This window comes from Dendrobates tinctorius, unplaced genomic scaffold (assembly GCF_039654945.1).
Source record: "Dendrobates tinctorius isolate UK_male_01 unplaced genomic scaffold, ASM3965494v1 ptg000075l, whole genome shotgun sequence".
Taxonomy (NCBI): Eukaryota; Metazoa; Chordata; class Amphibia; order Anura; family Dendrobatidae; genus Dendrobates; species Dendrobates tinctorius.
The window spans coordinates 58771922-58844010 of record NW_027361743.1 but is presented as its reverse complement, the minus strand read 5'-3'; positions in this window follow the sequence as shown (position 1 = coordinate 58844010).

Here is a 72089-nt window from a genome sequence, read left to right as displayed (position 1 = left end):
GAGTGGCTGAATACAGTCTCTAGACAGTGCTTCAGGCTTTGCAGTCCGTTGCAAAATATATAGCTGCAGCAATTGACCGCATTCTTTTTATTAGGTGAAAAAATGACTATATTGTCATCCATAGAGTATTGTGCTTTGTAGTATGTTTCGGTGTTATATAACACTCCCAAAAAGCGTTGAAAAGTTTTACCATATTCAATTTCTCATCCATATACTATTATGTGCTCTGTGGTACATATGGGTGCTATAAAACACTCCAAAAAAAGCATTGAAAATGTTTTCTGGATTCAATTACTCATTCATAGAGTATTACATGCTTTGCTGTACATTTTAGTGCTATATAACACTACAAAAAAGAGTTGAAAAATATTTCTGGATTCAATTACTCACTCATACAGTATTACATGTTTTCTGTTGCATTTTGGTGGTATGTAACACTCTAAAAAAGCATTGAAATTTTTTCCCTAAAAGCATTGAAACATTTTCTGTATTCAATTTTCACCCACAGAATATTAAGTGCTCTGGGGTACATTTCTGTGCTATATAACACTCAAAAAAAGGCGTTGAAAACTATTTCTGGATTCAATTACTCATCCATATAGTATTACATTCTTTGAGGTACATTTCTGTTATAACACTCCCTCAAAAACATAGAAAAATTGTTCTGGATTCAATTACTCACCAATAGAGTTTATTTGCTTTCTGGTACATCTTGGTCTTGTATAACACTCCAAAAAAGCATTGAACATTTTTTACAAATTCAGTTACTGATCCATAGAGTATCACATGCTTTGCTGTACATTTCATTCTTTTATAACAATTCAAAAAACTATTACAAATTTTTTCTTGACTCAATTAGTCATCCATAGATTATTAGGTGGTTTTATGTTGCATTTCGGTGGTATATAACACTGCAAAAAAGGGTTGAAAAATATTTCTGGATTCAGTTTCTCACCCATAGAGTATTACGTGCTTTCTATTACATTTTGGTAGTATAAAACACTGCAAAAAAGAGTTGATTTTTTTCTAGATTCAATTACTTTTCCATAGAGTATTACAGTATAACATCCTTTTGGTTACATTTTGGTGGTATATAACACTCCAAAAAGGCATTGAAAAAAATTTCTTGACTAATTTAGTTGTCCATAGAGTATTAGGAGCTTTTTGTTACATTTTGGTAGTATATAACACTATAAATAAGATTTGAAAAATATTTCTGGATTCAGTTACTCTCCCATAGAGTATTTCATGCTTTCTGCTACATTTCTGTGCTTTATATCACTCCAAAAAAGCATTGAAAATTATTCCTGGATTCAATTACTCATCCATAGAGTATTACATACTTTGAAGTACATTTCTGTTATAACACTCCCTAAAAGCGTTGAAAAATTGTTCTGCATTCAATTACTCACCCATAGCAGTTATGCGCTTTGCGGTACATTTTGGTCTTATATAACACTCCAAAAAGCATTTAAATTTTTTTACAAATTAAATTTCTCATCTGTAGAGTATTATATTCTTTGCTGTACATTTCGTTCCTTTGTAACACTCAAAAAAAATGTCAAAATTTTTTGGGATTCAATTAGTCATCTACAGATTATTAGATGGTTTATGTTACGTTTCCGTGGTATATAACACTCTAAAAAAGCGTTGACAAATATTTCTGGATTCAATTACTCACCCATAGAGTATTGCATGCTTTCTTTTACATTTTGATGGTATTTAATACTCAAAAAAGTGTTGAAAAATATTTCTGGATTCAATTACTCATCCATAGAGTATAATTTGCTTTTGGTTTCATTTTGGTGGTATATACAGTATTTTTCAGATGATAAGACACACCGGACCATAAGAAAAAAAATTAATGTGTCAAAAGGGGTCTGTCTTCCAATCCGAATTCAGCTTACCGTGGGGATCAGCATCACTGGTTTAGCGTAGTCACAGGGGGTGTTCTGTGGTCCTGCGATATTACTCCCATCCCAGACTCGTGCGGCAGGTTCGGTGGTGCTCTGCAGTGCGGGGACTGTGCTGGCATCTTGTGAAAGCCCAAAGGCCCCAGACATCCATTGCTGTGATGCGGTGGACTCCGTGGAAATGGCTGCTGGTGGTGGTGCATGCTCAGATTGAGACCTCGTCAGCGAGATCTCATCCCGAGATCTCGTCTCCCGAGATTTCAGGATGAGATCTCAATCTGAGCATGCTCCACCCCCGGTGGCCATTATCCAGGAGGCCACCACATTACAGCAATGGATGTACAGGGCCTCAGGGCTTTCACAAGATGCCGGTGCAGCCCCCGCACCGCAGAGCACCGACGAAACTGCCTCACCAGCCTGGGAAGGGAGTGTGATAATCGCCCTGCAGCGTCAGACTGCCACAGAATCACCCACTCCCGCTGCCACCACACTAGTTGTAAGTATATTCCGACTATAAAACGCACCCCCATTTTCCCCAAAAAAAATTTGGGGAAAAAGTGCATCTTATAGTCTGAAAAATATGGTAACACTCCAAAAGGCAGTGAAAAAATTTCTGGATTCATTTAGTTCTCCATAGAGTATTAGGTTCTTTCTGTTACATTTTGGTAGTATATAACACTCTAAAAAAGAGTTGAAAAATATTTCTGGATTCAATTACTCACCCTAAGAGTATTGACAAAGGCTATCCGGCCGAAACGTGCGTTGGGGGGGTACAACCAGGTAGGACCTTTACTATCGACCAGTCTGAGGTAATATTATGTAGTTTAAATTCTTTCTCTGGATGTTGACATGTTCAGTGCATAGTATGTGTGGTGGTAGGTTCCACCACAGGGGGTAATGATACCTATGGGCCTCAATATACATCATGACTGGCTGTTTGTATTACTAAGGGATGATGTAGGATTTTCTAATTTTGTATTGTTTATTGCTGTATTCACTATTATCCCTGTGGTCATATACCTGCATGTGCCCCATTTTTTGCCCATGTGCTTTTTATGGTCATATTGACTCTTATCTCACTGCTTCTTGTACCTTGGATTTATGCTAATAAAGCTATTTTTGTATTTTTGTATACATTTCTTGTATTGGACTTTTTTCGTCTTTTATATATTTGATTTAGGTGTCTACCTGTTGTGGTAGTCACCTGATCGGGGACTCAGATTGATGACGCATCCAAAGACTTCTGTAAATGCATTTTCAGTCATCTCATGCACCAATCATGATAAGGCGTCATGATCTTGATGCATCTGGGGTATTCTGCGCATGCGTGTGCACGATCAGATGACACAAACAAGGACCGTACACACAGCGGCTAGTAAGGTAATTCTCAAGTGGTGGAAGAGGGAACAACGCAAAATAAAGAAAAAAATAAATAAATAGATAAACCAATACGGTAATCAGGAGGAGTGGTAATTCTAAATAAGCCTTGAGAAAAGAGAGTTCTTTATTATATGTAAAGTAGATAAAGCAATGTAAAACAAGCGGTCATGTGATCGCCGTATCACACATCAGTAGGTAATGAAAAACAAATAGGATCAGAGACATTCGGTAATTATATCTATTAACCCCTTTCTGCCATTAGACGTACTATCCCGTCCATGTGCCCTGGGACTTAATTCCCAAGGACGGGATAGTACGTCTAATGCTGATCGCGGCCGGGTGTCAGCTGATTATCACAGCTGACATCCGGCACAATGTGTCAGGGGTGGTCACGGACCGCCCCCGACACGTTAACCCCTTGTACACCGCGATCAAACACGATCGCGGTGTACCGGGAGTTAAAGGGAAGCTTCGGCAGGGAGGGGGCTCTCTCCGTGCTTCCCTGAGCCCCCCACGGCAGCGCAATGTGCAGCGCTGCTGCGGGGGACTCTTTCCCTACAGGCCCCCGGATCCAAGATGGCGACGGGGGCCTTCGGGGGCCTGTAGGGAGCTGACTTCCTCACTGCCTGAAAATTAAAAAAAGGGTAAAAATAATTTTAAAAAAATCGCTAAATAAATTAGTAAAAAAAAAAAAAATATTCCCCAATAAATTCATTTTTTGAAAATAAAAAAAACAAAACAATAAAAGTACACATATTTGGTATCGCCGCGTCCGTAGCGACCCGCCCTATAAAACTGTCCCATTAGTTAACCCCTTTAGCGAACCCCTTAAAAAATAAATATAAAAAACGAAGCAAAAAATAATGATTTATTATCATACCACCGAACAAAAAGTGCAATAACGCGCGATCAAAAAGACGTATATAAATATCCATGGTACCGCTGAAAATGTCATCTTGTCCCGCAAAAAAAGAGCCACCAAACAGCATCATCCGCAAAAAAATAAAAAAGTTATAGCTCGCAGAATAAAATGATGCAAAAATAATTATTTTTTATATAAAATTGTTTTCATTGCAAAAAACCGACAAAACATAAAAAAACGACCAAAATGAGGTATCGCTGTAACCGTACCGATGCAAAGAATAAAAGCGCTTTATCAAATTTACCACACGCGGAACGGTGTAAACGCACCCCCCCAAAAGAAATTCATGAAACGCTGGTTTTTGTTCATTCTGCGTCTCAAAAATCGGAATAAAAAGCGATCAAAAAATGTCACGTGCCCAAAAATGGTACCAATAAAAACGTCAACTCGTCCCGCAAAGAATAAGACCTCACATGACTCGGTGGGTCAAAATACGGAAAAATTATAGCTCTCAATATGTGGGGATGCAAAAACTATTTTTACAATAAAAAGCGTCTTTTAGCGTGCGACAGCCGCCAAACATAAAAACCGCCATAAATAGTAAATCAAACCCCCCGTTATCACCCCCTTAGTTAGGGAAAAATAATAAAATTAAAAAAAAGTATTTATTTCCATTTTCCCATTAGGGTTAGGGCTAGAGTTAGGGCTAGGGTTAGGGCTAGGGCTAGGGTTAAGGCTAGGGTTAGGGCTCAGATTAGGGTTAGGGGTGTGTTGGGGTTAGGGTTGGAGTTATAATTGGGGGGTTTCCACTGTTTGGGCACATCAGGTGCTCTCCAAATGCAACATGGTGTCTGATCTCAATTCCAGCCAATTCTGCGTTGAAAAAGTCAAATGGTGCTCCTTCCCTTCCAAGCTCTGCCAAGCGCCCAAACAGTGTTTTACCCCCACATATAGGGTATCAGCATACTCAGGACAAATTGCAAAACAACTTTTGGGGTCCAATTTCTCCTGTTACCCTTAGGAAACTAAAAAATTGGGGGCAAAAATATCATTTTTGTGGAAAAAAATGATTTTTTTATTTTCACGCCCGGGCGTTATAAAGTTCTGTGAAGCACTTGGGGGTTGAAAGTGCTCACCACACATCTAGATAAGTTCCGTGGGGGGTCTAGTTTCCAAAATGGGGTCACTTGTGGGGAGTTCCAATAGTTTAGGTACATCAGGGGCTCTCCAAACGCACATGACACCCGCAGACCAATCCATCAAAGTCTGCATTCCAAAACGTCACTACTTCCCTTCCGAGCCCCAACGTGTGCCCATACAGTAGTTTTCTCCCACATATGAGGTATCAGTGTACTCAGGACAAATTGGACAACAACTTTTGGGGTCCAATTTCTCCTTGTACCCTTGGGAAAATGAAAAAAATTGGTGACTAAAAGATCATGTTTGTGCAAAAAATACGATTTTTGTATTTTCACGCACGGGCGTTATAAACTTCTGTGAAGCACTGAGGGGTTCAAAGTGCTCACCACACATCTAGATAAGTTCCTTGGGGGGTCTAGTTTCCAAAATGGTGTCATTTGTGGGAGGTTTCTACTGTTTTGGTACATCAGGGGCTTTCCAAACGCGACATGGTGTCCGATCTCAATTCCAGCCAAAAATGTCAAATGGCGCTGCTTCCCTTCTGAGCTCTGCCATGCGCCCAAATAGTGGTTTACCCCCACATGTGGGGTATCAGCGCACTCAGGACAAATTGCACAATATCTTTTAGGGTCCTGTTACCCTTGGAAAAATAAGAATTGAGGGTGAAAAGATCATTTTTGTGGAAAAAATATGATTTTTTAATTGTACGGCTGTATGTTATAAACTTCTGTGAAGCCCTTGTGGGTTCAAAGTTCTCACCACACATCTAGATAAGTTCCTTGGGGGGTCTAGTTTCCAAAATGGTGTCATTTGTGGGGGTTTTCTATTGTTTTGGTACATCAGGGGCTTTCCAAACGCGACATGGTGTCCGATCTCAATTCCAGCCAAAAACGTCAAAAGGCGCTGCTTCCCTTCCGAGCTCTGCCATGCGCCTAAATAGTCATTTACACCAACATATGGGGTATCAGTGTACTCAGGACAAATTGCAGAAAAACTTTTAGGGACCTATTACCCTTGGAAAAATAAAAATTGGGGGTGAAAAGATCATTTTTTTGGAAAAAATATGATTTTTTAATTGTACCGCTGTACGTTATAAACTTCTGTGAAGCCCTTGTGGGTTCAAAGTTCTCTCCACATATCTAGATAAGTTCCTTGGGGGGTCTAGTTGGGGGGGTTTCCACTGTTTAGGTACATCAAGGGCTCTCCAAACACGACATGGCGTCCGATCTGAATTCCAGCCAATTTTGCATTGAAAAAGTCAAATGGCGCTCTTTCCCTGCTGAGGTCTGCCATGCGCCGAAACAGTGGTTCCCCCCACATATCAGGTATCGGCGTACTCAGGACAAATTGCACAATAACTTTTGCAGTCCACTTTCTCCTGTTACCCTTGGTAAATTAAAAAAAATTGAACCTGAAATATTTTTTTAGTGAAAAAAAGTTAAATGTTCATTTTTTTTTAAATATTCAAAAAATTCCTGTGACGCACCTAAAGGGTTAATAAACTTCTTGAATGTGGTTTTGAGAACCTTAAGGGGTGCAGTTTTTAGAATGGTGTCACTTTTGGGTATTTTCTATCATATAGACCCCTCAAAGTGGCTTCAAATGTGATGTGGTCCGTAAAAATAAAATGGTGTTGCAAAAATGTGAAATCGCTGGTCAACTTTTAACCCTTATAACTTCGTAACAAAAAAAAATTTTGGTTTCAAAATTGTGCTGATGTAAAGTAAACATGTGGGAAATGTTACTTATTCAGTTTTTTGTGTGCTATATCTCTGTGATTTAAGGGCATAAAAATTCAAAGTTGAAAAATTGCGAAATTTTCAAAATTTTTGCCAAATTTCCATTTTTTTCACAAATAAACGCAAGTTATTTGAATAAAATTTTACCACTAACATGAAGTACAATATGTCACAAGAAAACATTATCAGAATCCCCGGTATCCATGGAAGCGTTTCAGAGTTATTACCTCATAAAGGGATAGTGGTCAGAATTGTAAAAATTGGCCTGGTCATTAACGTGCAAACCACCCTTGGGGCTTAAGGGGTTAAATGTGGGTGAGTGCATGTAAAAGTATATATAAAAGTATACTTAAGTCGCATATTGTATAAAAAAGTTATTGACTAATACAGAGTGTATCAAAATATAATTAAATATGTGCAAAGTGTAAAATGTGCATATGTAGATAAAAATATGTATGAAGTAAGGGATATTTAAGATAGGAAATATTATACCAATTTGCAGAAAGGAATGTGAAAAACAGAATTATAAACTTGTGTATATGTGAGGATGAAGAAAACAATACAAAAATATATTAAAACAAAAATTTTGAAAACAAAAAACAATGTATCTGAGCCAAGAGTGTACTCATGGGTCCCAATTCTTGGAGATGTACAAGGGCATGTCGCTACATCTAGGTAGGCGTTGAATGAAAAACCATTAGTGATCATGTGTTAAAAAAATATATTAAAAAAACATAAAAATACATAGGACAGTGTACCTGCCCTATTTACAGAGCAGTTAGCAAAAAAAACATGTAGTGCATTGCGTTTGTAACCGAGAAAATCAGCCCTAACTTAGCCAGCCAAAAAAGAAAGAAAAAAATTATAATATGTATACACAAAAATAAAAAAATATCGTATGAAAGCAAAATATAAATTGCTCTATGTTTCGGTGTGAAACTATTGCTGTGTACAGTCCAAGGTAAGAGTATGGGCTCTTCAATGAACCTCTCACTCTCAATTGTTGAGGATGTCATTAATTTATAAATATGCTGAAAGATCTAAAGGAAAAAACTAAAAACAAATAAAAACACAAAAAAGAATAGTTAAAAAGACCAACCAACACAGATGTCACAACAGACTAAGGAGGAAACGTGCCAAATACAGATTCTCTTCAATAAATATTTAAGAGGTTTAAAGAAAGGAGGCGACAATGTGTACTCGCTAAAACCACGTGACCAACTGTGTTTCCAGTTTGAATATTCACTGCACCTTTTTCTGAGCTAGTTGTTGTTTCCAGTTGCACCCTCTTGGACCTGGTATGATATGATCAATACCTCACACATGCAAAATTGTCTCTTCACATCCATGTGTCAACCATAAATGTTGAGGTACAGGTTTTAGGTCAACACTAGTATTGGCTTCTTTTGCTGCAGTAATGTCACATACATGCTCTCTAACCCATTTCTTAAGTTCCCTTGTGGTCATACCTATATACTGTATATCTTGTTACAAGGACAGGTTGCGTAGTAGATTACTCCACTTGTACCACAATTAATTGAAGGTGTAATTTTGTAGCAAGTTGTACCTGATGAATTATAGAATTCAGAGGTATTCACAACATTGGGGCATGACACAGTACACCGATGTGTCAGAGGCTGCAGACAGTCGCACTGCATCTGGCTGCAGAAGGTCTCAGCGGTCGGCCTTGCAGACTAGTGGCCACCTCCCCCCAAACTTAATGGTGTCACCTGAGTCTGGGTGTTTATAACTCTCAACTTCCTTTTGGGAGTTGCAGGTGTTATTTTCTATTTGCCTTTCCCTGTTGAGGCTTGGAGTTGCAGTAGTCTGTTAGTGTCCTCTTTGGAGTTTGAATGACAACTGTGTTTCTCTCTGAGTCTACTCAAGCTAAGTTTCCCCTGGTTTTGTGTATCCTAGCTGTCTGTAGTGTAAGTGGGGTTTGACCAGCGTTCACCCCTTTCTTCTCTAAGCAGGGCTTTCCGCTAGGGCACGGGTGGGGAACCTCATTTACTGTCCTCGATGACCTTTCATCAGGCCCCCGGGCAGATTCTCAGGGACCGCATTCTTGGGCAGGAAGCTGTATTTTGATTGCCACCAGCTTGTTAATTTCTTCTTGCTTTGTTAGCACACACATGCAGTATTCACTATTGAACACTCAAGAGCATGCAGCGAAAGATTACATTCTGACACCAGTGCCAGAGTAAGGATGTACTTTGTGGGTGGAGTTTGTATGGCCCCCAAAGGATGGTATAAATATTCAAATGACCCTTGGCAGAAAAAAAGATTCCCCACCCCTGCGCTAGGGTCTGACAGGGACTAGGTATCCTGCTCAGCGATAGTTGTGGAACCTATTTAGGGTCTTAGAGCAGAGAGGGTGATGTTAGATCCACCTAGGGGGTCTCCACTCCCCACTTCCCTAGTGTTGAGCCCCCTTCCCCTTATACCTTTGTGTGGCACTTAGTCTGTCCTACACTGTACGTGACAACTACGCAATGACCACATGGGGAACTCCCTCATTTTGGACTGGAACCAAAAATATGTTGTTTTCTGATTTTGGTGGTGACTATGGACCAAAAGGTCTCGAAGGTTTCTAGATCTCCTATACAACGTGGCTGGGTAATCTGCAAGATGGTTACGTACTGTACTGTAGAACTTGGTTTATGTGAAATTTTGTTGGTTTGAAATAAAAAAAAAATTGGTCTGCTACAGTTGTACAAATTTGGTTGCTCAAATATTTACTATTGTTATATATACTGTAGAACTTGGTTTGTGTGAAATTTCATTGGTTTGTAATAAAATCCAAAATTGGCCTTCTACAGGTGTACAAATTTGGTCCATTGGCACTCAATCCCCAGCTGCCATTTCTCCCAATGTGGCCTCCCCAATTTGTACCAGCATGTGTACAGGAATGTCACCCGTGCCCTTACCAACGTAGTTACTGTGATTGTCCACTTAACAAACGACACATGAACAAGCGCTTTTGGAAAGGGAAGCTCCATTTCCCTGACAGCACACTGGGTAAGCATTGTGGAAGCTGGACGTCCCACCCTGGCATGGCACAAGTGCTACTGATACTGAGGATTGCTGGCCTTACTTCTATCAGGGTTTCTTTTATTTACCTCCTATGTAGGTACATGTGCCGACTTGGGGGTGGTCCCTTTGCGCCGCGAACAGACTGGAGACAGAAACCGATGTACGTTCAACAGGTCTTCTTTATTAGTTATCCTCCCGATGACCACAGCAACACGACAGCCTCCATACTCACAGGCCTGGGTACCTTTCACCTTCCTTCTTTCCTTTGTAGTGATGTCCCTGGCCGCTCTGTTGCTGTGGCTGCCCTAGGCCTACCACCACAGAGCTTCACCCGTCCGAGTCCATCCGTCTGGTACCCCCAGGCTTCTTCTGTCCTTCAGCTATCCTGTCAGGGCCACCCTCTGACCATCTCTTCTTGAAGTCCCCTCTGGAGCTCTTTCACTTTCCATCTTTTCCTCCTTCAGTCTCTTCCTCTGCTCAGCTCCTCCCCCTGCACTGGCTACCTTCTGGAACGCTCTCTCCCTATTTATTCCCCTCCCTGGGAATTCCCCTCTTGAGTTCCCGTAACTCCGCCCACCATGATTATTCGGTTTTCTAGCCTTTAAGCTGCTGTTAAACCCTTTCCCTACTGCTCTCTATCCCCATCTTGTGGCCAATCTCTAGTACTGCACCGTCTTCCTTTCCTGCTGTTTTTTTCTCCCTCTATTGGCCAAAGCCCAGTACTGCTCCATCTTCCAGTCTTTCTAGCAGTCTCCCCTTATGTATACACCAGTTCACATCAAGTATGTTTATGACACATCTCGCATTCACGTTCCTACGTCTGTAGTGTTGAGCATTCCGATACCGCAAATATTGGGTATCGGCCGATATTCGCGGTATCGGAATTCCGATACTGAGTTCCGATACTTTTAGCATATCGAATGCCGGAATCGGAAGTTCCCAAAATGCTATCAGCCAGTTTGATTTGATTCAGCCAATGACAATCCTCAGAAGTGTGGGCACATCCTGTTAGGCTTGTAGGCTTGTTAACTAATTGCATGGCTGTGATTGGCTGCTGAAATGATGTCATGATGCACTATAAAAGCCGCCACCGCCATTTCGGGTTCACTCTGCTGTGAATTCAGTTAGGGACAGGCTTCTGTTCAAGACTCTGAGGGCCAGTTAGAGATAGCGATTTTCAAAATAATATTGTGCTTTGCCCAGGCTACATTCTCAATCAGTGTAGCTTTCTTTTGCCTTGCAGCGCTGTTCACAGCTGTCTGCAAGGTCTGTATGAGTGCAGCTCACGCTGTGTAGTGTGTCCTGCAGCCACGTCTGGTTGTAGGCCGCTCAGCGTGCGTCACTGCCTCATACATATTTTTCTTTTATTGCTGCTCATTTTTCATTCTCCTGTGTGCAACCATCCGTATTCATATACGTTGGTTGCAAGCACTATAGTAGTAGACAGTGGAGCCTTTCTGCATCCTTTCAGTGCTAGGGCCCAGTTATCTGCACTGTTCACGGCTGTCTGAGAGGTCTCTGTGTGTGAGTGCAGCTCACGCTGTAGTGTGTCCTGCAGCTATGTCTGGTTGTAGGCCGCTCAGCGTGCATCACTGCCTCATACATATTTTTCTTTTATTGCAGCTCATTTTTCATTAATTCTCCTATTAGTGTGCATCCATTCGTATCCATCTACATTGGTTGGTTGCAAACACTATATAGGAGAAGATAGAGGAGCCTTTTTTCTGGCTTGTGTCCTGCAGCCGCAGCCAGATTAGTATTACCCTATTTTTTGGAGCCTCATCTTTTGCATTGTAGGTTACCTTCCTGCATTGTAATAGCTCCAAAAAGTTTGTGATACTATCGCTTTCAAATCTTTGGTCACATCCATTTTGTCTTTTTGAAAAAAAACAAAACAAAATAAAGTTCACCAAACATTCCACTTGACAGTTGTGTAGGCCACATTAGCTCATATTAAAGTGTAGTCCACACACTTTATAAAATTAGTGTTTCTTATACCTGTTAGCAGCTGTTCAGGAATAAGCACACTAAGCCCCCTTTTGTACTTTTCTGCCTATCTTTATCAGTCTACCAAGATGAAGAAGGCAGGGAGTAAGGCAGGTGGTCTTGGGTGTGGGCTTGGGCGTGGGGATTCAGCAGGGAGAGGATGTGGGGATTCTTTGCCTGCTGCAGGCACCAGTGAGTCAGCATCCCCCAGTTTTACCAGGCAACAGTCCTTTATGCGCAGCTTTGTAGGACCTCGCCACACCCCACTACTGCCGGACGAACAAATTGAAGCCGTTGTCGGATGGATGGCAGCTAAAGCATCGACTTCAATGACTTCCACATCCTCTCAGGGCCAGAGCACTGAAGAGCAACTATCTGTCTCTTCACCACCTGCCAAATTGCCCAGGCAGTCAGAGAGCCCTGTACAGGAGCCATCACAGTCTCTACTTCTGTTCTCTGAATCTGTTGGCTTGGAAAGAGGGGGCCAGCAGGGGAAAAACTTCCTTGCCCAACCAAGGAGAAGAGGCAAAGAAGACACACCAGGTACAGCAGAGTAAGAGGTACACTGTCAAAAGCCTGAGCCATTTTCATGACACCGTCCCAGCATCCTGTCTCTGATGACCAGATATTTTTGACAAGGAAGAAAGAGTTTTTAAAGGTGGTCAAGCAATATCTCGTGGACAAAACCAGCATAATCCTTAATACCTTTGCGACATTCAGATAATGGGTCTCAAAGTTGGACACCTGGCATGAATTGTCCCTTTGAGGTACTGTGCTGCCCATGGGTTTTTAGTGCCACCGGGAGGGTCAAAACAGACAGATGCCTTTGCCTGTCAACAGAAAGTGCTGATAGTCTCAGATAAAAATCAACAAATCTTGGATTAGCCCCAACTTTTTCACACCACCAGATAACAACAGCACACAAAGTTTCTAATCTTCAACAGTTGTTGCCTTCAAGGGTCTATGGATGACTGTATGACCATACTTATAATTCTATTCTAGCTTTGCACTTTATGCAAAGCCTTTATGAGGGTAGGAGTACACCAACTAAACGTTCAAATTTCAAAACATTTTAATGAGGACCACAAGTTGTTGCCTTCAAGGGTCTATGGATGACTTTATTACCCTCCTTATAATTTCTCATGGCTTTGTACTCTGTGCAGAGGCTTTATGAGTGTAGAAGTGCCACAAAGTTATTAATGTTTTCATAAGGCACTCCAATTAGTGCCTTCAAGGGTGTATTGATGACCCTGCTTGTAATTTTTTCCAGTGCATAGTCTTTCTGAGTCTAGGTGCACCACTATCTGAAAATTTGAACAGAATATGCATGAGGCTCGCATTTATCTCTAATCTCCTTCTTTCATCTTATTTTTTGGCAGTTCTTGCTTCCTTCATAAATTACACTGAAATTTCCAATGTTTAAATAAAAATTTCAATTTTGATTTACTTAGATTATTATTATTTTTAAATCATTTTTCAATTTTCACTTATATACAAGTCATTACACAGGAAAAAATGTTTAAGATTTTTTTCCTGTAATCTCCAATTTCTCGTCGATTTTGAATGTTTTATTGTCTGTCCTTAAAGTGAAGTAAAGTGTGGCACCATTAATTTCAGCAGCAATCTAGGAATCACAGATGCTTCCTGGAACATTCCCCATGATATTCTCCTTCCATCCAGCACTTTTTTGATCCAGTTCAACATTTTCACTGCCATCCAGACCTCCTTGTAATGTCTGCCGTAAAAATGCTCAGATTTCCCATTGACTCCCATCATACCCATTACTCAAAATGAGCATCCGAGCATTAGGAATTGCTCCATTCAAGTAATGAGCATCCAAGCATTTTAATTCTCGCTCATCTCTACTTAACTCATTAACATTTCATGTACATGGAGCCTGCTTTCCAGCACAGAAAGGGCCTATGATTCCATATTACATGGTAGAGGTTTAAAGGGAATCTGTCATCCCTGGGCAACTTTTAAGCTATTACTATGGGAATACAGGTAATAGAATGGTTAAACCAATTTTATCTGTATGCCTCATAGCTGCGATTTTGATGTTGAGAAATGCACTTTTAATTTTTTCTGTTAATGATTAGTGATGAGCAAATTTGTTCGGAAAACAATCGCCACTAAAATATTTTCAGCACTTTAGCAATGATAATGGTGGTATATCATGAGCGTTTAGCACGTGTTTGATGAGGGGAGGGGGTATGCAGATCTCAGAGGCGCGGCGTTCTTGCAAACAGCACAGCAGTCTTTTTTTTTTTCCTAAATTTATGTGTGCACATTGGCTAGCCACAATCAGGGCGCAGGAAACACCCACAATGTCCTGACACTACGGCTTGTGTCATTGGCTGCTGAAATCACATGTCCCTCTCCATTTAAATAGTGGACATCTTGTTTTAGCGCCATTTTGACACTGTAACAGCATAGAGAGGCTACTTCTGACGCTGCCACTGTTAACAGCAACATTTTAGCTAGTTAGTTAGGCGGTTGTCAATCAGATAGTGCAGCTAGATAGTGTCTAGTGTGGCTGCAAAATTTACCTTCAGTAATGTTTTTTCTTTGGGCCATTACTGAGATCCATAGACAAAGCCAGCAGGGCACATGTCCTACAAGTAACTTGTGCACTGCTTCGATAGTGCTTCATGCATGAGTATAGCATTCTAAATAATATTTTTTCAGTAGCTAAATGTGAAAAAGCCTGCTGTATCCCACAGTTTAGCTAGTTAGATAAGTGGTTGTATATCAGTCAGATAGTGTAGCGAGCTGCTGTCCAGTGTGTCTGTTAAATTTACCTTCCAGCATTTTTTTTTTCTTTTTTGGACATTACTGAGGTCCACAGACAAAGCCAGCAGGGCATGTGTTGTGCACTGCTTCTATTGTGATCCATGCACGAGTATAGCGTTCTAATTCACATGTAGCTAGTGAAAAAATATTAAACAGCCTGCTGTATCCCACCTTGACATTTAGTTCTGTGGTGATATAAAACTGTCTGCAGAGCTAAAGCACATTTTTACAAAAATTATTATTTTTTTTTTAATTGCAAAAAGTTAGACAACCCACCGTATCACACTTTGTCATTCTTTTGGGTTGAAATTAAGCTGTAGAGGTCTGATCCAGAGGCCACAAAAAATCCTTCTGTTCTTAACGTCAAACAGTAAAGGACCTGACTTTAAAATACTTTGTAGCATCTAGTGTGTTACAGAGGCCTGATCCATAGGACACAAAAAAGTCTTGTTATTAATGTCATACAGTAAGGAACCTGACTTTAAAATTGTTTGTACCATAACTTTTTTGTCATACAGGCCTCATCCACACTCAAACAGTTCTTTTTTCTGTGACTAACCACCATACAGCACGCCATATTTCAACTTTGAATTTACTGTTGCTGAAATTCAGCAGTTTGCAGAGGTGGTGCAGAGTTGAAAATCTAATTTTTTGTTGCTAATACGGTGCTCCTACCACACTATCTGAGCAACATGACTGGGAAAAAGCAAGGCCATGGTGGAAGGGGAATTAGGCTTGGTGTTCAGGGTGTACATGGGGTAGGTGCTAATGTTTGTGAAAGCACTAGTGAAGCACTGTCAACATAGTAACATAGTTTTGAAGGCTGAAGGAAGATCTTATGTCCATCTAGTTCAGCCTATTTTTAGTGCAGCTGTTCTGCATTGTTGATCCTGGGGAAGGCAAAAAACCCACAGAGTAGAAGCCAATTTTCTCCATAGGGAAAAAAATTCCTTCCCCTAAGCTGGGTCAGCCATCTACCTATAATATTATGTTATTCGTAACCTTCTATACTGTTACTCACAATAAAAGCATCCATTCCTTTCTTAAATTCATTCAGTGAGTTGGCCATCACCACTTCCTCAGGGAGAGAATTCCAGAGCCTCACTGCTCTTACCGTGAAGAACCCTCTTCTATGCTTGTGCAGAAATTGTCTTTCCTCCAAACGAAGAGAATGCCCCCTGGTTCTTGTCATAGTCCTTGGTGCTAGTGTTTGTGAAAGCACTAGTGAAGCACTGTCACGTCCCATGTAAAGACACATGACAAGTTATGTTACAGGACAGGCTACACCACTACCTTTCTTTGGCAGATGCACAGCGGTACACCTTATCGATGATGCCCAGAAAGAGCATGTACTCGAGTGGATGGCAAGTGCAGCTTCAAGTGGCCTCACCTCTCCAGAGGTGGCACCAAAATTCCCCTTGCTTCCCACTGCATCCCAACTATCCAACCATTCAACTGACTGTGCAGAACCACAGATGGGTGAGTCTGAAGAGCTGTTCTCACATTCTATGCCATGTTCATCAGAAGTGTACTCAAAAGCTTCGCAGAGTCAACAGGAGGAAATCTGCACCAATGTCCAAAAATTTTTTAGCTTGGATCCGAGGCAGGAAGAAGTATGGTCTGAATGGCATCCTGACCCTCGTCATCAGACATTAACCCCTGGGGGTGAGTTGATCCTGATGAGGCTCATTTATAAGGCTCACGCGGACTGTACTGTGCTTTCAGGGCAAGAAGAGGAGGAGGGTGACTCCAATGGCGAGGAATGTAATAACACAGAGGATGATGATGAGATGTTAGATCCCAGTTGGCGTGAACATAGAGGCATACAGCGGAGTAGGTCATCTGAGGAGGAAGATGAGGAAGTTACGTGGCGTCGTATGTCGCAGAAATGTAGTGAGGCATCCACAATGAGCGATGCATCCTCAGCCACAACTGTGCCTCTGACCAGCAGCATCTGCGGGTCTGAAGCTTGCAGTGGTGGCAAGGGTTGTCTAGCCTGGGTCTTTTTTGACACTGCAAAGGATGAGCCAACTCACGTAATCTGTCAACTTTGCAAAAAAAAAAACTGAGTTGAAGTAAAAAGTGCAATAATTTGACTATTACATGTATGAACCTTCACATGCGCAATCAACATACTTTACTGTGGGAATCCCACTGTGCAAAAATGCTGACCAGTAGATCTCAACAACCATCAGCCGCCCCATCAATCACATCTGCTACTTCCTCCTCCTCTGTTATGGTACCAACTATTGAGATGCAGGTCTTCGACCGCAGAACCTCAGGATCTTTACTCCCTCTAGTCACGCTGACTGAGAGGCCGCCTTCAGCGGTAACAGAAGCGGAAATGCCTGCTGTTTTTGACCAATCCACAGTAACATCTCCGCCTGCAACTCTCTCATGGTCCAGCAGTTTGTCCAGTTCACTGTACTCTGCCCTCTCACAGCACTGCAGCCAGCCCACAGTTCCGCAGTTGTGGTCACGTAAAAGATGTTTCCTCCTACGCATTACAAAGCTAAGAGGTTGAACACCACCATCTCCAATTTTTTTGGCCATGGAAATGCTGCCTTCCCGCCTGGTAGATACAGATGGTTTCAGAAAGCTGATTTCAGACACAGTCCCCCAGTACCAATTACCCAGGCGCCATTACTTTTCTAAACAATCTGTGCCTGCACAACACCAGCATGTCGTAGACCACATCACCCGCTCCTTGACAAAATCTCTGTCTGCCAGAGTGCATTTCACCACAGACACTTGGACAAGTAAGCATGGCCAAGAGCATTACATCTTGCTGACTGGGCACTGGGTGACTCTGGGGGCTGTGGGGACAGGCACTGCTCCACAAGTTTTGGAATCCCCAAGGCTTGCAAGACAAGCATCTACATTTAACACTTCCTCCACTGCTTCTGCCTCCTCTATCTCCCCTAGGGCCATCTGTTATGATTGAGTGACCGTAGGAGGCAAAAATAGAAATGCTAGCTAAGTCCAGAAAACCAGAGAAGTTGGCAGCTATCGGATTGCAGACCCCTGAACCTATCAACACAACTAGCAGTAGCCGTGGGGGGCTCCTACGATGCCCTAGGCCCCTCGATCACAGCCGGAGGACTACATAGCCTAAAGACAGAAAGGGAAATCTAAACTGCCCCAGAGCAGACCCCAAAGCAAAAGGCAGCCCCCCACATATGGCGGTGAAGCAAGAAGAAAGAACAAAACACAGACAGAAAGATAGACTGAGCAAAGATGGGGCCCACCCTAGCTTAGATAGGAAAGGACAGGAAGGCTGCTGTCTGCAATCCGTAAAAAACCTATGAAAATAAGAGCCAACAAACTGACAGTAAAAAAGGCCCTGAAGACGCTAGGCTTCAAAAAAGCTATGTCAGTACTCAGGAATATTCCGAAGACAGAGCAACAGGCAAAAGGAGATTCAGCTCACCCCAGCAGGGAATGGCAGAATCCAGAAAAGCAAGGAAAACAAAACACTAATGCAAAAAGGCAAAGCAGAAATCTTAGCTTCAGATGAGCAGGAATAGACTGGTTTCCTAGAAGTCCACAGAGAAATCACCCACAGGCCAGAAGGGCGTCGGCAGCCTTATATCCAGTCATTAACTCCACTCAGCCAGTCATCATCATCAGCCCCAGGTGTTTGACAATTAGGCTCACTACCTTTCTTCACCAGAAGAGGGAGTTCCTTGGGCCTCAGTAGTGAAGGGGAAAATGAACTCACAACAGCCTCCACCTGCGCCTCCTTTCTCTGCCTTAATGAGAGACGTGTTCCAACAGAGCAGAGCAAACACCCACCACCTCCATACTGCGTAGCCAGAGCTCACCACAATCAGGCAGTCTTAAAATTGATATGCCTTAGAGATCACAGTCATACAGCTGAAGAGTTGTGGACAGCTCTCCAGGTTGAGTTTCATCAATGGCTGTCTCCGCTGAACCTGCATTCACGGAAGGCCGTGTCCAATAACGGTGTGATCCTGGTGGCGACCCTATGGCGAGGCAAGCTCACTCACGTGCCTTGCATGGCTCATGTCTTCAACCTGGTGGTACAGCGTTTTCTCAGCCACTATCCTGGCCTGGGTGAGCTGCTCCAGAAAGCACATAAGCTTTGTGCTCATTTCCGCCATTCGCACCCCTCTGCTCATCAACTTGCATCAATACAGAGGTCTCTGTCCATGCCAGTTAACAGGTTGATATGCAATGTGCCGACATGGTGGAATTCCACTCTGCACATGTTGCAGCGACTGTGGTAGCAGCAACAAGCCCTGACGCAGTATGTCATGTCATATATCCTGGGCCAATGCAGTACGGACGTGGGGCATATCATGTTTACAGGGTGGGCACAGATTAAGGACCTCTGCACCCTTCTGCACAGTTTTGAAGTTTTCTAAGATCGTTAGCTCTGACGGCGCCATCATCAGCATCACTATTCCAGTCATCTACATGCTGCAGCAGACTTTGAATAGCCTGCGGGAGGAGATGGTGGTCCCAGAAGAAGAGGAAGCAGAGGAGGATGCCGAAGGGATAACATTGTCTCTAAGTTCAAGACTGTTGTCCCACAGGTGGGTGCCAAGGGAGGGTGGATTACTGCGATCGAGGGTGGCTGGCGATGACAGACAAACTGTTATCAAAGGTGCAATATCTGAGGAACAAATGGAGAAGGAAAAGGATAATCCTCCCCTCTCTGTTGTTCGTAGTTGGCGGGAGGGGACAGAGGAAATGAGCTTCATTGTTACCCAGGCACCAACACAGCACTGGCTTGGTCCTCATGGTAGAGCCCGACATATGAGTGCCTTCTTGCTGCACTGGGTTGCCACTTTATTAGATCCACGTTTTAAAACAAAATTTTGCCAGATGATTTCCGCCCCAGAAAGGAACCAACGAATGGTGGAGTATCAAAACACGCTTTTAAACAACCTTAAGAGAGCTTTTCCCCAAGACAGCAGTGAAGCACACAGTTCGCATGGCAGCTGTAGACTTCCAACCTCCAGCCCGTCAATTCGTCAACACCAAAACATCAGCAGCAGTGGTGGAAGTGGAAGAAGCAATTTCTGTGAGTCCTTTGACACTTTTTAGACCAACTCATGCACCAGCACAACAGAGTCCAAGTCTTACACTTGGTAAATGAATGGAGAGGATGGTGGAGGAGTATCTAGAACTAAATATCAATACCATCAGGGAAGGATTGGACCCTTTCACATTTTGGTCTTCCAAAATGGATGAGTGGCCTGAGCTCACCTCACACGCCTTGGAGGTTTTATCATGTCCGGCAGCCAGCATTCTCTCAGAATGTGTCTTCAATGCTGCTGGTGTTGTCCTGATGGATAAGCGCATCTGACTGTCCCCTGAAAGTGTAGACTATCTAACTTTCATTAAGATGAACAAGTCATGGATCGCCAAGGACTTTTGCTCCCCAATCGCAGACTGTACAGACTCGGTGATATTGCATTTTTTATTGTGATGCATTAATGTAACGGAACTGCACTCTGTGATATCTTTAGTGTTGGTTCTGTGCCTGCTGTGGCTGCTGCTGGTGATGTTAACATAAATTTTTGGTAATGTGAACAGTCATGGTTGGTCTACATCTGCTGGGTTAGCTGTAGTGAAAGATGTGTTGATCCCAATTATACTACACACGTGGTCAAAATTGTTGGTACCCGTTTAATGACAGAAAAACCCACAATGGTGACAGAAATAACTTGAATCTGACAAAATTAATAATAAATCTAAAATCTACGAAAATGAACAAATGAAAGTCAGACTTTGTTTTTCAACCATGCTTCCACAGAATGTAAAAAAAAATAAAACTCATGAAATAGGCCTGGACAGAAATGATGGTACCCCTGGAAATAATGTGACAAAAGGGACATGTTAAATCAAGGTGTGTCAATTAATTAGCATCACAGGTGTCTGCAATCTTGGAACAAGTGAGTGGACCTGTTTAGAGGGCTACAGATACTCACTGTGCTGTTTGGTGACATGGTGTGTATCACACTCAACATGAACCAGAGGAAGCGAAGGAAAGAGTTGTCTCAGGAGATTAGAAAGAAAATTATAGACAAACATTTTAAAAGTTATAAGACCATCTCCAAGCAGCTTGATGTTCCCTTAGATGAGAGTCAGTGGGTGGGAATTATCATATCTTTACTCAGGGAAGGTCCACAGTCTTGGGCTTTTTCCTTACCCCCGACCGCCCCGGAGAGAGTGTCTGTGGATAGGTTTTTAGACACCCTAAGACTAATTTATGATGAACCTGACCAGGTCAGATTGGCAGAGGACACGATCATGGGTCTCTCTCAGGGGAAGCTCTCTGCCGAGTGGTACTTCTCAGCATTTAGGAGATGGTCCCCTGAAGTATCCTGGAACGTCTCAACGCTCAGGTGCCAATTTCAGAGGGGACTAACTGATCATCTAAAGGATGCTCTGGCTCTTCATCCTTCATGAGTTGGTGCCTCAAGCTGAACCCATGGAGGTGGGAGTCACCACCTTCAAGGAGAGGGAGAGGGGATGGGAAGGCAAGCTCTGCTTTTACTGTGGGCATTGGAAGAAGGTCTGTCCCTCTTGTTCTTCGACCTCCAAGGTGTCAGGAAATGCCTAAGTATGGGTAACTGTAGAGGAGGCTACCCAGACTCTCAGCTACATTTTTCCTCATTTCTTAAAGTATTGCTTAAAGTGGAACTTGGTGTTAGGAACTGTTTTGCGCCCACTTCAGCTTTTGTGGACTGTGAGTCGTCGATAAACCTGATTGACTCTAAATTGGTGGCCAATTGCAAGTTAGTGACAGTTAGGTTGGAAATACTCATGAATGTTGAGCCACTGATTCTACACCCCTCAATAAGGACGGTATCCATTTTGTCTCTGAAGAATTTATTCTCAAGGTGGGGGCTGTACACCAGGAGCGCATTTCATGTTTTATTTTGGACAATCTTACTGCGGGGTTGGTGTTGGGGTTTCCCTGGTTGCAACTACACAATCCAGTTATTGATTGGGAGTCCCGGAATATTGTGAAATGGGGACCTAATTGTTCCAATGATTGCCTTGTTTCTGTATCTGTGTCATTCGTCAGTCTGGAGGGTATTCTGGAGTATCTGAAGGACTTCGAGGATGTTTTCTCCGAAAAGGAGGTTGAGGTTTTACCACTACATCACCCCTTTGATTGTAGTATTGACCTTGTTCCTAATGTTAAGTTGCCCAAGGCCCGTTTATACAATCTCTCTGGTGCAAAGCAAAATGCTATGAGAGAATATATCTCCAAGAGTCTTCGTAAAGGACACATTCGCCCTTCTGTTTCTCCCGTGGCGGCGGGGTTCTTTTTTTGTAAAGAAAAAGGACGGTGGTTTGCACCCATGCCTCGATTTTTGAGCGTTAAATAAGATAACTGTGAGGAATACATACCCTCTCTCACTTGTTCCTGATTTATACAACCAATTGTCTGGGGCCAAATCGTTTTCCAAGTTGGATGTCCGGGGGGGCATATAACTTTATCTGGTTATGGGAGGGGGATGAGTGGAAAACTGCATTTCTCACATCTGAGAGGCTATTTGAAAATGTGGTTATGCCTTTCGGTCTGACTAAAGCGCCGGGAGTTTTCCAGAACTTTATTAACCATGTTTTTGCTGACTTTATTGGGTGTTTTATTGTGGTTTATCTGGACGATATTTTAATCTATTCACTGGATAAACAGAATCACATGGGTCACCTTTGTGTTGTTCTCCAGAGGCTCCGGGAGAACTCCCTATTTGCTAAACTAGAAAAGTGTTCATTTTTTGTTCAGGAACACTCCTTTCTGGGGTTCATTCTGTCTGCCAAGGGGTTCTGTATGGACCCTAGGAAGGTTCAGGCCATTGTTGATTGGATTCAACCCAGAGATCTGAACGGTCTGCAATGCTTCCTGGCGTTTGCCAATTATTATCGGAAGTTCATAAGGGGGTACTTTCAGGTAGTCAAGCCCCTCACGGATTTAACTAAAAATGGGGCTAATATCAAGAGTTGGTCAGCCTCAGCCATTGTGGCGTTCTCTTTGCTAAAGAAATGTTTTATGTCCGCCCCTGTGTTGATTCAGCCAGATCCGTCTGAACCGTTTATTGTTGAGGTGGATGCCTCAGAGGTGGGGGTGGGGACGGTGTTGTCCCAAGGACCCGCCACTTTAACCAATTTAAGACCTTGTGCTTTCCTTTCTAATAAGTTCTCGCCTGCAGAAAGATATTATGATGTGGGGAACTGGGAGCTTCTGGCCATTAAATTGGCATTTGAGGAATGGAGGCATTTTTTGGAGGGAGCAGTTCACCAAATCACTGTAATTATGGACCACAAAAGTTTGGCTTACATTGAGTCTGCTAAGAGGTTGACTCCTAGGAAGGCAAGATGGTCACTTTTTTCATGATTCCAATTCTCTATCACCTTTCGGCTGGGTTCTAAAAATGTCAAGGCGGATGCTTTATCTCGTAGTCTGGACCCAATATCTCCTCCTGAACCTCCTTCCTCCATTCTTCAACATGGGGTGCATTGTGGCTGGGATTTCCACTGTGTTGGAGCAGGAGATTCATGAAGCTCAGTCTCTTGCTCCTCCATCCAGGCCTGTTAATAAGCTTTTTGTGCCTGTTCAGTTTTGTCTCAGAGTGCTCCAGGAGTTCCACGACTCGGCCCTGAGTGGGCATCCTGGAATCTCAGCCACCCAAAAAGCCATCGCTAGGTTGTTTTGGTGGTCGTCTTTGTCCTTGGGTGTTGTGAGGTTTGTGTCTACCTGTGTGGTATGTGCTCGTGCCAAAAACTCCCATAACCGGCTGGCCGGGAAATTGGTGCCTTTGCCGATTCCACATAAACCATGGACTCACCTGTCCATGGATTTTATCACAGATCTTCCTTCTTCTAATGGTAATACTGTCATCTGGGTGGTTGTGGACAGATTTAGTAAGCAGGTGCATTTTGTGCCTTTGACAGCCTTGCGCAATGCTGAAATTTTATCTAGATTGTTTGTGGAACATGTGATACGGTTGCATGGTGTTCCTTTGAGTGTGGTCTCGGATAGGGGGTGCAGTTTGTGTCCAAGTTTTGGAGGGCATTTTGTAAATGGTTGGGTATTTGTTTGACTTTTTCATCCGCTTACCATCCAGAGACTAATGGTCAAACTGAGAGGACCAATCAGTCTCTGGAACAAATTTTGCAATGTCTGACCGCTGTCCGGCAGGATGATTGGTGTTCTTCTTTAACTTTGGTGGAATTTGCATTTAACAACCGCATTAATCAGTCCACAGGCACCTTCCCGCTTTTCTGCAATTATGGTTTTCAATCTCATTTTGGGGAATTTTCTCGATTACATTCAGGGTGTCCGGGGCAGATTTGGCTATGCGGCGGTTGGGGGAGGTGTGGAAGGAGGTCCAGAAGAACATTGGGGAGGCTCAAGGCCAATATAAATTTTTCTTGGCAAAAGACGGTCTGTGGGGCCTGTAGGGTAGGGGATAAGGTTTGGTTATCTACCAAGAATATTAGACTTAAGGTTCCTTCTGCGAAATTGGGGCCTAAGTTCATGGGTCCTTATAAGATTATGGAAGTGGTCAATCCTGTGGCTTCCTGTTTGCATTTCCCATTGTCTCTACAGATCCCCAACGTATTCCATAAAACCCTTTTGAAACCGTTGGGGTCTTCCTTTGAGGGGGTCTTCATCTTCCCCGCCACCGGTCTCGGTGGATAGCCAAGATAAGTATGACGTGAAACTGATTGTTGACTCTAGGATGGTCCTTCGTTCTCTTCAATATCTTGGTTACGGTCCTGAGGACTGGTCATGGGTTCCGGATCACCTGCTTTCTTGGCTAGTAGTGGTGCGAGGAAGCTCGTGTATTTCGTGAAGCCACACAAGGAGTAAATCAATAATGAAAAAGTTTCCAGCTTCCAAATATACAAAAATGTATTCAAGGCATAAGAACAAGGATAAACGGACATGCCCCATCATAGCGGAAAGACAAAGCAACGCATATTGAACAATATGTTCTTATGTTCTTTTTCACGGCTGGCAACTGATGTCAGTGAGCCAATCATTTGAGCCACCCCGCCACGCCAAGGCAATCTCATATGGGGCAGTCCTACTCTATGTTTTTTATATTCGCTGAGCCTTTATCTACGCTCACTTCTTCTGGCTCCATGGGAGTGATTTAGTAATGTTTCAGGTACAGATTGCATTCAATATGGTCTTGCTTTTAATGCATTTAGGAGACCGTAATGGCTCAGCGAATATAAAAAACGTAGAGTAGGACTGCCCCATATGAGATTGCCTTGGCGCGGTGGGGTGGCTCAAATGATTGATCAATTTTTTGCCAAATATCTAATTTTGAATACAGTTAGAAATTAATATGTGCATATGCACTTTATGTATTGCGTTCTTACCATAAGCAGCGTTGGCTTCTCCCCTTTTTTGCTTGATGTTGGTTTGTGGCTGAACACCACTGTTGCCATGCGCGCTGGGTTATGTTCGCCATTTTTTCTGTGTTCACTGTGATGGATCTAGGCTGCTGTGCACACACAGCAGCCCTGCCCCAAGCTCTATTTAATTGTGCACCTGTATCTGCACCTGTGCCACCCTTCATCTGTGTTTGCTGGTCAGGTGAGTGTGGAGGTTAAGCCTGAGATGTCTATATCCAGACCTGGTTGGCCTTTATCTATGCTCACTTCTTCTGGCTCCATGAGAGTGATTCAGTAATGTTTCAGGTACAGATTGTATTCAATATGGTCTTGCTTTTAATGCATTTAGGAGACTGTAATGGCTCAGCGAATATAAAAAACATAGAGTAGGACTGCCCCATATGAGATTGCCTTGGCACGGCGGGGTGGCTCAAATGATTGATCAATTTTTTGCCAAATATCTAATTTTGAATACAGTTAGAAATTAATATGTGCATATGCACTTTATGTATTGCGTTCTGACCATAATGTTAGGAACGGTGGAACGCACTAAATAAAAATAAATAATAAAGTGCCTTCACCTCTCGGGGTCCACCGTGCAGTAGATGTTACACCACTGCAAGGTAATGACAGACAAGCAATATGGCGGTATAATGGCACAACTTCTCAGGATGGTGGTGCACAAGTAGGATCCCAAACCATATACATGTGCAAACTGACTTGGCACACACACGTTGAGCACACTCCACTGGGCAAATGACGTGTGTGTGCCAAGTCAGTTTGCACATGTATATGGTTTGGGATCCTACTTGTGCACCACCATCCTGAGAAGTTGTGCCAACGGTGTTTATATCACAGCTACAAAGCAGGCGCAATGTGGGACGCTAGCGCAGATGTGCGGTGTGCACAGTGGCCTAAGGCTTGCCACTGACTGGTGCTGACTGCTGAACTAATTCCCTATCCACATGAGTAATATCAGAGGAAAGGGGTTTCTTAATAAGTCAGTCACCATAATCATACATCCGTCACCATTCACACATAGCAAGTATAGTCTATACTAGCGCATGGCCGAACGGTCATGAGCGCTTTTTATAGCCGTGCGGGACCTTCCAGATCTCCGAGATGGACCAATGAGATCTGGAGCAGGACCTGGGCACATGACTCCCGATCTCCAATGGGAGATCGTCTCATGTGCATGCCCAGTATGAGCACAGAGGAACTTAGTCTCTGGAGTGGTCTGCTGCAAAGTAATCTTCTCTGCAGTAGATAGACAGCAGGAGACCGCAGAATGTGAGGCTCTGGATTCCTGTAGAGCAGAAGCAGAAACCTGACGCCTAACACATAAGCAGCGCTGGCTTCTCCCCTTTTTTGTTTGTGTCCTTTGCTACCTGTCTGCCCGTATTTGTATTTGCCCCACTCCCTACCTCTGACTTAGTGCTTTCTGTGTGACTGTTCCCCGCAGTGTATGACCTGGCTTGACTTCTGACGTGCCTATCCGTCTCTCATTCCGGTTTTGGATTGTTCTGTCTGGATCTGACCTTTGGCGTGTTTCTGGCTGTGCTTTCGTCTCGTCCTCTTGTTACCGCACTCTCGACTGGCTTTTTGACCTCTGGCTTGTTTCAGATTTTGCTCCTGCCTTCCCCTCTGATGCTGCATTCCTGGCTGTTGCTGACTTGGCTTATACAACCTCTCTACTGCCCCCTAGCAGTGTTTTCTCAGCTCTACAGGTCTTCGGTTGAGGTGAACTTCTGTTACCTCCCTTCCACGCCCTCTTGTGGTTGTCCCTGTATTGCACGACATTGGGTCTTCTTCATGTGTGTTGCCTGTAGCAGTAGGCCTCCACGACCATCAGGCCTCCACTTCTTCGGGCTCAACTACTTGTGTTACTATCCTGAAATTTGTCTGACAATGGTAGTCTATAAAACTGATATTTGTTCCACGTGAGTGTGGCTCAGCATGAAAGCTGGTAGAGGTGTTACATGTGGTATCAGGCCTCCCAGCAAAGTGGCCCTACACCAATCCCTCACCTACCTCGTCTTACAGTGACATTCAATTGAAAGCTGTAAATGTTGTCCCAGACCCCGATACCTCATGCCTGGCTGATAGCTGCAGTGCCATGCTAAAATCTGTACTGTGGGTGAATTGAGGCCACTTTCCTGGGGTCTGTCCATCATTTCATGTGTTTTGGCAGCATTTGGCGCTGTTATAAGGTGATGTGCATGCGTTTGTTTGCCTCCCATTGAGGTGAATAGCATTTGGTTATGTTCGGTGAATATTCGACAAATTAATTGGCGAAAATTGCAAATTTGGCGAATGTAATCCAAACCAAACTTTGAAATATTCGCTGCTTTCTATTAATGATTTCTTCCAGGCTCCCGGACATGCTGTGCCTGGAAGAAATACCTGTCTCTTCACTTCATTATAATAGCACCACCCTCCCATGCACGTCACACAGACCTGTGAAATGCAGTTGCGGTGCTGTAATCCTGCGCGAGCGTCGTGCACTCGCGAGGTTATGGGTGTCTTAACTGTACTTCTATGGGAAGTGTGTTCATCTTCTGCGCAGACAAGTCTCTGCTACTGTGCAGCGACTCGCCAGTGCTCGCACAGAATCAGGGTGAAGACACTGCCCATAGAAGTGCAAATAAGGCACCCATAACCGCATGAGTGCCCAGCGCATGCGCCACAACTGCATGTCACAGATCATTGTGACGTGCATGGGAGTGGGATGGTATTTTAATGAAGAGAGGAGGCAAGGATTTCTTCCAGGCACCAGACATCGCAGAGCCTGGAAGCATTCATTAACATAAAACATTAAAATAGCATTTTTCAATATTCTCTTTTACAATTCTTGAGATCGATATATTATAAATCCATAATACCGTCAAGCGCATGAATTTCTGTACTGTATAACAAATTTTATGGAGCAGTGATATGATTTATAAAGACATAAACAGATGTAAAAGTATGTCATGATCTCAGTAGTGATAACAATAATGCCTTCCTGACGGCCACAGAACATCACTCCTCTACTTTCTAAGCATTTTGTTTCCTGTTTTATGGAAGAGCAACAAATTACTAATGCAAGAACTGACCTTTCATATATTGAGTCCAAACGTCTTCAGATTCTCACAGACATCTCAAATTCTCAATACTTTGCACACTACAGTTGACATTAGTAATTAAAGGGTATATGAATTTGAGGTTTGACATCTACTTAAAGAGTACTCGTCATTTTCATTTTTATGACATAAATCAATCGTACATGTAAAAATAAGTAACTTTGTAACATATTTCATCACAGAAATTTGCTTTTTTTCTGTCAGGACTGATAAGGCCTGTTTCACATTACAGTTTTTTGACGTCAGTCAAGATCTGACATCGCGGCGGTTGAGGGATCCGCTATAAATGTATCAATATGGATGCCAGCGGATGGTACGGATCCGGTTTTTGACGGATCCGCTATACTAATTTTTATACGGATCTGTCAAAAAACGGATCCGTACCATCCGCTGGCATCCGTTTTTTGCATCCGTTGGATCCGTTTTTTGACTGATCCGTTTTCCACACCTCCAAAATGGGATGCTCTCAAATATGATTTGCTTTTGGAAACTGCTCCCAAACGTGATTGGATCCTGGAAACTAGGGGAAAAATATATCTAGGGTCTTTGAACACAATATCTTTGAAAGGTTGTAGAGCTAGTGGCAGAGATGGAAGGAGTAATATTAATAGCATCTGTGTGGATTTTGATTTTGAGTGCAATCGTTTGGCAATTATTGCTCGGCAAAAGGAGGAAACAAGACTGCGAATCCTGCGTTGGAGAAAGAAGAGACAGCAGTGGATTCATCCTATAAATGCACAGAGATTGACCCTTGGAGTAGTTTCTACACATTATCTGGAATTGAAGGATAACCCGGACAAGTTCTTCAATTATGTTCGGATGAGACAGGACCTGTTTGAGATTTTGGTGGAGCAAGTTGGAGCACAAATCCAGAGAAGGGACATGTACTTGCGCTTTTCGATATCACCGGTTGAGCGTTTGATGGTGACCCTTCGGTAAGTTATCTTTTTTTAAAAAGTGTTCTGATTCTGCAGATTTTTATTGTCATGTTCTTGCTTGTAGTTTGTATTAAATTTATTTTTTCCCTTTTTTAACAGATTCCTGGCAACTGGAGAATCCTTCACCTCCCTCCATTACCAGTTCCAGCTTGGGATCTCTACAATATCTGGGATAGTCCAACAGACCTGCCGGGCATTGTCTAAAGGAGGAGTACATCCCACAGCCAACACAGGAAAGTTGGCTTGAGATAGCAGAAAACTTTAAAGAAATCTGTCAGTTCCCTAATTGTGTTGGTGCAGTGGATGGGAAGCATATAAGGATTGAAACCCATTGGATCCAGATCTGAATATTTCAACTGTAAGAATTTGCTCTCAATTGTATTGATGGCAATAGCTGACTCAAAATGCAAGTTTATTGCGGTCGACATTGGTGCGTATGGTCGATCCAATGATTCTCAGGTGTTCAAGATGTCCGCAATGAGTCGTCGTTTGTATGATGAAAATTTTGATTTCCCACCTCCAAGACCACTCCCTGGAACAACAGGCCCACCAATGCCATTTGTGTGTGTTGGTGATGACACATTTCAACTGTCAAAACATCTTCTGAAGCCATATGGAAGTCATGGATTGACACACAGGAAAAAAATCTTTAACTATCGATTGACAAGAGCGCGAAGAGTGGTGGAGTGCGCTTTTGGGATTTTAACATCAAAATGGAGAGTGCTCTTAACTGCCATAAAAATGAAAACTGAGACTATGAATGAGGTGGAAAAGGCGTGTGTCATCCTGCACAATTTTGTAATTTCAAAGGAACCGGTTTCCATTGAAGAAAATGTTTGTGAAACCACCTTGTGGGATTATCACCAGACAAGTGTTCGGACTACAGTGTCAGTAACAAAAATGAGGGACATATTTGCTGATTATTTTGCATCACCGGAAGGAAGAGTTGACTGGCAAGATGACAAGGTATAATATTTTGTATTTATTTTTTTATGTTATACTAAGGTTCCTTTTTTGTCTAACAAAAACTTTTGTAATTTTTCCTTTCTTCTTTCATAGTTTTGATACCTTTACAGCAATTTTGTGTAATAAAAGTGTGGTGTTTTTTCCATGTACACCACCGGTGTACCTTGAACCTTTCAATACCTTTAACAAAATGTTTGTGTATTTTTACCTGTACACCACCGGTGTACCTTGAACCTTTCAGCACCTTTACTAAAAAATGTTTGTGTATTTTTACTTGTACACCACCAGTGTACCTTGAACCTTTGAGTACCTTTACCCAAGAATGTTTGTGTATTTTTACCTGTACACCACCGGTGTACCTTGAACCTTTTACTACCTTTACCCAAGAATGTTTGTGTATTTTTACATGTACACCACCGGTGTACCTTGAACCTTTTAGTACCTTTACCCAAGAATGTTTGTGTATTTTTACCTGTACACCACCGGTGTACCTTGAACCTTTCAGTACCTTTACCAAAAAATGTTTGTGTATTTTTACCTGTACACCACCAGTGTACCTTGAACCTTTCAGTACCTTTACCAAAAAATGTTTGTGCATTTTTACCTGTACACCACCGGTGTACCTTGAACCTTTCAGTACCTTTACCAAAGAATGTTTGTGTATACCTGTAAAACATTTTTGTAGTCACTAGAGATTGCATGCTGCGATTGGCACGGACCGTAGTATACGGATGAGAAATATACGGCTGGTGCGAGGTACCCCATAGAGAATCATTTGTCCGTGTCTAATGCGTGCTTTTAACGCCTCTCACTCGTCCGTATTCCTCTCTAGTGTGACCCCGGCCTTACACGTATACCCACACTTAAAGTTACCTGGTTTTACAATGATACTACAGACATTTTTTTGGAGACGGTTTTTATTTATTTATTTTTTTTTGTTTCATTTTTTTTTTTTAAAGTAGAAGCTACTATGCTCTTTATTTTAAATGCCACAGTACATGGAAAAAAATAAAAAATGCTGAACACATGCTACAGTTACACCACATACAATACCACAGTTACACCACATACAATACACACATAACACACAATCACAACACATTTGGAAATATTCAAATAAAATTACAATAGTATGAAAATAAAATGCAGTACACATGCAACAACAGAAAACAAGTAAAGTATGAAAAAAATGCACAATAAAAATACACGCACACAAACATGCAACACTGGGAGACCACACACACAGGCAGGCAAGCAGGCAGACCACACACACACAGGCAGGCCACACACACACAGGCAGACCATACACACACACACACACACACACACAGGTAGGCAGACCACACACACAGGCAGGCCACACACACACAGGCAGACCATACACACACACACGTAGACAGGCAGACCACACACAGGCAGGCCACACACACACACGCAGACCACACACACACAGGCAGACCATACACACACACACACACAAGCCCCGCACAAATAGGTTTATACTCACACTTGCGGACTCTTTGCTGGCAGGCTGTTGGTGCTGGCACTGGCAGGCGTCTCTGTCCTGGCTTGGTGGTGGCAGGACTCTTGGTGCTGGGCAGGTGCTGGCAGGCCTCTTGCTCCTGACTTGTGGTGGCACTGACAGGTCTCTCGGTGCTGGGCAAGTGATGACAGGCACTTCCTCTCTTTATCTTGCTGCTGGTGCCGGATGTCTGGGCCCAATGAGTGATTAGCCCACCTTATATAGTTTTAGGACTGTCCGGAAAAGTATCTTTTTTTCTGAGCATGCTCAGTGCGAAAAAGTGGATTCCGCTAAATGGCGGATCCCGGCAGATCTGTCACTCATAGGCGGCCATTCTATCAAATGGTGGATGATGGCGGATCCGCCATGATCCGCCATTTCGGCGCAGACAAAAAACATTACAAAGTCCGTCAACTCCAGACAGCGGACGCCAAAACTCTGGCGGATCGCCAAATAGCAGACATAACAGTTGACCATCTGCCACAATCCGCCAGTAATGTAATTCAATGGGAAAAAACGGAAGATCCGCCAAAAAAGCGGATCCACCATTTTAAAAAATTGGTGGATTTTGACTGACGTTGAAAAACTGAAGTGGCCTAATTCATTTTTAAAATGATCAATTTACAGATAAAAATCATTATTCAGTGAAGAAGACACATTTCTACATTACTGAGATGGGATATGGCAGTTAGGACTGATACAATTCTATGTATAAAGGAGGGAGTAGTTCTACCTATAGCTCCTTACTTCACCCCCCAACTCCTTCTGCATAGAATCTTATCAGGATCAACTGTCATTTCCTATCTAAATAATGGGAGGCCTTTTAACGGCGGCAATTAAGGATACTTATGCCTCAGCGTCGCTTTTTAACGGTGATGAGAAATAAGTGTATAGCACCCCTCAGCGTCGTAATTGCTCCGGAGTCACCCCTGCCCGCGGTGTCTTCTTCCAGGAAGAAAATGGTGGACACATGTGCAGTGCGCCTGCTAAGATCTGCCGGCCCGCACCTGACAACAATATGAAATTTTTCCTATCAGTTCATTTTGATCACTGTGAGAGACCCAATCACAGTGACCAAAATAAAAATAATAGTAAATCAACTCCCCCTTTATCACCCCCTTAGTTAGGTAAAAATAATAAATTTAAAAAATGTATTTATTTCCATTTTTCCATTAGGGTTAGAGTTGCGCTAAAGTTAGGGTTGAGCTAAAGTTAGTGTTAGGGTTGGGTTAGGGTTGGGGCTAAGGTTAGGGTTGGGCTCAAGTAGGGTTGAGATAAAGTTAGGGTTGGGCTAGGGTTAGGTTTATGGTTGGGATTAGTGTTAGGGGTGTGTTAGGGTTAGGCTTGTGGTTGGGGCTACGGTAATTATTAGGGATAGGGGTGGAGTAGAATTGGGGGGATTCCACTATTTTTTAGGTTCATCAGGTAGTCTCCAAACGCGACATGACGCCACCATTGATTCCAGCCAATTTTGCATTCACAGCCAAACGGTGCTCCCATGCGCCCAAACAGTGGCTTTCCCGCACATACGGGGTATTGGCGTACTCAGGAAAAATTGCACAACAAATTTTGTTGTCCATTTTCTTCTGACACCCTTGTAAAAATAAAAAAATTGATTTCAAAGTAATTTTTTTGTGAAAAAAGTTAAATGTTCATTTTTTAATTCCACATTGCTTTAGTTCTCGTGAAGCACCTGAAGGGTTAATAAACTTCTTGAATGTGGTTTTGCGCACCTTAAGGCGTGGAATTTTTAGAATGATGTCAATTTTGGGTATTTTCTGTCCCAAAAAAATGATTTTGTAAATTTTGTTGGAAAAATTAGAAATTGCTGGTCAACTTTTAACCCTTATAGCGTCCTAACAAAAAGAAATTATGTTTTCAAAATTGTGCTGATGTAAAATTGACATGTGGAAAATGTTATTTATTAACTATTTTGTGTGACAGCACTCTCTGATTAAAGAGTACAGAAATTAAGTTTTAAAATTGCAAAATTTTCAAAATTTTTGAAAATTTCCATTTTTTATAAATAAACACAAGTTATATCAAAGAAATGTTACCACTAACATGAAGTACAATATGTCACGAAAAAACATTCTCAGAATCAGTGGGTTACATTGAAGCGTTCTAGAGCTATAACTTCAAAAAGTGACAGTGGTCAGAATTGTAAAAATTGGTTTGGTCACTAAGGGGTTAATATAATGAAAACTATAAACACTTCTTTATTTAAAAACATTCTTACTTTTTGGAACTTTTTCCACAGTTGCCTAAAACTTTTGCACAGTACTGCGTGTCCAGGCAAGGTATTAGCACCAGCTCATTTTATATATGTTTGTAATGTGAATATGTATATTGTTAGGCATCAGGTTCCTGTCACTGCATAACAGGAATCTCGAGCCTTGCCTTCAGCAGTCTCCCATTCCTTTCCAGCCGCAGAGGAGGCTGCTCAGCAGACTCATCAAGCCCAGCACTCTGCTCAGACTAGCACTGTGGGTTTGGTTGCTGCTGCCACCTCTGGTCCAGCTATAGCAACGCATGCTAGTCAGCAGCGAGCTACTCCAGGGACTAAGTCCTCCTTTCGGTCCACTGAGCATGCCAGTGGGATGGTCTCTCATTGGAGATCGGAGGTCACATGCTCAGGTCCTTCTCCAGCTCGGATTGGACCATCAGGAAGGTCCCGGAAGGATGCTGCTATAAAAGTTTCACATGGCCGCTCGGCCATGTGCTCGTATAGACAGTATTTTGTAGTTGTGTGTGTGAAGATGGATGAATGCGTTCTAGTGACTGACTCATTAAGACTCCCTCCCTCTGGTTGTGCATGTGCATAGGGTATTGGAGATAAGTCAGCACCTACAGGTGGCATTGCCTATGTGCCATGGTGCCTCCAGTCCTCTGCACTACACTTAGCGTCTAACTGTGCCATCCAGCACAAGGCACTACTATACTGCATCAAGCAGCAACCGCCAATGCAGCGCTGTGCGCAATACTTGCGCTTTCCTAGTCCTAAGATTGGGTGGTTAGTGGCATCTGCCAGAGCGGTGCTGTGCGCACTAGGTGCGCTATATCTTCCTTTCAGTTTTCTCCTGGCACCGCAGTTGCGGCGCCAAGTGCTAGTGGTCTAGAAAGACTCTAACCCAGCATCTTTGGGGCTGAGTCCTGAAACTGCACACTAGCGCTCACTCCACCGAGTCCTGTGGAGTTAACAGGTTCCGGCATCTGTTACTGCAACTCTGTGAAGTAACAGAGTTCGCTCCCGTACACACCGGGTCAGCGGTTTCCCGCCGGTGTTTAATTAGTACTCTGCCATTACCTAGCAGCAGTATACCATCTCTGCACGGTGGACCCCGGGTTGCGATCGCACTTTCTCATATTTTATATTTAGTGCGATCCGCAACCCTAGCATATATGCAGGTGGGTTTTATGGAGGAGCAGACACAAGTCCTGCATAGGGGCCTTTTACCATCAGTGTCTGCCCTGTTCTTAGGTCTATATAAATTCCCTAAAACCCAAATATTCACTTTTATCAAGTTAGATGTCCCAAGTGGCAGCCATAAGCAAATCATTCTGTTTTCACCATCTTACTCCCTATGGGAACTTCAGGCATCAATCACGATGATGGACAGAGAAGATAGCCTGCTCTACTTTATATTCCAAAGCTCCACATTTCATTGTAAGATCTCACTGTCGTTCTTGCCGCCGCTGTATGCTTTTGCAGTGCAATGATTTTTGTAGGAAACGTGTGTGATATGGATATTTTATCACTTATTTTCATGACATGGTAGCTTATTTGCACATTAAGCAAAATTAATATTGATTCTAAGGTTTCTATATAATTGTTAAAAAGGGAACTAGGACACCAGGTGAGTGTGAGTATCACAAGCATGATCTGGCAGCCATTTTGTTCTGTGGCTTTGAGCCCAAGCAAGAAAGCATGAAGGCCATTCCTGGCAGGAGTTAGCTATCTCTGAGGGGAATGGAGAGCACGAACATGCTCTGGCAGAGGTACTCATCCATGGACTACGGCCCAGAAAATTATAGGGAAAGTAACATTTGTTTGCCAGCATATCTCGTTAGATTCTTATCCTTGAAAGAATAAAATATGACTATATACAGTAAAGCATACCTGTGTTTTGTGAGTACATTTCAAAAGTTTATAATATTAAAGTTGAGAACCAAAAAAAGCCCATAAAGTAGATTGCATTCATACTATATCCAGTCCCAGATCTTTAGACACCTGTAAAAACGGCCATATGCACAGCATAGAAAATGCACCCATAAAGTTTTACTAGTTTTAAGTTATATCATAAGTTGCTTCTAAACATTTGCAACTTAAAAAAATTAGCAAATAAAGCCAATCATCTATGAAAGCTATCTATAATTCATAGAGGACTTGTAAACACATCATTAGCTTGTAGTGTTATAACGTACAGCTGAGTCTATACTATCTAGAAGTATTCATATACAGTTGAAACCAGAAGTTTACTTACACTATATAAAAAGACACCTATGCTTGTTTTTCTCAATATCTGACATGAAATCAGAATAAATCTTTCCCGTTATCATAATTATTAATATTTGCCAAATGCCAGAATAATGAGAGAGAGAATGTTTTAAGGAATTTTTATTACTTACTGCAAAGTCAAAAGTTTACATACACTTCATTACAATTTGGTACCATTACCATTAAACTGAATGACTTGAGTCAAATGTTTGGGCTATCCTTTACACAAGCTTCTCACAATAGTTGGTCAGAATTTAGGTCCATTCATCCAGTAAAAACTGGTGTAACTGATCCAGGTTTGTAGGTCGCCTTGTTCGCACCTGCCTTTTCAACTTTGCTTTAAACTTTCAATATGATTGAGATCAGGGCTTTGTGATGGTCACTCCAAAACATTGACTTTGCTATCCTTAAGCCACATTGTTGCCATTTTGGCAGTATGCTTCGGGTCATTGTCCATTTAGAAGACCCATTTCCACCTAAGCTTTAACTTTCTGGCTGATGTTTTGAGATGTTGCTTCAGTATTGCCACATAATCTTCTTTTCCCATGATGCCATCTATTTTGTGACGTGTACCAGTCCCTCCTTCAGCAAAACAACCCTACAACATGATGCTGCTACCCCTGTGCTTCACAGTTGGGATGGTGTTCTTAGGGTACCGTTACACTTAGCGATGCACCAGCGATCCCGACAATGATATGGATCGCTGGTGCATCGCTAAGTGGTTGCTAGTGAGCTGCCACACAGGCAGATCTCACCAGCGACATCGCAGGGGTCGCTACTTACCTGTCAGACGCGGCGATCCTGACGTCCTCCCGCCCGCGTCCACGCGTCGCTCGTCGGCGCCACAGGAAGCCCAGCAGGAAGTGCCCGACGAGAAATGGTCCAGGACGTTCTCGCGCGACCAGCGATGAGCAGCGGGGGAGTCGGTCGGAGGTAAGCATCAGACATAGCGGTATCGCTAGCAATATCGCTGCTACGTCACAAAATCGGTGACGTTACAGCGATATTGCTAGCGATATCGCTATGTGTAACGGGGGGGCTTTAGGCTTCCAAGCATCTCCCTTTTTCCACCAAATATAACGATGGCCACTATGCCCAAAAAGTTAAATTTTAGTTTCATTGGACCACAGGACATGTCTACAAAAATTAAGGTATTTGTTCCTGTGTGCATTTGCAAACATTAATCTGGCTTTTTTATGCTTCTTTAGAAGTGATGGCTTCTTTCTGGCAGCGTGGCCTTTCAGCCCATGTTGATACAGTACTCGTTTCACTGTGGATATTGACACAATCTTACCAGCTTCCAACATCATCTTCACAAGGTCTTTTGCTTTTGTCCTTGGGTTGATATGCACATGTTGGACCAAAGCATGTTTATCTCTGGGACGCAGAACCCGTCTCCTTCCTGAGCGGTATGATGGCTGGACATACCCATCTTGTTTGTACTTGCGTATCATTGATTGCACAGATGAATGAGGCACCTTCAGGTATTTTTAAATTGTACCCAAGGATGAGCCAGACTTGTGCAAGTCCACAATTCTCTTCCTGATATCTTGGCTGATTACTTGTGACTTTTCCTTTGCTACACAAAGAAGCAATGTGTTTCTGGTGTGCACTAAAATACATCCAGAGGTGTGTCTCTAATTAACTCAGATGTTGCCAAAAAAACAGAAGCTTCCAAACACATGACATCATCATATGGGCAGTCCTGAATTGTTTAAATGCATAGTTATCTTAGTGTATGTAAATTTTTGACTTTGCAGTAAGTAATAAAAATGTCATAAAACATTCTCTCTCTCAATATTCTGGCATTTGGCAAATATTAATAATTATGGTAATGCTAATTGGCCTAAAACAGAAAAGGTTTATTTTGCTTTCATGCCAGATATTGAGGAAAAACATGCATGTGTGTATTTTTATATAATATATGTAAACTTCTGGTTTCAGCTGTAGTATGCCCAGAATGGGGAACACCACATAGAGGAGATTGAATTGCAATGTTTCAAATCATTCTTTCCCTAGTTTTAATTATGGTCAAATTTTTGACAGTGACATCTTATTCACACAGCAATTTTCTCACAAACACAAAATAATTAGCTGTTTCCCACCTTTTTGGCAGATGAGTCCTTTTTTACCATCTGTTTTCTCTCATAAGCAAAAAAAAAAGGAGCTTGGAGGGTTCTTAAAAATTTCCTCGCAACAAGTAAGTGAAAAATGGACAATATCCAGATGCCATCCTTATCTGCATAATGGTTCAGAGTAGGACATGAGTGCGTTTTCTTTTTTTTTTTCAGGACCATTGGTGAAAATATAAAGTTGTCAATGTGCTGTCAGTGAAAATAACCTACAGCACATGGATGAATGGATGACAGACACTGACATGTCAATAAAGCTTGGCATGATGTATTCAAAGGAATTGCAAATGACCTAGAAGCAGTTTCAAAATTATATATACTTATAATCATAAAGGATCATGGATCAGAATGCGATGTGACAAGACTTCGGATCTCTCTCGTATAAATGTTATTCTATGGGGCTAAGCACATGTGCAATTTTTTGTTCGGGCAGAGTCATCTTTCCGAGGAAAAAATAACAGCATACATGATTTGCATCCGATATTTGGCTCGCACTCAGCCGTCCAAGTCAATGAGTCTACAGAAAAGAATTGGCCTGGACAAGGAAGACATCTGAGTGCAGTCCAATTTTCAGATAGAATAGAGAAGATGGAGAATTTTTTTCCCCACTTTCTCCCCATCTGAGGATATCGGGTCACACTATGGTCTCATTCTCAAACTGTTATCAGAGTACGATTACCATCATAATCGGTCTAATTCTCTCAGATGATAGAAAATAATGTTGTGTGACCCTAGCCTAAGGCTGGGGCTACAATGGCAGATTGACGGATTTCGTCACTACATTGTCACTAGTGATGAGCGAGCGCTAAAATGCCCGGGTGCTCATTGCTTGGGTCGAAATTAGAATGCTTGGGTGCTCGACCTGAGCAATGAGCCCAATGTAAGTCTATGGGAAACCCGAGCTTTTTTGCCGCGACTCCCCCGGAGGTCTTTTGAGGGTCTAAAACCTGTGGAAATCTATGGAAAAAGTGCTAAAAATGACATGGGAACATCATGGGGAAGACCCCTGGAAGCATTTCTGACTCCCAGGTCACTGCTGTGAACAATGTTGCTTTTGTAAATTTAGCAGAAAATGTGTGTATGTCTGCGGGTGTTTGCGTGTGTGTGCGGCTGTTTGCGTGTGTGTGCAGCTGTCTGCATGTGTGCGGCTGTCTGCGCGTGTGTGGCTATCTGCGGGTGTCTGCAGGTGTGTGCGGGTGTCTGTGTGTGCGGTAACCAGGGGTGAGCCTAGCCTCTCTGCCGCCTGAGGCGAACTGCACAACGGCGCCCCCCCCAGTAAATTTTTAAAATCGGTAGAAATTAATCTGGTTCATACAGATTTATGTCTACCCTGTAAAAATTTGTATAATAGTGGACATTTTAATTTAGAGAAATAGAGAAAAGATGTCTGAACACAAGGATGTCAGCGCCATCACTGCACATACATTAACCACACAGAGGAATCCAGAAGAGGGATCATTAATGGCAATGGCAGGCCTGGCACAACATACAGTACACCACATATCCCTACATACAGTATTATGGGCACCGCATAGTCCTCCATACAGAATTATGGGCACCGCATAGTCCTCCATACAGAATTATGGGCACCATGTAGTCCTCCATTCAGAATTATGGGCACCATGTAGTCCTCCATACAGAATTATGGGCACCATGTAGTCCTCCATACAGAATTATGGGCACCATATATCCCTCCATGCAGAATTATGGGCACCACATAGTCCTCTATACAGTATTATGAGCACCACATAATCCTCCATACAGTATTATGGGCACCACATAGTCCTCCATACTGCATTATTGGCACCACGTAGTGCTCCATACAGTATTATTGGCACCACGCAGTCCTCCATATAGTATTAGCACCACATAGTGCTCCATACAGTATTATGGAGACTACATATTCCTCCATACAGTATTATGGGCACCACACAGTGCTCCATACAGTATTATGGGCACCACATAGTCCTCCGTACAGTGTTATGGGCACCATATAACCCTCCATACAGTATTTGAGCACCATATAACCCTCCATACAGTATTTATGAGCACCATACAGTATTCTAGGCACCAGATAGTCGTCCATGCAGTATTATGGGCACCACATAGTCTTCAATACAGTATTATGGGCACCACATAGTCCTCCATACAGTGTTATGGGCACCATTTAACCATCCATACAGTATTATGGGCACCACATATTCCTCCATACAGTATAATGGGCCCACATAATGCTCCATGCAGTATAATGGGCCCCATATATTTCTCCATACAGTATAATGGCCCCATATCTTACTCCATACACTATCATGGGGCCCAAATATTACATCATACAGTATAATGGGCCCTATATAATACTCCATACATAAAAAATCATCAAATACTCACTTCTCCCTGTACCCCACTGTTTCTCCTCAGCGTATTCTGACCCTTTGCTCTGCTCGGCACAAAGGATGTACTGTAGTGATGTAATTGTGCCCTCTGAGCTAAGACGTCACAGAGCTCAGACACAGAGGGGGAATGATGGGAGAGGGAGCATCTGCGGATGGCTCCCTCACTCATTATTGTTTTCAACTGTGTTGGTACTGGCACTGGGGCCCCACGACTTACGAGCCCCATAGCATGCCATGTCCCCGACGGCGGGTGGTGATGTCAGCCTTGATACGTGTCATAACTGAGCACCACCAAATATTAACCAGTGGGTGAAATGCTTTTAGGACACACACCCTTAAATCAAAGGGATTTATAAAAAGAAAATAATCAGCACACCGATTAAATAATGGATCTGAAGCGTTGCCACATGGGCTAATAAAGAGTACGCCACTTTCCACAACTAGTCGGAGTGCTTCTTATTTTCATATATATAGACACACTTAGGGTAGTTATTTATATTTACACCATGTATACAGGACAGGAGGAGTATACACAACGTACACAGCTCCACAATATATACCGTGGTAAGGAATATAAAGTGGAGCTGTGTATATACTATATAGTGTAGAGATGTGCCAGTGTATATAGCGTGGATTCTATACTACATACACAGAAATAAACTATATGAACAGCTCTATACTATATACACACACACAACTCTACATTATAATTAAGACAGTATTATACTATATTATGATGCATACATCACATAGGAGACACACATATATATCATATAGGAGACACCGCAACTGCTGAATATATATATCACATTGAGACTACTGTATATACATTATATAGGTGATACTGCTGTATATAACTGCAGTATCACTTATATATTGTATATACAAGAGTCAATATACATTAGATAGGTCAAACTGCAAATGCTGTATATACTCTAGGTGATACTGTGTATACAGTGTATAGTCGCAGTATATATACACATCAGTATCACCTATATAATATAGACTGCTGTACATACATTATATAGGTGATACAGTGATTATATACAGCAGTATCACCTATATATTGTACATACAGCAGTCTATACACATTATACAAGTCAAACTGCAAATGCTGTATATACATAAAAAAGTTTTCATTTGGTACTCACCTGAGATGGGGGGAGGATGAGGTGGGTCCACTGTCCAGCCAGCGTCGGAGGTGCTGAGGACTTGTAGCGAATGCCAGCTGGGGATTGGTGAGGAGAACGCTGTTCTCTGATGCTTGTACCGGCCAGCGTTAGACAGAGTGAGGCTCAGGCGGGTGTCTTTTGCGTGCTGCGGCGGCGGCCTTTTCAAACTTCTGCACAGGACCTGGTACGTACGCTCCCGTTTGCCTGCACTGACCAGGGCCGCAGACGAGCGCAGAACGAGCTAGGGCTGCCCTCAGGTGGGCCGCAGTGGCCCTGGTCAGTGCCTGCACCAAGAGAGCATGCGTACCAGGGCCTGTACAGAAGATTTAAAGGGCCAGTTGCCCATTTTGTAACTCGGAGCCGTCGGTAGCCGGATCCACGTTATCTGACTGCCCTGAGGCCAACTGCTCAACTGGCCTCATTATAGGTGTGCCCCTGACTATATGAGGACTATGGGGGTGCATTATGCAATATGGAGGACTGTGGGATACATTATTGTTGTGAGTTCATTTTCCCCTTCACCATTGAGGTCTGATGAACTCCCTCTTCTGGTGAAGGAAGGTAGTGAGGCTGATTACCAAGCACCTGGGCAGGATGATGATGACTGGGTGACGGGAATTACTGACTGGATATAAGGCAGCCGACGCTCTTCTGCCTTGCTGGTGATCTCTCTGAGGGATTCTAGGAGACCAGTCTGATTCCTGCTCCTCAAAAGCTAAGTTTTCTGCTCTACCTTTTGCATTTGTGTTTTGGTTTTGTTTTGCATTGTTTTCCTTGATTTCTGCCATTCCCTGCTGGGGTGAGCTGAATTCCTTTTTGCTCTGTCTTCAGAAAACACCTGAGTACTGATATAGTCTTTTTGAGGGCTTTTTTCTCTATCAGCTGTTGGCTCTTGTTTTGATAGGGTTTTGGCGGATTACAGGCAGCAGCTTTTCTATCCTGTCCTATCTAGTTAGCTTGGGCCCCATCATTTGCTCAGCCTATCTTTCTATCTGTGTGAGTGTTTTTTCATCTTGCTTCATCGTCATTATATATTGGGGGTTGCCTTTTACTTTGGGGTCTGCTCTGGGGCAGTTTAGATTTCCCTTTCTGTCTTTAGGCTATGTAGTTTTCCGGCTGTGATCGAGGGGTCTAGGGCACCGTAGGAACCCCCCATGGCTACTGCTAGTTGTTGTTGATAGGTTCAGGGGTCTGCAATCCGATAGCTGCCAACTTCTCTGGTTTTCTGGACTTAGCTAGCATTTCTGTTTTTGCCTCCTACGGTGACTCATTCATAACACATTATACTATATTGAACACTATGGGGCGTGTAATATACTCCATGGAGGTGAAGCGAGGCTCATCCCTCGCCATGTCCATGGCACAGCAGCAGGCACACAGCCCTGGCAGCCATTAGCAGACAAATGGCAGCTATATTGTGGATGTCGGAGAGCGGGGCCACATACTGGACAGGTGCCCAGTCAGATACAGGGGGTAATACCTAATAGAACAGGCAGTGGGCAGCATGCCACATGCTGGGAGTTGTTGTGCTGATCAGCAGGAGAATCTCTGGGCACAGATCCCACAGACTTGGATAGAACAGCAACAGTGCTCCATCACTGCTTATAGGCAGGAGTCCACGACGAGGACTCCACATCTGCACTGCAGACACGACACTGCGCTGTTCCCGGCTTACACCAATGTGTGACCGCGGGAATGGATGGGGCAGAGCAGCATCTCGGACACTGAGGGGGCTATCCGCATAACCAGAGGTCGCACCGGTCAAGATAAGGAGCTGTAGACGAAGACACAGAGATCCAGTGAGGAAGTCTTCTTTCTCTGGCTGCCACAATTTTCCAAGCGAGTTCAGAGGACATGGGCCGGGTCTGATTCTTCATCAGAACAGTGGCCGAGGTACCGCCATTTTCCATGCTAGTTCGGAGGACATGGGCCGGGTCTGATTCTTCATCAGAACAGTGGCCGAGGTACCAGCGGAGTCCATAGCCTGAGTATTCTGTGACGGAGTCAGCTTTCGCTGAGTCGTTTTCTTTAGAGTGGACCCTCTGGGTCGTGGCACCCACCCACCGAGGCCGAGCTAACCTTGTTAGGAACCACCCCCTATAAAGGGAGTGTCAGGGGCAAGACCAAGGGGGTGAGCCACCACGACTGCTGGAACCAGACAGCCGACTCAGGTAGACACTACGTGTGAGTGTCAAACGACAAGGGAAGTGCTGGAAACAAGACAAGACGTGAGTTCACGGTATCTTCATTAAGGCAAACTCAGGGTAACATCAGGTGCAAGACGTGATAACACAGGGAAAACACAGCAAGGTGCGTGCGAGGGCACGCCAAAATCCATGGCATGGTACGTGCTAGGTGGCATGCCTGGGTACAGGCAAGGGCACAGTGACATCGGACTCCGGAAAGCAGGCAATGATCGACAGGGTCATCAGGTTCCGGAGCTCTGATGGCGATCGGTTAGGATCCGGGCATCTGGCAAGGAAACCAGGGTTCAGGCAAGGAGGCATGACAGATCTCCAGACGTGGTGCATGTTAGGGAACACGCCAGGGTCCAAGGCAAAGTTCAAGGCAGGGTGCATGCTAGGGACACGCCAGGGTCCAAGGCAAGGTGCAAGGCAGGGTTCAACACACTAGGCATGGTGCATGTATAAGGGACACGCCAGGGTTCAAGGTCCAAGGTCCTGGGTGCACTAAGAAAGCTGCCAGGATTCAAGATTCAAGGTCCTGCGTGTGCCTGGGGCACACCAGGGGTACAGTACAAAGAATGGTCCTGGCCGTGCTAGGAGGCACGCCAGGGTACAAGGTCAGCGGCAGGTCCCACACATGCTAGAGAACATGTTGGGCTTTGAAGTTCAGGACAGATGTCCTGCGTGTGCAGAGGGGCACACCAGGGTCAGGGATCAAGACAAAGAGCAGAGCACAGAGCAAGGTACAAGCAAGACAAAGATTCAAGACAGGTCATGGAACTCAGAACACGACAGAGAGACTAGGTTCATGACAGAGCAAGGAAAGAGAAAGACTTGTGCAAGAGTAGCACGAAAACGCGCAGTGCGAGAAACAGCGTGAGTGCAAGGGAGCACGGGAAACATGACTGGGGCACCGGCAGGCGGTACCGGCTGGAGGCACAGGCAGGCGGGCACGACTAGAGGTGGCACGGCTGAGGCACAGAAAGGCAGAAACCACAATAGCACTGGCCCACGAGCACGGCTGAGGCACAGACAGGCGGGCATGACTAAAGCGGCACGGCTGAGGCACAAACAGGCGGTCAGGGGCCGACCAGACGCGTGCAAGAGGGCCCGCAGCCACAAGGCAGGGCTAGGCAAAGGTACAGGACAGAGACGCATGCGAAACAGCAAGGCAAAGCCTGGTACAAGAGGTGCAGGAGTGCACGAAAAACGGAGACTAGACACAGAGTTCAAGACATGGTCCTGCGCATGCAGAGGGCACGCCAGGGCCCGGGTTCAGGACAGAGACCGGAACGTAGGCAGTAGCACAGAGCCGGGTACAAGAGAAGAGAAGCGGAGCGTATGCTAGAGCCCAGAGCCGGGTACAGAGACATAGAACTAGCAGCGGAGCGTAGGCCAAAGCCCAGAGTCTGGTCAAGGCAGAGCCTTGAGACTAGTCAGGGAGTGTGCTAGAGAGCACCATAGCAGAGACATAGAGCAGAGTACAGAGCTAGCAGCGGAACGTAGGCCGAAGCCCAGAGCTGGGTCAAGGCAGAGCCTTGAGACTAGTCAGGGAGTGTGCTAGAGAGCACCATAGCAGAGACATAGAGCAGAGTACAGAGCTAGCAGCGGAACGTAGGCCGAAGCCCAGAGCCGGGTCAAGGCGGGGCCTTGAGACTAGACGAACAACAAGGCAAAGAAGAGCTGAGGCAAGACATAGCGAAACAGGCAAAGGTAGAGAACATAGGAAGTACTACAAGTCAAAGAATAGCTAAGGCGAGACACAGCAAAACAGGCTAAGGCAGAAAACAGAGGAAGTACTACAAGTCTAAGAATAGCTTAGGCAACACAAGGCGAATCAGACTAAGGCAGAGAACAGAGAAAATACTACAAGTCAGAGCATAACAAGGACAAAACACGGCACGAGAGACAACACAAGACATGGCACGGGACAAGAGGCAGAATACAAGCACAGAGCGTGTGCAGAGACGCACTACAGGGCAGAGTGCAGGGGCACAGAATACAGGGAGCGACCCAACAGACCAAGCAGCCATGCAGGGAAGCAACACAATACTCAGGCTCTGACCATAGGAAGGGGCGGTCTGATATAGGGCATTAGCACCTGCACTTCCGGGTCAGACCAGGGGAGGACTTCCGGTTCAGGTCCTCCAGGATCATAGAGAGGATCACATGGTAGAGTCCTCCAAGACCATAGAGAGGACCACATGGTAGAGTCCTCCAGGACCAAAGAGGGGAACATGGGAAAGGTCACATGATCAGGGTCTCCAGGAACAAAGAGAGGATTGCTGCAGGCAGAGCAGAGACAGCTGGTCACACAGCTGGTCACACAGCAACGTCGTGTAGCCATGAGGTAAAACACACATGCGCACTAGCAATGGCAGGCAGCCATGAGATGAGGAGCGCGTGCATACTGCTCCAGGCATCCTGCTGCACAACAGCCACGAGGCCCGTGTGCACACTGCTCCAGGGATCCTGCAGCATAAGACATAATGGGCATGATAGTTCGGTGCGCGTGCACACTGCTCCAGGAGTCATGCGGCATACCAGACATGGCGGGCATGACAGTTCGGTGCGCATGCACACTGCTCCAGGGTTCATGCGGCACAACAGACCTGGCGGGCATGACAGTTCTGTGCGCGTGCACACTGCTCCAGGGTTCATGCGGCATAACAGACATGGCGGGCATGACAGCAGGACTGTGCCGGGCTGTGCGGGGACTGTGCCGGGCTGTGCGGGCAGTGTGGGACTGTGTGGACTGTGCCAAATATTGCGAGGCAAGTAGTGAAATTTACTCACCAGGATTCATGTACCGCGAGTACCGCATTACTCTCCGAGTACCGAATCCTAACGAGTATACTCGCTCACCCCTGCGAAGGGCCCAAACAATCTGTACCTACTTTACTTTCTATAAATCTGCCTACTGGCATGCCTGTATAGACTGGCCACGTGTTACCTGTTAACACCTTGGGAACTGTGACAGATACAGTATATGAGTACGGGCTCACCTGCACAACAGTTTAAAATCTTACAATTATCTCTGTCCAGCAACCAAATATCCCTTTCCATCCCGATGTGACTTCATTGAACTCAAAGGAATAGACAATCTTCAAATCTATCAAAAATACCCAGTTATCCAACTGTGACTACTATTTAGCTGTACACAAAGTCTCTAAAAGTTAAACCATTATCCCCTACTATAATGTTCCTCAGAAACTCTTTCCTGAAACAAAAAGAAGTTCAAATTTTGTATAAAGTCCATTGCATGCCTTGTCGACACCTTGGCATGGATTAGGATTCTTAATTATGGAAAAAACAGGAAACGTGGCAGCAAATCCGGAAGTTCCGGAAGCTGATTTTGGCTGTTTCAGACCATGTTTATTGCCAAAATCAGCTTCCGGAACTTCCAACATTCCAACAACAACATTTTGGTGTCAAAATACTCAAGGCTGCAATAGAGCCTGCAGTTAGATAATTGCCTATCAATCTAACTGCAGGCTCTATTGCAGCCTTGAGTATTTTGATACCAAAATCTTGTAAGGTGCATGCACGGTTACTCACTACTGCGTGGGCCTTAGTTTTCTTACCGACCCAGTTCTCCTCCGGACAAACAATTGGCGTATACGGACGGATGCTGGGGCCCTCCAGCAGGTGAACAGTACCATTGATGATTGTGACTTAACTCCTTAGTGGCATCCAACATCTCTCACACTTGATCCCAGCCTTTTCTGTCTCTCAGCAGCGTCTCTGTCAGAAATCTTCTCACATCTGAATGAGCTCTAGTCGCGGGCACGATCGGCTCCATTGTGCCGCTGCTCTGGTCTTAGTGGGATGTATTCACCAGAGAATGGAGAATCTCATTGGATTCCCTTTCAATATGTCCTCTCCCTGATCTCAATAACTGCAGACTGCCCTTAAGATGGCCGCACTTCCTCTTCCTGTATTTCACATCATTTCAGATTGCAGCTCCACCTCTGACTTTCGGTAATGTTTAGGCAACAGCAATATCTTGTGACTGAATAAAAACATTGCTGCAAAGAATCAAATCTATTTACAAGTGGTGTAGTATTATACTGATGTGGACACAGGAAAGCACATTTAAACCACCCTGGTGAGCCGAGACACATCTCACAGCACAATACATGTGATTGAGGTCACATTGCAAACTTGAGGGTACTATCACCCCAACAAGAAAGTCACAAAACTGTGACTTGTTTATTACAGTTTCAGTACCCTTTAGGTCGCAATGTGGCCCCATTCATTTGTATTGCATTGAGATGTAGTAGTGACAACAAGCGTACTTTGGTCACTATGTAGCCCCAGCCTTATGATTACAAATTCATTAATTGTGGTAGACATTCTCTTTAAGAAATAAATGAGTCCAAACTACTTCATTGAATTAAGGGCTTTACCTGTTTTGCTGCCCACACCTCTATTTGCCATGTGAGCAGACATAGTATTACCTTAATGCACAATTGGAGCCACAATGTCTAGTCCCTTCATAAAGTAACAGACTGTAACAATGACCCAATTAACACCTTGGCAGGAACCATTTGTTTTCTTAAACTAGTAGACAATGTTTGTACATTAAAAAATGTCATTTGAAAGCGACTAGTATTAAACACATTTTTACAGTATTCTTAGGAAGTCGGATAGATTAACCATAGTGCATGAAGTCCATTATTTTAGGCAATATGTGTTACAGAGAAAAGAGAGTAATTTTCACTTTTAAAAATATCTTGCTTACAGAAACTGAAAAAAATGACCATCTTATGAGTCAATGGCACTGATAAAGCCCTTCTTCGTTCTCTTCAGTGTCATAGACTTGAAAGGAGCAGCAGGATTCATTTAACTCAATTCAATTCAAATGAGCTTAATTGGCAGGACTAAGTACATATTAGCATTGCCAAAGCAAATTGTAAAAATAGGGGGATGGGAGATAGGGGGGGCATATAGAAGTCCAGGATATATTGGGCTCCTTTTAGAGGATTGGGGCATGTCCAGGGTGCGGTATAGGAGTCCATGACATATCAGTCTCCTCTTAAGGGGGTTTTACACATAGCGATATCACTAACAATATCGCTAAAGCATCACCGATTTGGTGACGCAGCAGCGATATCACTAGCGATATCGCTTTGTGTGATACTTACCTCCGACCGGCTCCCCCGCTGTCCATCGCTGATCGCGCGAGATCGCACAGCTCCATTTCTTGTCGGGCGCTTCCTGCTGGCGCCGACGAGCGACGCGTGGATGTGGACGGAGGACGTCAGGATCGCTGCGTCTGAAAGGTAAGTATCATCCGCTGTATCGCTGCTGCATCGCTGTGAGATCTTCCTGTGTGGAAGCTCACTATCGATCATTTAGCGATGCACCAGCGATCCTGACCGGGTCATATCGCTGGTTGGGATCGCTGGTGCATCGCTAAATGTAAAGGGGCCTTTAGTCTGGGGATAGGGACATGTCCAGGGTGGGGTATAGAAGTCTATGACATATCAGCCTCCTCTTAGTTTGTGGCAGGCACTGACATATTCTGCTGCTATGGCCGCTGCACTTCCCTCTTCCCCCAGTATTATCGGCAGTTTCTCTTTCTCTCTTTCTCTGGGGCCAGTTTGTAGGTTCTGGTATATCGTCAATTTCTGGAATTTGTTTATGTCATTTCTCCAGTTGCTGAGATATTCCTCTTTGACTTTTGTACTTTCTTCCAGATTTCGCCTTTTGCCAGGCCATGTAGGTTGATGGCATGGCCAGGCTGGCTTTGGGTACTTTGTGTTGGAAGACTTCCTGGGGCTTCCTGGTGTAGGAAGGCTTTGTGATGGTAGGATCTGGGACTACTACTTTGTAGAAGAGCCATGAAAGACAGCACCTTCTTCTGGATTGCGAGGTGTAGTGGGAATCTGCCCAGCTCTGCTCGGCAGGTGCTGTTTGATGTGCTCTGATGGACTTGGAGAAGATGCTTGCAGAACTCTAGGTGGAATATTTCAGTTGGCCCAGTGTAAGGAGAAGACCTGGACCAGGCCTACCTACTCTGTAACAGATCCAGAACTGTCAGGGCTGCCACCCAGGTTTCACGGGGAAAAGCTTAAGGCTTCAGACCGACCTCTGCACCTAGGAGTAGGGGGCGTGGCTAAGATAAAAGGGCCACAGCACACGGGAAATCAGATAGTTGCCTTGAGAACATACAGCGCGCAGAAGGACAGTGTCAGGGCTTCTGCGGAAAAGCCAACTGCCAGAGCAGGCCTAAACCAGCAGAGGCTAAAAGCTGCTAACAGCTGCTAACTGTGGTTATTGGCAAGTGCCGATGTCCGAACATGACCAAGCGAAGACGGCCTTCATACTACCTATGGGCCTGTATGAGTTTAATAGAATGCTGTTCGGACTGGCAAACGCTCCTGGAACTTTTCAGCAACTGATGGAGAGGTGCTTGGGTCACCTGAATTTTGAAGCCACTTTGATCTATCTAGATGATATAATTGTCTATGCCACCACGTTCAAAGAACAACTGCAGCATTTGGAGCAAGTACTGAGCCGGCTCCAGAGACATGGACTGAAGGTAAAACCGTCCAAGTGCCATTTGTTCCGAACCCAAATCGAATACCTAGGACTTGTGGTCTCTCCGGAAGGAGTATGTCCGGTCCATGAAACAATTGCAGCAGTGCAAGATTCGCCCACCCCGAAGACTGTCAAGGATGTCTGGGCTTTTCTGGGAATAACCGGGTACTATCAATGGTTCATGAAAGACTTCACTCGCATCGTGAATCCGTTATTAGAGCTGCTGAAAGGAGCTCCTTCAGCAGCCAAAAAACAGGAAATCCAGTGGGGAGAAAGGCAGGAGAAAGCATTTCAAGCCTTGAAAGTGACTTTAACAGAAGCACCCGTCCTGGCCTACGCTGACTTCTCTTGGCCCTTCATTCAACATACTGATGGAAGCTTGCATGAGCTAGGAACTGTGTTGTCGCAGGTTCAGGACGGGAAGGAGCGAGTGATTGCTTACGAGAGTCATTCTCTTCATGAATCTGAATGGAATCCAGTCAACTACAGTTCGTTCAAGTTGGAGCTGCTGGCGTTAGTGTGGGCTATGACAGAAGTTTGTGGAATACCTGTCGGGGTCTGAAGTTCTGGTGCACACCGACAACAACCCACTGGACCACCTGGAAAACTCCAAGATAGGGCCCCTGGAACAACGGTGGGTGGCAAGAGTGGCTAAATACAGGTTTAAGATCCCCTACAGAAGGGGAGCTGAAAACATTCACGCGGATGCATTGTCTAGAGTGACACATGAGAAGCCTGGTCCTAGCCGAGACAAAGAACTTGAGCCTGAAGAGGTTCCTGGGTTCTGGGGTCCTGCCAGGACATTGACAGCCACGCAGGAACAGGTACAAGCGGAGCCCCAGGAAAATGTATTGGGACAGCCTCGGGATGAGTGGGTGCGGATTCAACAGGAAGATGGAGAGCTTGCACAAATTCTGCAGTGGGTGGCCCGCAAACATCTGCCTAGCAAGAATGAGAGGCCCTACAAATTCTTTGACAAAGGGAGAGATTACACCTAAATAATAGTCTCCAGGAAACATCTGGTTGTCAAGCCAAGGAACCGGTGACCCGCGATCACGTGACGGAGGTCATCGGTGGGCAGATTTCCTGCCCGATGACCGGAAGCGCGAGTTAAATGCCGGTGTCAGTGTTTGACAGTGGCATTTAATGGGTTAACGGCTGCAAGTGGAGCGCAATTCCACCCGCAACTATTCCGGGCACATATCAGCTGTTTAAAATAGCTGACATGTCCCAGGAAAGATGTGGGCTCAGTGCCGCAGCCCACATTAAAGGGAGTGTGTACAATGTCAGAGTAAATTTACACCCAACAACAGAAAGGGGTTAAGCAACAATCCCTTCCTCCAAAATTCACAGCATCCAGGGAAATAATCATCAGTGCTTCCTGTTTAGGACAAACAGAAGTCGTACAAAAGTGTTAAACAGTAAGGATTGATTTATTAGGTCCAATGATTTTAGTCACATAGCTAAAACAGTGTTTTACGATCATTTTAAAGTTCATAAAACATCACATCTTACATATCTTGCTAAGGTTTGCCTAGAGCTATTGACAAAGCCTAAAGGGCGAAACCCTGGGTCAAGTAATAATCTCTAATGTTTTCACTATGGTTGGATGTCTATTTGTCCAGTAGTAGTAGGTTTACTCCCTGGATCAGAAAACCTACCTTTGGTCATAAATGGATACTGAATCTGTATTACCTCATGTCCAATATCATATTTATTGTGACATTTCTTCGAAGACTTGTAAAGGCTTTGTGCCTCATTCTTTTGAACCTGCTGACCTGCTCCATAAGAGACTATTTTTAACCTGTTCACGACGTACTCATCATACCTAAGGTCCAATTCTTTAATGTGGGCTCAAGAACTGAGCCCGCCTCTTTCTGGCAGATGGTGGCTGTGTTATTCCGCAATCATCTGCCTCAAAAAGCTATGGGTGAAACAGGGTTCTGCCCACAGCTGTTCACCTGTTAAATGTTGCTGTCAGTTTTTAACAGCAGCATTTACAGTGCGCAACCTGGTGGCACACTGTTCTATACACCAAGAATCCCTGCCTGCTGCAACACGATAACAGAATGCCAATGGGTCTCTATGAAAGTTGGGGACTGATGAAGACCATCGTTACTGGCGTTCATAGGAGACCGTGATTTTTAAAGCAATTGGACAATCCCAGGTTCAAGATTTCTGAAAGGTCTACAAAATACATTAAAAACTACAAAAAAAATAAAAAATCTACATTTTTAACCCCTTCACTACCAAGGGTGGTTTGCACGTTAACTACCGGGCCAATTTTTACAATTCTGACCACTGTACCTTTATGAGGTCATAACTCTGGAACGCTTTCATGGATCCTGGTGATTCTGACATTGTTTTCTCGTGACATATTGTACTTCATGTTCGTGGTAAAATTGCATTCAAATAACTTGCGTTTATTTGTGAAAAAAACGGAAATTTGGCGAAAATTTTGAAAATTTCGCTATTTTCCAACTTTGAATTTTTATGCCCTTAAATCACAGCGATACGGCACACAAAAAACTTAATACATAACATTTCCCACATGTTTACTTTACATCAGCACAATTTTGCAACCAAAATTTTTTTTTGCTAGGAAGTTATAAGGGTTAAAATTTGACCAGCGATTTCTCATTTTTGCAACACCATTTTATTTTTAGGGACCACTTCACATTTGAAGCCACTTTGAGGGGTCTATATGATAGAAAATACCCAAAAGTGACACCATTCTAAAAACTGCACCCCTCAAGGTGCTTAAAACCACATTCAAGAAGTTTATTAACCCTTTAGGTGCGTCACAGGAATTTTTTGAATATTAAAAAAAAATGAACATTTAACTTTTTTTCACAAAAAAAATACTTCAGGTTCAATTTTCTTTATTTTACCAAGGGTAACAGGAGAAATTGGACTGCAAAAGTTATTGTGCAATTTGTCCTGACTACGCTGATACCTGATATGTGGGGGGGAACCACTGTTTCGGCGCATGGCAGAGCTCAGAATGGAAGGAGCGCCGTTTGACTTTTTCAATGCAAAATTGGCTGGAATTCAGATCGGACGCCATGTCACGTTTGGCGAGCCCCTGATGTACCTAAACAGTGGAAACCCCCCCAAGTGACCCCATTTTGGAAACTAGACCCCCCAAGGAACTTATCTAGATATGTGGTGAGAACTTTGAACCCACAAGGGCTTCACAGAAGTTTATAACGTACAGCGGTACAATTAAAAAATCATATTTTTTCCACAAAAATGATCTTTTCACCCACAATTTTTATTTTTCCAAGGGTAACAGGACCCTAAAAGTTTTTGTGCAATTTGTCCTGAGTACGCTGATACCCCATATGTGGGTGTAAATGACTATTTGGGCGCATAGCAGAGCTCGGAAGGGAAGCAGCGCCATTTGACGTTTTTGGCTAGAATTGAGATCGGACACCATGTCGCGATTGGAAAACCCCTGATGTACCAAAACAGTGGAAACCCCCCACAAATGACACCATTTTGGAATCTAGACCCCCCAAGGAACTTATCTAGATGTGTGGTGAGAACTTTGAACCCCCAAGGGCTTCACAGAAGTTTATAACGTACAGCAGTACAATTAAAAAATCATATTTTTTCCACAAAAATGATCTTTTCACCCTCAATTCTTATTTTTCCAAAAGTAACAGGACCCTAAAAGATATTGTGCAATTTATCCTGAGTACGCAGATACCCCACATGTGGGTGTAAACCACTATTTGGGCGTATGGCAGAGCTCGGAAGGGAAGCAGCGCCATTTGACGTTTTTGGCTGGAATTGAGATCGGACACCATGTCGCATTAGGAAAGCCCCTGATGTACCAAAACAGTAGAAACCCCCCACAAATGACACCATTTTGGAAACTAGACCCCCCAAGGAACTTATCTAGATGTGTGGTGAGCACTTTGAACCCCCCAGTGCTTCACTGAAGTTTATAACGTCCGGGCGTGAAAATAAAAAAATCGTATTTTTTCCACAAACATGATCTTTTAGTCCCCATTTTTTTATTTTCCCAAGGGTAACAGGAGAAATTGGACCCCAAAAGTTGTTGTCCAATTTGTCCTGAGTACGCTGATACCTCATATGTGGGAGAAAACTACTGTATGGGCACACGTCGGGGCTCGGAAGGGAAGTAGTGACGTTTTGGAATGCAGACTTTGATGGAATGGTCTGCGGGTGTCATGTTGCGTTTGGAGATCCCCTGATGTACCTAAACAGTGGAAACCCCCCACAAGTGACCCCATTTTGGAAACTAGACCCCCTAATGAACTTATCTAGATGTGTGGTGAGCACTTTGAACCCCCCAGTGCTTCACAGAAGTTTATAACGACCGGGCGTGAAAATAAAAATATCGTATTTTTTCAACAAACATCATCTTTTAGTCCCCATTTTTTTTATTTTCCCAAGGGTAACAGGAGAAATTGGACCCCAAAAGTTGTTGTCCAATTTGTCCTGAGTACGCTGATATCTCATATGTGGGAGAAAACTACTGTATGGGCACACGTCGGGGCTCGGAAGGGAAGTAGTGACGTTTTGGAATGCAGACTTTGATGGATTGGTATGCGGGTGTCATGTGCGTTTGGAGAGCCCCTGATGTACCTAAACTATTGAAACTCCCCACAAGTGACCCCATTTTGGAAACTAGACCCCCCACGGAGCTTATCTAGATGTGTGGAGAGCACTTTGAACCCCCAAGTGCTTCACAGAAGTTTATAACGCCTGGGCGTGAAAATAAAAAAAACATTTTTTTCCGCAAAATTATATTTTTGCCCCCAGTTTTTTATTTTCCTAAGGGTAACAGGAGAAATTGGACCCCAAAAGTTGTTTTGTAATTTGTCCTGAGTAGGCTGATACCCTACATGTGGGGGTAAAACACTGTTTGGGCACATGGCAGAGCTTGGAAGGGAAGGAGCACCATTTGACTTTTTCAACGCAGAATTGGCTGGAATTGAGATCAGACGCCATGTTGCCTTTGGAGAGCACCTGATGTGCCCAAACAGTGGAAACCCCCAATTATAACTCCAACCCTAACCTCAACACACCCCTAACCCTAATCTGAGCCCTAGCCCTAACCCTATCCCTAACCCTAGCCCTAACCCTAGCTCTAACCCTAGCCCTAACCCTAACCCTAGCCTTAACCCTAGCCCTAGCCCTAACCCTAGCCCTAACCCTAGCCCTAACCCTACCCTAACCCTAACCCTAGCGGGAAAATGGAAATAAATACATTTTCTTTTAGTTTTATTATTTTTCTCTAACTAAGGGGGTGATAATGAGGGGTTTGATTTACTATTTATGGCGGTTTTTATGTTTGGCAGCTGTCGCACGCTAAAAGACGCTTTTTATTGTAAAAATAGTTTTTGCATCACCACATATTGTGAGCTATAATTTTTCCATATTTTGACCCACCGAGTCATGTGAGGTCTTATTTTTTGCGGGACGAGTTGACGTCTTTATTGGTACCATTTTCGGGCACGTGACATTTTTTGATCGCTTTTTATTCCGATTTTTGGGATGCAGAATGAACAAAAACCAGCTTTTCATGAATTTCTTTTGGGGGGTGCGTTTACACCGTTCCGCGTGCGGTAAAATTGATAACGCGTTTTTATTCTTCGGGTCAGTACGGTTACAGCGATACCTCATTTAGGTCGTTTTTTTATGTTTTGTCGGTTTTTTGCAATGAAAACAATTTTATATAAAAAATAATTATTTTTGTATCGCTTTATTCTGCGAGCTATAACTTTTTTATTTTTTTGCGGATGATGCTGTATGGTGGCTCGTTTTTTGCGGGACAAGATGACGTTTTCAGCGGTACCATGGATATTTATATGCGTCTTTTTGATCGCGCGTTATTGCACTTTTTGTTCGGTGGTATGATAATAAATCATTATTTTTTGCTTCGTTTTTTATTTTTATTTTTTAAGGGGTTCGCTAAAGGGGTTAACTAATGGGACAGTTTTATAGGGCAGGTCATTATGGACGCGGCGATACCAAATATGTGTACTTTTATTGTTTTGTTTTTTTTTTATTTTCAAAAAATGGATTTATTGGGGAATATTTTTTTTTTTTTAACTAATTTATTTAGCGATTTTTTTTAAATTATTTTTAACACTTTTTTTTTTTTTTTTTACTTTATTACCTTGTCCCAGGTGGGACATCACTGTCCTGTGACAGATCGCTGATCTGTCACATCACAGATCACTGTGACAGATCAGCGATCTGTCACAGGCACTGCTGCAGACTTCCTCATGCCTGCGCTTTGCAGGCACTGAGGAAGCCAGCTTCCTCAGGCCCCCGTCGCCATCTTGGATTCGGGGGCCTGGAGGAAGGGAGTCCCCCGCAGCAGCGCTGCACATTGCGCTGCCGTGGGGGGCTCAGGGAAGCACGGAGGGAGCCCCCTCCCTGCCGATGCTTCCCTTTAACCCCCGGTACACCGCGATCGCGTTTGATCGCGGTGTGCAAGGGGTTAACGTGTCGGGGGCGGTCCGTGACCGCCCCTGACACATTGTGCCGGGTGTCAGCTATGATAATTAGCTGACACTCGGCCGCGATCAGCGGCGCTCACCACGTGGGCGCCGCTGATCGCGATGACGTAATATTCCGTCCATGGTAATTAGGTCCATGGTCACATGGACGGAATATTACGTCAATTGTAGGTAAGGGGTTAATATACAGTATATATAAATTTAAATTAACTTTCTTCACCTTCCACCATTAAAAATAAAGCCAAAAAATACACACATGTAGCATCTCCACATCCATAAAAATCCGATCTTTCAAATGATAAAATTGATGAACTTTGGTAAACGACGTAATGAGGAAATAAATAAAAATGCCCGAGGTTTATATTTTCATTTGCTGCAACACATTAAAAAACGCAATAAGAAGTGATCAAAACATCGTATCTACCCGAAAAAGGGAGTCATTAAAAACATACAATGTTCTCAGTGGGAAAAACAAAATTCTTTAGTCATGATACCTTTTAGTAACTAACAAAAATAAAATAAATGATGTTACAAAACAAGCTTTGAAGACTTCTTAGGTCCCTTTCTCAGGCATGACACCATTAAAAATTATCACATACAAGATTATCTAGTTTTCCCCACTGAGAACATTTTTTTTCAACTGGCTAACTCATTGATCACTCTAACTTTTTGACAGTTAGAGTGATCAATGAGTGGAACAGGCTGCCATGAGAGGTGGTGAGTTCTCTTCAATAGAAGTCTTCAAACAGAGGCTGGACAGACATCTGTCTGGAATGATTTAGTGAATCCTGCTTTGAGCAGGGGGTTGGACCAGATGGTCAAGGAGGTCCCTTCCAACTCTACGATTCTATGATTCTATGGTGCCAAAACCCTTTTATTCTTTTATTAAAAACAAAAGCTCAGGGCACAAAAACAAGCCTTTACAGGCCTATTGACCAAAAAAATGAAAACGGAAAATGGCTACAAGCAAAATTTTGTTTCACCACTTCAAAAAAAAACTTTGTATGTTTGATATCATTGTAATCATTCTGACCAGGTCAGATCCTTTTTACCATATGATGAATGACATTGAAACAAAACCCAAAATAACAAATGTGGAATTGCAGTGTTTTTGCAATCTCGACATGTTTTGACTTTTTTCTCAGTTTCCGAAGCATCACATGATAAATTGAATGTCAATCAAAAATTATTTTTTATGTGTTTGCTGAAAACCATAGCACGTAAGTCCATTGATGTGACGACCAGTGGGGGGTCCAGTGGACATTGACCTAACCTCTTTCATTATATACAGTCATAGCCGAAAGTGTTTACATGCTTGAAATTGCTGCGAAAAATGAAGCATTTCTCCGTGAAAATTATTTCGGTTACACATGTTTATTTCCTTTGTGTGTATTGGAACAACATAAACAGAGAAGAAAAGGCAAATTGGACATAACTTTACACAGAACCCCCAAAATGTGCCGGGAAAAATTGTTGCCACCTTTACAAAATTGTGGGTAAACAACTTTGCTTCAGGCATGTGATGCTCATTCAAAGTTACCTGTGGCAAGTAACAGGCAAGGACAAAATGAAAATCACATCTGAAACCAGATAAAAAGGGGAGAAGTTAACTCAAGGGCCGCACGGTGGCTCAGTGGTTAGCACTGCAGCGCTGGAGTCCTGGGTTCAAATCCCACCAAGGACAACATCTGCAAGGAGTTTGTATGTTCCCCCGTGTTTGCACGGGTTTCCTCCAGGCACTCTGGTTTCCTCCCACATTCCAAAGACATACCGATAGAGAATTTAGATTGTGAGCCCCATTGGGGACAGCGATAATAATGTGTGCAAATTGTAAAGTGAGGCGGAATATGTTAGAGCTATATAAAAAAAATAAAAAGTAAAGATTATTATTATTATTAACTCAATCTTTGCAGTGTGTGTGTGTGTGTGTGTGTGTGACACAGTAAGCATGGAGAATGGAAAGAGGAGAAGAGAACTGTTTGAGGGCTTGAGAACCAAAATTGTTGAACAATATAAACTATCTCAAGGTTACAAGTTCAGCTCCAAACATTTTGATGTTCCTTTATCAGCAATGTGCAAGATAATTAAGAAGTTTGCAACCCATGGCACTGTAGCTAATCTTGCTGGATGTTGACAGCAGAGAAAAAATAATGAAATGTTGCAACACAGGATAGTTAGGATGGTGGATAAGCAGGCCCAATTAAGTTTTAAAGAAATTCAAGCTGTCCTGCAGGCTCTGCCAAAATTTAAATGAAATTAAATGCTATGGCAGGAGACCCAGGAGGACCCCACTGGTGACACAGCGAATAAAAAAATCTAGACTGCAGATTGTCAAAATTTACAAGATTAAGCCAAAATCCTTCTAGGAAAGCAACTTGTGGACAGATGAGACCAAGATAGAGCTTTTTGGAAAAGCACATCATATGGTGGAGGTTCACAGAAATGTTGGGGTTGTTTTGCTGCCTCTGGCATTGACTTTGTGCAATGCATCATGAAATCTAAAGATTACCAAAGATTACCAAAGGATTTTGGGTCACAATGTAGTGCCCAATGTCAGAAAGCTGGGTTTGCGTCCTAAGTCACGGGTCTTCCAGCATCACAATGACCCCAAACATACTTCTAGAAGCACCCATAAATGGGTGGAATCAAAGTGCTGGAGAGTTCTTTAGTGGCCAGCAATTAGTTCGGCTCTAAATCCCATTGAAAGCCTGTGGAGAGATCTTAAAATTGCTGTTGGGAGAAGACAACCTTCAAATACAGCTCTGGCAAAAATTAAGAGATCACCACATCAGAACCCTGTCATGGGCAGCCCATTCTCCAAACCTGAACCTCACTGAAATCCTCTGGAATGTAATCAAGAGGAAGATGGATAGTCACAAGCCATCAAACAAATAAGAACTGCTTAAATTTTTGCGCCAGAAGCAGTGTGAAAGACTGGAGGAAAGCATGCCAAGACGCATGAAAGCTGTTTTTAAAAATCATGGTTATTCCACAAAATATTGATGTCAGAACTCTTCCTGAGTTAAAACATTAGTATTGTTGTTTCTAAATGGTTATGAACTTGTTTTCTTTGCAATATATGAGGTCTGAAAGTACTGGGTTTTTTTAATTTTGACCATTTCTCCTTTTTAGAAAAAAAAACCAAAATTCATTGCTCGGAAATTGGTAGACATGATGTCAGAAGGTTGTAGACTAAAAGAACAATTTACATTTTACTCAAAAATATAACGATAAAGCGGAAAATCAGACAAACTGAACATTTGGAAGTGGTCTCTTAACTTTTGCCAGAGTTGTATGAGAGACCTGGAGCAGTTTGCAAAATAGTGGTTCAAAATTCAACTTGAGAGATGCAAGAAGCTTTTTGATAGTTATAGGAAGAGATTGATTACAGTTATTTATTCCAAAGGTTGTGCAATTAAATATTAAGTTGAGTGTGTCAACAATTTTAACCCAACCATTTTGGGGGTTTTGTGTGAAATTATGTTTAATTTGCCTTTATTCTCTGTTTTTGTGTTGCTCCAATACAGACTAAGAAAATAAACATGTGTATAACAAAAAATGTGTAACTGCACTAATTTTCTGGTAGAAATATTCTATTTTCTGGAACAATTTCAAGGGTACCAACATTTTCGGCCACGACTGCATAGATAAGGTTCTAGAAGACACACACTTCCTTTCTGGATTGTCTGTACAGTGCTTGTTCATTATGGTAGCTATAGGGTCATTGATAGAGCAACGTCAATTACAGTCTTTAGGAAGTGGTAGAAGATTGTTCCCTCCAGCACAGACAAGGAAGGGACATGGAAGTTGGATACAGTGCCTAATCTCTGAGTATAATCTGTAGTGGTAATATTATTTCTTATATAGGCTTTCATCATTAAAATTGAGCTATTAAAATTATAAAAGATTTACTTCTTTATCATGCCCCAGTCTATTCAGCAAAGCAGACAAGAAATAAAAAGCATTTGCCTATTGGGTCAGTTTTAGGAGCTTGTATGGAAACTAAGTGTGAATAAGACATCAGTCCATCAACTGTAAAACGTTTTCATCGAGAAGAAGGCAAAAACCCATGAGGGAGATGTTATTTATCCTATATGAGAGGAAAAATTCCTTCCTAACTCTAGATGTGGCAGTAAGACAGGTCAATGTCCCATCTTCAGAATCTCCACCGTGTGCAGAATTATTAGGCAAGTTGTATTTGAGAGGATTCTTTTTATTATTGAATAACAACTATGTTCTCAATCAACCCAAAAGACTCATAAATATCAAAGCTTAATATTTTAAACCAATAGAGCAACACAAAATTTAGAAATAAACATTTCTGACATTCAAAAACAAAACAAAAAAAATCAGTGACCAATTGTCACGTCGCCGTCAGACACAGGGACTGCTGTTCCTGTTTCGGCCACTGGGAGGCACCGGACTGTCACGTTGCCATCAGATACAGGGACTGCTGTTCCTGCTTCGGCCACTGGGAGGCACCGGACTGTCACGTCGCCGTCAGATACAGGGACTGCTGTTCCGGTCTCAACCACTGGGAGGCACCTGGCTGTCACGTCACCGTCAGACTCGGGGACTGCTGTTCCTGCATCGGCCACTAGGAGGCGCCGTGGTTTCCCCGTGGGTGGTGGTGAGAGAGAAGGGGCTCCTGCGCAGGCATCTGGTGGGCGCAGGCTCCGCTCCTCTGTCAGTCATGAAAGGGTTGAGGCATCACCATATGGCCTGGTCCTGGGGGCGGTCCAAATGACATTATCAGACTGTGAACCTGTGACTGATAGCCTGATCCTTCAAATACCTTGGGGCCTGTCTTGCAGGCCACCAGATATAGTATTGGTTTCCCCAGTGTGCTAGTTGTTATTTGCTATCTTTCATTCTTACCTTTGCCTGGATTTCTGACTCTGCTACTACCTAACGATTCTGTACCTCTGCCGTCCTCCTGGTTTATAACTCTAACCTTGGCCTGAATTTGACTCTGCTATTGTCTGCCGTTTTTTGTACCTCTGCTGCCCGCCTGGTTAAGACTCGGATTCCTGACTACGCTTTTGGTCCCTTTTTTTAACCCCTCTCTGGCGACCGTTCTGCTCTGGCCCGCTGCTCATATTCAGACAGCGCCTCCTGGGCTCTGCTGTAAATCCAGATCCCTGTATAGGGGAAATGGATCGCCCTCCCAGGGCTGTGGGGTACTCGGTACCGGGCCGGTGTCGGCGGGATGTGTCACAGCAGCGGTGACCCGGTCCGTGGCCCTGGGCGCCCAATTAATGGGGGAAATTGAATGGTAGAATGTAGTGAATGGAATAGTTCGTGACACCACCTGTGGTGTTCGGCAAGTGAGATGTTAGGCCGACGCTGCATGCAGTTCCTCTGGGGCTGGTGGTGTGTTGCAGCCAAGATGGTGAAGCTCCAAACAGGTGGAGCTGTAGCCCCAGGGCAGTGTAGATGTAGGGGAAGAGGAGAGGCACAAGCGGTGTAGAAGCTGGTACCCAGATGTAGCAGTGCTGGGTGCGTTGGCGCAAGAATGAATGGAGGACACCAGGGCTTGTAGTTCCAAAGCTTTACTCACAGTCTGTAGTACACACAGGTGCCTGCCTCCGTGCCGTGTCCTCCGGGTCAGGGACTCAGTCAACCTCCAGGCAAGATGGAATGCTCCCTTCCAACACTCCGCCAACATGTGCCTTTCTGAACGTCTCCTCTATAGCGCCTTTAAGTGTGAAGTACTCCAAGCACTGAGTTACACTGGAGTGCCTCCTGACAGATGTTCCCAAGAACTCTACTTCTACGGCAGACAGCTGTAGCCTGCTTCGGGGACTCCTCACTCCTGAGTCCCGGCTCTCTATTCAAGTTGCTGTTGTGCCCCCAAGTCTTAGATGGGGGTAGTGCATTTACAGCCCACTACTCCACCGGTGTCTGCTGCAGAACCATTAGTGTCTGTACAACTTCGGGGACCGGGCCCCGGCCTTGCGCTTAGAACTTCTAAGCAGGGTTCTTCCTCTAACCCACATCCTCTGTGTTCCCTTTTACTCCTACATTCCGTACTTGTCTTTCTTTCCTATGGAAGATCAGGTTTCAGTTTAATGTCTTTCTCCTTCTTTTCTTTCCCATGCCAGCAGACCCAGGTCACTGAGATCTGCTGCAGCACCTCCTTCCTCCATCCCTCTCTCAGGGATTTTCCTTCCTCACGCCTCTCTGAGTGACTTCCTGACTGACTGACCTGTAATCCTAAACATTCCTGCTCTTTTATGTATTCTCAACTCCTTCCGCCACCCAGCACATTTCGTGTTCCAAGCAGGGAGCCACCAAAGGTGCTCTGCTACACTCCACACAGCAGGGAGCCGCAATGTGGCTTTGCTGAACTACTCTGTTGTGTGGGGTGCGAGTGTGGGAGCGTCGTCAGGAGCCTCCAACTTACCTGGATGGTGGGGCACCACACCTCAGGAGGAGGTGCAGTACCTCTGTGGTGACTGAGCCTCAGGGGCGCCACAGTAAAGGGTATCGGGGTTGCTCGGGGTGCTGTCTTACTGCAGCCCAGACTTGCAGGTGGACGTCACACCAATGTAGTCACCTTTCTTTACGATGACACTCAAAAGCCTTCCATCCATAGATTCTGTCAGTTGCTTGATCTGTTTACGATCAACATTGCGTGCAGCAGCCACCACAGCCCATCAGACACTGTTCCGAGAGGTGTACTGTTTTCCTTCCCTGTAGATCTCACATTTTATGAGGGACCACAGGTTCTCTATGGGGTTCAGATCAGGTGGACAAGAGGGCCATGTCATTATTTTTTCTTCTTTTAGACCTTTACTGGCCAGCCACGCTGTGGAGTATTTGGATGCATGTGATGGAGCATTGTCCTGCATGAAAATCATGTTTTTCTTGAACGATACCAACTTCTTCCTGTACCACTGCTTGAAGAAGGTGTCTTCCAGAAACTGCCAGTAGGTCTGGGAGTTGAACTTCACTCCATTCTCAACCCGAAAAGGTCCCACAAGTTCATCTTTGATGATATCAGCCCATACCAGTACCCCACCTCCACCTTGCTGGCGTCTGAGTCGGAGTGGAGCTCTCTGCCCTTTACTGATCCAGCCTTGGGCCCATCCATCTGGCCAATCAAGAGTCGCTCTCATTTCATTAGTCCATAAAACCTTAGAAAAATCAGTCTTAAGATATTTCTTGGCCCAGTCTTGACGTTTTATCTTATGTTTCTTGTTGAAAGGTGGTTGTTTTTCAGCCTTCCTTAGCTTGGCCATGTCCCTGAGTATGGCACACCTTGAGCTTTTTGATACTCCAGTAACGTTACAGCTCTGAAATATGGCAAAACTGGTGGCAAATGGCCTCTTGGCAGCTTCATGCTTGATTTTCCTCAATTCATGGGCAGTTATTTTGCGCCTTTTTTTATCAACATGCTTCTTGCGGCCCTGTTGGATATTTGCCATGAAACACTTGATTGTTCAGTGATCACGCTTCAAAAGTTTGGCAATTTCAAGACTGCTGCATCCCTCTGCAAGACATCTCACAATTTTTGACTTTTCAGAGTCCGTCAAATCTTTCTTCAGACCCATTTTGCCAAAGGAAAGGAAGTTGCCTAATAATTAAGCACACCTTATATAGGTTTTTGATGTCATTAGACCACACCCCTCCTCATTACAGATATGCAAATCACCTAATTTACATAATTGGCAGTTGACATTCAAGCCTATGCAGCTTGGAGTAGGACAACATGTATAAAAAGGATGATGTGATCAAAACACTCATTTGCCTAATAATTCTGCACCCAGTGTAATACTAGTACCTTGTAATATTTAGACTTTGTGCCCATGGTGCATTTTTTTAAGCATTTCCACAGCGTTTGTGCTGGCTCAGACGCTGCAGAAATGCTTAAAAGAAGCTTCAAATTAATTTGCATGCGTTTTTGTTTTTTTGTGCCAATGCATGCGTTTTTAAACGCTCAGGAATCGCTTAGCGGTTAAAAACGCAGCATGCTCATTAATTTCCACATTGCTGAGCGTTTTTTAGCCTTTCCCAATGTTCCCAGAAAATGCGCAGAAAAAAACGCGTGAAAAACGCGCGTCTTTTGTGCAAAAAACGCGCAAGAAACGCGAGAAAAAAAGACGCGCGTTTTCTGGGAAGGGGATGAGTTTCCTGAGCGTTTAAAAACGCTAACGTGGGCACATAGCCTTAATGTTTTAAGAAATGAATTTAGGCCCTTGCATTGTCACAAATATATGTTTGTTAAAAATTATGAAGTAATGGCATATCACTAGAATACTTTATGAATATTCTATTACTTTAAAGGGGTATTCTCAAGGCTCTCCTCCTTGAGTGACAGTTTTGGTGAGCAGTAGAGCTGTAGTATTAGTAGAACTATAAAGCTCAGCAGAAGTCCTGCTGTAACACAGTCAGCTGTCAGTGGTTTGCACTGAGTTTGATTGGCTACTGCCAACTGTTGCATAGGAGTAGGTATATATACAAGACAATGGATGGGCTCAAACGGTGCTATGTAGGACAGTTCACATGCAAAGGTAATACATTCAGAGACACAATGTTAGTTGTACTGTATATACAACTTACATTGTTTCTCTGCATATATTACCTTTGCATGTGAACTGTCCTCCATAACGTCATTTGAAATCATTCTGTATCTTGCTCTGAAAGTAGCTGATGCTGAATGCTGTTAATTTTGCAAGATGTATGACAGCAGCTTATCAGGAGCTGAGAGAGAGGGATGCAGGGTCAGACTGGCCATCTGGCAATTCTGGCAAATGCCAGAAGGGCCTGTCTGGTCATGGGCTGCCTTGTCTGCTACATTGTTAACAGAATACTGTTAAGAGTTGTGAGGAAGCACAAAGTCGCTGACTCCGTCACTTACCCCAGCAGGCCACGGGTATCATTAGAAATATTGGTCTTGTAGAAAAACTTCCCATCCAGGGTAATATTAGTAATATATCCCATCTGGTTCATGGGGACGGGCACATCATGGGCCTTTGTGATTTAAAATGCCAGGGCTGAATTCCAGCCCCAGTCCATACCTGGAGGGATGTGAGCAGCTAATTCCGGTTTAGAAATTGTCATGATCCATCATGGATCTGACAGATTAAATGGATAAGTGAACTTTTTTTCCTTTGGCTGTGTGCCAAAGTGTGATGTGATTGCCCCCGGTGGCCATTCGAATTATTACACGTGGTGTAGTTCATTCTAAGTTGCCCCGGTGGTGGTGAGTGGTATCGCACCTTAGTTTTAGGGTTAATGTGCACGCAATTACAAATCAGGTGTTAGGCTCTATAAAAGGGAGCCAGGTGGGTTTAATCACTGTTGGTGATATTGTGTGTCATTTTGCAAGTAAGCCTGGGGGAGGAAGGAGCTGAACATGAGTCCTGTGCAGCCCAGCCAGAGGGGACGAGTGGCAGCTAGGTGGTCTGCAAGAAGGGCTGGCATGGCGTGGTGGAGTCACAGTTTATGGTGTTGGCAGGAAGTGCTTGCATGGCTTGGTGGAGTGACGACTATGGAGAGAGTTGCACTCAGCATGTGGCACTTGGTTGCTGAGAGCTGGAATCAAGCATGCTGGACGTTTTGGCAGGAGCTGAACTCATCTTTGGGACTCTGTTACTGGACAGCTGCAATTGGTGGTGGACTCTGCTCCAAGGCTGCACTATGGTGAAGGATCCAGTTATGGTGATGGATCCGGCTGGAGAAGATGCACACAGGTGGTGGGCTTTGTTGCTTGGAGCGTACGCAACAGAGCAAAGCTAAGTGGTGTTTCCCCTGTTTTGTAATCTTTCCTCATGTGTGTTTTAGTGCAGTGGTGGGATTAGTTTCCGCACCAACCAATTCCCTAGTGAGGGTTTAGGTCAGGACGAGCTAGGGTTTTTTAGGTTCCTGTTGCGCGCCCAGTGCGGAACCGGCATAGGGAACGTTAGGAGTGCAGGGACACTGGCTCACGGGAGCTCAGGAGGTCTCCACTTCCCTATTCCCTATCGCAGGGCCCACCATTGTTAATGTTTCCCAGGTTTCCCTTGTTTAAATTTGCCTTACTGGAGGCGGAGTTTCCAGACTTGTATATACGTGTAATGTCTAAATTCGCCAGTTGGAGGCGGTGTATCCAGCTGCACGTGTTTATTATTTAAATTCACCCCACTGGAGGCGGTGTATCCAGGGTCATGTGCCTCACATGGGTTCGCCTTGTGGTACTCGCTGCGTCCAGACACACGTGACCGTGACAGAAATCAATTGGATGGAGAGATATGACTGGTATGTTAAGTTTTACCTCCTCTCCTGGAATGTATCTACTTTGCATACTCAGACAGGCTTTGGTGGCCAAGTTCCATGAAAGCAATCTGTGTGATAAAATGTCTCATTGGAAGAGAATATCAAAAGACTGACCGTCACTTCCAAACAGAAAACTGCTGTGTACAGGTGCAAAATAAGAGTAGCCATCTCTATAAATAACAAACAAAGATGCACTCTGTAATGCTATAGCATGTAAATATGAAATATATTAAATTTGAATTGAATTACTGTTCTAGAAAGTAGAAAAAACAAAGATACTTAGCACATATCTTGGCCAATTCATGCATGCCCAGCAGCCACAAGGCGACCTTCTTTGAGAGGAGCCTAATCTAATGTGACTCCTCTTATGAGCTGATAATTTACATTTATATGGGTAGATAGGATCCTGCTGTAATTAAAACTGCCACGGACTGATATGAAGCGTACTCAGTCAGATAGCCTATGACCGCAGATTGAAAAAGCAGGTCAATTGCAAACTTGCTTATTTTCATTATGTCTAACTAACTAAAGCAATAACTTGAAAATAAGTTTTTCTTGAACAAAGCAGCTTCCAGTCACTCAGGTGTAACAGTGTCTCATTGCCATGCATGGGCAAAAATCAGTAAAGAGGACATGATGGTCGACCAGGGAAGCTACCCTTCAATTTTCAGGATTAATTAATGGGGGCCCCAAAGATCGTACTACACTGATCATTAAGTGATGGCTTATTTTGGAAATATCCAATTACTTTATCAAATGGGAGAATCCTCTTAAATAATATGTAATTTTCTGATGATATACTTCCTCTTAAGAGATATTTTTGAGGGATAATTGATTTAGTTGGAAGGGTCCTAGCTGGGAGACCCCCCTCTATTACTTCATGATTTGTTTGCAGAATGTAAACCATTACTAAGAGCAACATTTTTTAATGATTACATTTTTCATCTTAGTTTTTTGTACCTAGAAGTACATCTCACGGCCAAAATTTGAGTTACTCATTCATGCTGTTTCCGAGTCCCGAACAATGCATTCTTGTACTAGGTAAAATAATGGTCCTATTATATTTCCCTGGCTGGTAATATAGTTACTGGATTTTCCCCAGTTGAAATTAAAGTTAAATCTAATCAGAGAAAACATGCAGCAACAGCCTTCATATTGTTTTATTAACTTACAAGAAAGACAAATATATTATTAGTAAAAGAAATAATATTTTACATATTGTGCTAGGATGTCTTTGTTACAATGTGACTTTCTACGCAGTATCCCACAGTAAAATCTATAAGTGCCAGGAGATGTAAAGTTATACTTCATCATAATGGTCGGAACATTTAGGCACTTGGGGCTGCGCAATTTATGCTACTTGCCATCTCCAATACAAATGGAGAAATAAATGCTTATTTTAAGTACACCAAGGTAAATTATTACCATAACAGATTTTCTCATGTGTTTGCTAACTTATAATTCATTGCAAGTCTCATGCTGTACTATGGAAAAAACTGTTGGCTGCCAGGTCCATCTAGTGACTTGTGCAGCTTGCTTGAAATTGGACCCACTTTATTTTTTTTTTTCAGAAAGAAAATCTGTGCATGTTTACATCCTTTCCTTACAACCATAATTTAACTCTTTCTTGATAAAAGAAACTCAAACATCTCCTGCATAACAAACTTTGCTGAAAGCGCAGCCAGGGACAAGGTGACTCCGCCAAGAGGCACGTCCCTGCCGGCTTTGACATAGCCAAATTAGGTCTTTTGTTTTTTTTGTTTTTTCAGGATGAGTTTCAGTTTTGAATTACACATATCACTTTACCATACAATGGATTAAAATGCAGGGGGAAAAAATTGCAATTTTGGCATTTTTTTTTTTAGCTTTTGTTTTTTCAGCATTCATTGTGCTGTAAAAATCACCTGGCAACATGATTTCCTCAGCTGGTACGATTATAGTGATAACAAACATATATAGTTTTTTTTTTTTTTTTTTTTAATATAAACATTTGCAAAAAACTTAAATAAAATTTGACTTGTGTACATACAGTATTTTGGGGGATTTGTGGCTACAGAAATTCCAATGCTAGCATTTTAACATATTTTACTAGTTCAGCATTTACTATATAAATAAATACGGTAGTTTTTAGAGTTGATTAGTTGGCACAATTATGCATGCAGCAATTTTATAAATATTTTTTAATGTTTGTTTTTTTATTTTTAAATAGAAAGGGAACTGGAACATTCATTTTTCACATTTATTTTACAATTTAGTATTTCCCTTTTACTTGTAATCACTGCTATGTAATAATTGTTCTCATCTTGCACTAATAGAAGTATGTGTGTTTCTGACATATTATACAATGAATAAGCTTTTGTTGCTTAAAAAAAATACCCCATTGATTTTTGACTTTCATAAATTTTATTAAATTTTTATAGTGCATACAACAGTCAAATATATGTATACTTTTTATGTGGCATAAATCATGAAGCTAAAGTAGTGAAATGGATTCTCCAAAGCATAGGTCTGGGTGAACAGCAAGGAACAGAGCTGATGGTGAAGCGGAGCGAAACTGACGGATAACAAGTGGATCACTGAGGACCAGGACAGCAGATTATTCAGGATTGCAGATAGACAAGAGCTGGTAGCACAGATTCAGTATAGCCAGGTGTAATAGACTTGAGGAAGTAATGGGAAAGGAGCTGGTATCTTCTGACAGAGAAGCAGTTAATCACAAGAATAGGTCTAGTGTCTTTTGACAGGACATTGGTTCATTTCAAGGGCTAGATGCTCCCTGCTGTGTCTCCCTGCACGGTTCACTGCGTGATGTGTACAATCACAGTGCGCTTTGTTGTCGGCTCAGCTCAGTAGTAATGAGCAGGCAACAGAGCGGTCTCATGACACTTGGCCTGCTGGAGACCAATGACATCACTTGCGGGGAGCTACGCTGGTCACCTGCAGGCCGGGTCTTATGACACCACTCTGGTTCCAGCTCATTACTACTGAGCTGAGCCAACCAAAAAGAGCGTACTGTGACTGTACACATCTCACAGTGCACAGGAACTTGCACTGTCCCTAAAAACAAATGTCACTGATGTCGCTTCATTTGAAAAAGGTGGCAATGGCTGTGTCAATGACCGCAAACTCTTCCCCCTGATAATACTGGGATACTGATGGATCGCCCACCAGGGCAGTGGGGTACTCGGTACCGGGCCGATATCTCAGAGGGAAGTGTCACAGTAGCGGTGACCCGGTCCGTGGCCCTGAACGTCGATGTAAAAGAATAGTGTGGCTGATGATTAAAGTTTATGAGTGGATGATACGTGACGCCACCTGTGGTGCTCGGCAATGAAGATGTTAAGCCGACGCTGCAAACAGATCCTCTGGGACAGATGGTGTGGTGCAGCAATGATGTTGTAACCCTCCACAGGTAGGGCTGCAGTCCCAGGGCAGAGTAGATGAAGAGGGTAGGTGTTGAGGAAGAGGGTGTAGTGTTTGGCACAGAGATGTAGCAGTGCTGGAGAGGTTGCAGGAAGAAAGCAAGGACACAACAGGGTTTCTTTACCTTTACTTTGCTTGGCAAATGCAGTCCAGGGTCCAGATTACAGATGGCACAGGAGCTGGCTCACCTGGAAGCAACTTAGGAATCTCTCTATGCAGATGGGTTGTGTAGTCTCCTTCCTAGCGCTTATTTTTAGGGACTTGCAGTACTGTGTTACACTGAAGTTCCACTTGTTTATTCTCCTTAGAACTCCCTCGTATGGCAGACAGTTGTAGCCTTCCTCTTCTGGCTCACACGTCACTGTTGTGCCTCCGAGTCTTATGTGGGAATAGAGCATTTACAGCTTCCTATTCCTCCGGTTTCTGTTGCAGGACCATCAGTCTTGGAGTCCGGACTCCAGATCATGCGCTATAGCTGGGAATGAGCCTGAACTCTCGGCTCAATCTCCCAGCTCATCTCCTGCACACACATTGCCCTCCTCACACGAACTCCTAATTTCCCCTTCCTGGCCCTCAGAGAGCAGCTCTTCCCCCAGTTTTGGGTTCAGAGCTCCCTCTGCTGGCCTGGAGTGGGAGCTGTGTTGTGTATTGTGATTAACTGCCAGAGAGATCTTTTATTGCTTCCAAGCATGACATCACACTCCCTAGGAGGAAGGCAATGCCATTGTGGCGACCATACTCCTGGGGGCACCACATTTCCCCCTAGTGCAATTCAGTACTCCCGGACTGAAGAAAAACATGTGAAACATATTAACAAATTAACAATTATAAATGTAACAAGATTTCAAATAAATGAAAAATTACAAAATCCAAAGCTCAAAAATAGCCCTGATGATGATTAGTCCATGCGCCAATGTCAAGGTCCAATTCCTGAGCAAGTTGGTAAACTATTTACAAGAAAGTTTTGACCACACATAGTCCTGTGGTCCAATTGTCCCTTGAAACAAAAGAAAATATCCAAAAAGTCTTACAGAGTCTCTGTAGGCACAAAACTTGAAACGTTGCATATTTACAGATTAACATTTACAAAACTTATCTATATGCGGAACCTTAGGGGTGGAATACCTTGGGTACTACGGACAGACCTACGTAGCACTGGTGTGGGTAAACTAGGTAGTAACCGCCTGCGAACT